The sequence below is a fragment of the Curcuma longa genome, chromosome 19 (genome assembly GCF_044706935.1).
Source record: "Curcuma longa cultivar G26 ecotype Majalengka, Jawa Barat chromosome 19, ITB_CL_G26_1.1, whole genome shotgun sequence".
Taxonomy (NCBI): Eukaryota; Viridiplantae; Streptophyta; class Magnoliopsida; order Zingiberales; family Zingiberaceae; genus Curcuma; species Curcuma longa.
The window spans coordinates 5,234,716-5,306,804 of record NC_133879.1 but is presented as its reverse complement, the minus strand read 5'-3'; the positions used below and the strand labels follow the sequence as shown (position 1 = coordinate 5,306,804).

The following is a 72,089-nucleotide window of genomic DNA, read 5'->3' as shown; positions in this document are numbered from 1 at the left end:
CTTTCTAGGACGCCCCCACACTTCCTAGAAGGAGGTAAATCACGGGAGAATTCGTTCAACAATAGTAGTGTTTGCAAGGGATAAAACAACCAATGGAGCATTCCACAACTATTGAGAATTGACCCCAAACCTATTAGTAGTAACACTCTTATAAGAACCATTTGCGCTAACATATGGGAGGCGGTTGACGATTGAATATTGAATCATATATGCGCTTCATCATTTAAACAACATTGCACTTTCTTATCAGAGACAGGATGAAACTGAGTTAGCGCGCCACATTTACTCAGACTTATGCCCTACCCTGCAGACATTTGAGGCTGTTTTGAACATGACATATCTCTTTTTATAATATCTTTTATAAGATTTTGAGAATCAATAGTTTAACGTTGGGCATGGTATGGTCTAAAATAATCTTCTATGAGTTTGCTATCGTTATCACCATGTTAACACCTTGCGAAAACTGTCATGTTCAGAGCTTGAATTCTTTTTCTGATTTAATTTTATAAAGCGGTTCCCGTTGAGTTAGTTTTCAGATTTTATATACAAGACAAGTATGAAAACGTGATCTGAAAAATCCAAAATGCAGCATTTCAGATCTCAAAAATCCAACTCAGAATCCAAAATTTCAACTATATATATCGATCTTCCCCCACCAATAACTCGCATAGGTGGAGATTGCACGTGAAGTCGTCATGAAGACGGTGGGTCTGGAGAAGGAAGATAGCTTTACGTGGGGAAGGAATTGGATGGATCAGATGCAGTGGGTCCAAGCAAGCATGGCTCGAATTATTGTTTAAATGACGGGGAGATCTATATTTACATACAGAATCGTGCGTGGCCTACTCTCCTTGTCCTTTCCAACTCCTCCAAGCTCGATGATTTACTCTCCCAATCTCAGATATAGAACGACCAGCGTGTCTACAATATGATAGTTATCAGCGTGGACGGGTACTCACTTAGAGAGTAATATGAAATTCACAGCTCTTTCTCAATCCACCAAAGGACTAATTGAAGTTCAATCGATTTGACTGAAATAAGATCCTACGTTACTGCATTTGATATGCAAGTAGTTTGGCGAGCTCACTTATAACTGACTTCGTCTAGTTTATTCTTGACTTGGTCACCTCCACTAACGCAACCAAGTTACTCAATACAGGTCTAAGCTAGATCTAAGAACTTGCAATATTCAATTCACTCGACAACACTGAGGGAGGTGATGCATCGCTGGTTTGGGTAGTGCTGCATAGAGAATATATATAGATCAAGTGATTCACTGAACTTTAAAACTTATTTTGTTTGCAGTAAGGTAGCCTAGAGGGCAATTAATGGTTTTATCAAGGTGGTTATGCATGTGAATGAATGGCTCGAATCTGACTATCTTGATGACGCCTTATAAGTTATTTTGAGGTCATCTAAATTCTCATACCCTTTTATATGAAAATCTTTTAAAGGATTGTGTTTAAATGTTGAGGGGGCAAGTGGATATGTTACTGTCACAGCTGTAAATCAGATTAGATCGCCATGATTCAGCATGACTATTAAATTTGGGTTAAACCAAACACAACTCGCGAAGGATTGAGTCGTGTCGTCAAGCGAGACCTGGTCTGCATGTTGGGATGGACAAGACAACATGAGCTGGGCCAAAAATATATGGTCTGCGTGTGGAGCTTAATTAAAAATTTTAATTTTTAAAAAATCATAAAATTTTTATTTTTAATTTATTTTTTATATATTTCTTTAATTCTTTTCAATTCCCATTTTTATATATATTTTTTTAAAAAAAATTATTTCACACATTTTGACTAGCCTTAGCATGAGTTAATTGTAGTCATGAATGATGAGTCATGTTTGTGTTCAACTGTATAGCGTCTGACATGATAAATCCTTTTTAGCACCACTAACTAACCATCGTACACAAGGTGATATAAACTAATGTACTATTTGTGAAATCGCATAGGATTAGACAACTTAAAAAATTTCATCTCGATGAAAAATGAATTCAAAAAACATATACATATGTTCAGAGGGTCACTAAAAAAATTATGACGTAACTATCAAATTAATAAAAAATTATAATTTTATCGTTAAATAACCCTCAAATAAAATTATTGATCATAAATTAATGATCGATTAAGATATCAATCGCTAATATAATGATCAAAAATAATTTCATTGTTAATTTATAACCAAAATTATAATCAATTGTAAATTAACGATGAAATTTATTTCAATGGTTAATTAGTTTAAAATAGTCGTAAATTAGCAATTGAAAATTATAATCAATCCTTAATTTAATGACAGAATTATTTTTGATAGTTAATTAATGATTGAATTAAATTTGAATCGCTAATTATGTTGCTAATTAACAATCAAAATTTAATGCCATCATTAATTAAAGATTAAAATAATTATGTTATTAAATTTAATTAGCGACTCTGTTCCCCATCTCTCTTCTAATAACTATCGTTTATTAACAATCGAATAATTTTTCGATAGTTAATTAGAGACTGACTTCAATTCAGTAGCTGCTACCTTTCAATCGTTAATCAGTTGGTCATTAAATTAGCAATCAAAAAGTATAGTTGATAGTTAATTTAATGACAAAATTATTTCCGATTGCTAATTAATAATTGATTTAAATTTAGATTGTTAATTAACGATCGATTTTAAAGCTAAGTTGATCGTTAATTAGCGATTGAAATTTAACTAGGTTGCTAATTAACGATCGAAAATAATTCCATCATTAAATTTAATTAATAATCATTATTTAAAGTTGATCATTAATTAACAATCAAAATTTAATTTGATCATTAATTAAAGATTAAAAATAATTCCATCATTAAATTTAATTAGCAATCCTACTCCCCATCTCTCTTTTAACAACCAAATCGATCATTAATTATCAACTAAATAATTTTTCAATACGACCGATTTCAAATTCAGTCACTGCAACCTTTCCCAAATTCCTTCTATCTTTCCTGTTGCCAACCTTTTTCTCTCCCTCAATCTTCTCTCTTTGATAGAGATTCTCCTCCAATCTCTCCTCTCTTCGGTGTTCTCGAACACCCTGTAGTTAATTCTTTCTCATCCTCTTTCTCTTCTCTTTAGTTGAAAAGAGGCCCAATCTCGGCGCGAGGCCCCAACCTCGACGCGAGGCGTTGGCAAGGCGCTTCAATAATGTCTTTAATTATTTTTATTTTCCATTTTCCAAATTAAACAATTTAAGTATTTCTTATTTTTTTGGTTCTAATTTTTTGAACTGCCGTCGTATTAATTTTTTATTGGAATTCTTAACTTGTTTAAAGGATATGTAAATGTAGAACCAAATATGGAACATAGAAATGAAGTTACACATATAGTATTTTGCTTGGAATTCTTAACTTGTTCAAAGGATATTTGAACGTAGAACAGAACATCGAATTTAGAACTTAAGTTCTAAACATAGAAATTGGCTTGGAATTTTGATCTTGGTCAGGGGTTAAGGATCTCATTGGTTTATGTGAAAATTACAATATTCATGACTTAAATGTCTCGTTAAGTGTATTTTTGGGATTAATTGAGTTTATATGTATAGTCTTTTCACTATCTATATCATTAATTAGGTTTTAATGATTTAATTAAGATTAAGTTTTAACAATAGACATGATTATCATTACACTTTTAATAATGTTGCAATTTTATTCCTCTTTAGGTTACAATGAATATGAATAAAACTTATATATACAATAGATTAGTAAATAAATTTATATCTGATGAATATTTTGATGAAGTTGAAAAGTTTGTGAACTTCATTAAGCGTCATCTAAATTACATGAATGGTGACAAATTACGTAGTCTGTGTTCTCGTCACAAATGTATAAATATAATTTTTCATGACGAGCTCAAACATGGATGAAATACCAACACTTGTTGTCCACAAACTAAGATCAAAAGACCCGATGAGTTGGGAAGTAGTATTATGTACATGGTGTGTTGTTAATTATAGAAGGAATCTGTGTCCTAAATATAGGTTGATGATGTCCCCTTGAGGAGCTCAAAAGAATTATCATGTAAACCCTACAGGTGGACTTTGTCCGCATGATAATAAGGTTGAGTGGTACTACTCTTGGATTAGAAGTTAATTAAATTCGAGTTGTCAGTAACTCATTTAATTGACGGACATACGATATCTTAAACACAGGGAGATTAATGTACTTATAGTAAGAAGGAGCCCATATTATAATATGGGATTGGTGCGGTAGTGCAATAATAACTCTCTAGTGGAATGAGTTATTATTGATGGACTTAAGCTGTGTGTTCAGGAGGAACATGGGAAGCTTAAGCCCATCGGGAGACCAAAACTAATTCCTCCTCTAGGTCCCTACTGTAGCCTTTGGAAATCCTCGAATCCACCTCAGGAAGAATTCATGGAGACCTTCGGAAGAATTCTTGAAGACCTCTTGGAGACCTTCGGAAGAATTCTTGAAGACCTCAGAAGACCTTGGAAGACCTCCGAAAGAATTCTGAAAGAATTCTGTGAGAAATTTCGGATAGGAAATTCTATTTATAAAAGAAAATTTCTGAAATTTTATTTAGAATTTTTCCGGGAAAAATTCGGATAAGAAAGAAATTTTTTATAAGAATTTCCGCTAAGAAATTTCGTCTCTTCTCGTACAAAATTTTATAAAAATTTTGTTAAGAAATTTTATCAGAAAATAAAGTTTCTTAATTAAGAAATTTTGTTAAGAAATTAATGAAATTTTATTAAGAGATTTTATTAAGAGAAAGATAAAATTTAAACAAGAAAATTTATTAAGAAACTAACAAAATCTTATTAAGAGATTTATTTCTAAATAAATCTAGATAAGATAAGTTTATTAGATTTTTTCTAATAAAATCTTATCAAGAGATTTATTTCTAAATAAATCTAGATAAGATAAGGTTGTTAGATTCTTTCTAATAAAATCTTATTAAGAGATTTATTTCTAAATAAATCTAGATAAGATAAGTTTATTAGATTGTTTCTAATAAATTCTTCTTAAAGATTTTATTAGATTTTTTCTAACTAAATCTGGATAAGAAAATTTATTAGAATCTTTCTTAAATTTCCATGATGGCTTAGCTATATAAAGGAGGGCTTGCAAGAGGGAATTACAATTTAATTCTAAATTCCTTTCCCCTTGCTCTAAGAGGCCGGCGCCCTTCACCTTTCCCCCTTCCCTTTAGCTAGGGTCGGCGCCCCCTTGAGAAAACTTCTCTCCCTTGTTCGCCTACCCCTTCCTAACCTTGCTAAGGTCGGCACAAAGGTGGCATCATCCTTCTAGGGCCGGCGGCAAAATAAAAGAAGGAAGAAGAAGAAGAACAAGAGAAGGAGAGGAAGGTTCTCTAGTTTTCTTGCCATCGGAAGAGAAGAGTTTTGGTGGAGAAATCTCGAAGGATCGTTGTCCACACAACGTTCGAGAAGAGGAGAGGATATACAGCAGAAGATCGAGAGGTCATCCATCTCCTTCTAGACATCCCGCAAAGAAGAGGTACAATTTATGTTTCCGCTTTAATAAATTGTTCTTCTTCTCCATGGATCCTGTAAACCAAACACAAGAGCCCAATGATCTAAATGCGTCGATCAAACTTTGTTTGATCGACTATGAGGGCAACTTAAATCCGTTTCTGGAAAAAATTTTGTTCTGCAAGAATTCACCGGAACGGATTTTCTAGTGTTTCCCATCACCAGACATCCTAACTCGGATATATGCAATCAATCCCTAGGTGGACTGGAAACATCCGGTCACCATCCTGAGCTACTAAATGTAAGCAGAACTCTGCTAGTCGAGAGAACTCCGCGTTATAATTTATAACAAAACAATCACCCTGCTTAAGACTCAGAAACTCCTAGCGTCGTGTCAAACAAAATGCCGCTAAGAAATACGGTCTCTCAAAAGCCTCCCGAAACGACAGCCATGAAATATCCCGCTCTCTGAAAATCGTCCTCTGTGTCTTCCACCACGTGACAACCTAATCACAGAGATGGTACACAACTAATTCAACTTTCTCTGCCTCGATATATGCGATATATGCAAAAGTATCCGTCAAATTCTCCAACCAGAAACGTGCAAGTCAGGAGTTAGATCCTCCATAGAATAAGGTAAATCGATCCCTGACGAACTTTGCCAACAACGGTATCCGGCTCTTATCCACAGTCTTGCTAATCATAATCGGTACCGGGTCCATCAAAGGTATCTCATGAGCTCAAGAACCCTATCCCACAACTAGAGAATTACGGGTTTGCTCCCGACTATCCACATCATCCTCGAGAATCCTCGACTCTACTAGCGTAGTAGGTCGTCTCGATGGCCGACCATGTACTCGATTTTGCACAAGGATCATAATATAATCAAATATCACCTGCTAACACAATCACTATAAATTTATAGGAGATAAATAAAATATACAAGATATTCTTACTTACAATTGTTTGGAGATATCATGTCGTTGTATGTCCCATCTCACAATCTAGATCGAGTAAACCAAAATACGACGACAAATTCGAAAGAAACTTAATATGAACCTCGCAACCTAAGACTCAACTTAATCTACTCTAATACCAATAAAATTGTCACATCTCGAGGGACTGCTAATCCGGAAAAATTCGAACAACATATCCTCTATAATAATTCAAAATCTCTGAATATATTTTAACATAAAGACCCACACGACCACTCACTAATCCATACATAAATATAAAAATATCAACCACACAACAACTACCACATATGATAGTCACAAACAACATACCAACAATGTATCAACGAAAAATTTCAAATGCATACTGATATGAATCACAATAAAAACAAGACATCAACTCCACAAGTCCACGATAACAGAAACTACGCAAGCGAAATTATAATAATAAAATCTACATATACGGACACAAATTCAAACCATAGATACGCACAAAACTCCACAACCAGAGTTATAACAAGTTCACCGATACGACCTTAATCCAAAACCACATGAGGTAAATTAAAAGAAGTAACTCCTACTGTTAGATGGAAGCAGTCTGACAAAACTCCAAGTTTCAAAGCAATATATCTATCTGCTACTTGGGAAGGAAGAAAAGAAACCTCAGGGTCTGAGTGGTAAGTATAAAATACTCAGTGGATATAGATAAAAGTGCACAACTAATAAGTAAACAAGGATATCAAAAGAAATACAGTCTCATCAAAATGATATTTAGTAAACAAGGTTAGTAATACTACATAACAAGTAATAGGTATCATGCAAATTCAACCAATGCATATAATGTCACACAATACAACAAACATATATCATACAAGTGCAGTGTACACACGCACAGATGCAGTAAAATAAACTATCAATAAATGCAGTAAATAAACTATCAACAAATGCATGCACATATGCAACATACATCACAAGCAACATGCATGGTCACTGTCTGCACTCGTCATCCCCAGACACTCAACAATGAACTAGGGTGCACAACAGGACAATTGCACGCGCTCCAACAACAAACCACTATTAATCAAGTGAGAAACGGGCAGAATATCTCAAGAGAGCTATCTAGTTAGTCCTGGTTGCACCCAACATAGTGCAACAAATGCTCTCACCTATGTCCCACTATTACACAGTGTCAGGTGAGTGCCAACAACAACAACTGTCAATCACACCTACTACTATCATGTATATGTCATGATGTTCAACTCAACAGTAATGACTATATATACTCAGGCATAATCAACATCAATCAGGACAAGTCGTCAATCAGACATATATAGTAGTAAATTTGTGACTAGATAATACAACAAATAAATGAGACTGTAATGATGACAACCAGATCATATCACAAATTAACAACAAGGTTTCAAGCATCGAATATAATAATAAAAATAAGGTCAAGATATCAACAAATGATTTATAATAAGTCGTATACTACAATTAAGAACTGTACTGATCAAGTACAGGAGTACCCATCTGGTATGACGAACGTCGAAATAAGAACCCCCAATAAAATCTTCGTATGTAACAGGATCCACAAATCAAGGTCCTGCAATTTACAAAATACAACAACCACTAAATACAATAATATATTTAATTTTACAACAACATAAATCTCAATTGAATTGAAAGTTAACCTAACCAAATCCAATTAATACAACTCAACCAAATCCAACACTTACCTAATCAAACCACCAAATCATCAACAAACAACCAGTAAACTAACACGTGTGGTCTGTCTTAGTTTATAGCCCAGCCCATTTTTTATTATTATCTATATAAATTTTATTAAGTATTATTTTTTAACAAAATAAAAGAAATAAATAAACGAACTGAATTATCGAATCGAAGCGAAGGTGTTAAATCAAAATTAAACTAAGGCTGAATAAAATCCATCGAGTTGGTGCGAAGATAAATAGTATGGGGTCCAAATCGAGATTGATTTGGTCATATTATGACTAAATCAAGTTTAATTGGATTAAATTAATTTAATCAATTTAAAATGAGTTAGAAAATTTTTGAGAAAACCTATTATCTCCTCTCTTTTCTTTTTACTCTCTTCTATGTATGCAACCTTGCTCCCACTATTTCACGTGCAAGCCTCCATGCGTTGGTTTCTTGTTCTTATGATCTTCTCCTTCCTTCTCTCTATTTTTTTCCCAACCATAGCTTAATTATTTTTCTCTTCTTCTCCAACAACTCTTTTTCCTTTTTCCTTTTTCCTCTTCTCAAGAATAGCAGTCCTCCTTCTTTCCTTCCTTTTATTGTTTTTTAGCCGACCAATAGTAACCCTAGTCCTTTTCCCCTCCAACAAGAGCAGCTCTTATTTTACCTTTTCTTATAGTTGAAACTAACCGAGATTGTAAAAAAAGAGGGTAAGACTTCCGATCTCTTTTCCTTTCATTCTTAGTTATTTTGTTGTTTATTTTTCTTTTCTTTGGTCAATTCAAACAAACCAACCGTAGTTCCTACTGTTCTGTTTAGTTTATCTTTTAATCTTTTTGGTTTACTTTATTTCCCATCTTTGGTCAAATGTCATAGTAGGAAGAACAAGTCACCATTGTAATCAAGCTTATTTAATAAAGTAACTAAGCTATTACTTATTTATTTGATTGTTATTTTTTACTTGTTTATGGATATAACTTGAATTATTTTAAAATGAAACATCAAACGCCCCAAATTCTAATTCTTAGATTTGATCCCTGAACATCTACATACATATTAATTAAATCTTTTCGACCAAGGATGAATTCAAGAATTAGAATTGGGAGAGGCTTAAACTTAATGTAATAAAATTATATATTATCATAAAAAATATAATAAATTATATAAATATATAACAAAAAAATTATTACATTATATTGTTTAACAAAATTGTGCCCTACGAGATTTTGAAATATAAAATTTATCTATAATAGAATCTATATCTTTAGTTAAATCTCGTTCAATATAGAATATTAAACAATCTTCAAGAAAGTCATTTTCCATTTATTGCGAAGTGTCATATTCACATGTTTCATTGTTAAAAAGGCTCACTCAGTATTGGTGATAGAAACAGATAACGTCAAAACAAGATGAATCAATCTAGTCAACATAACATAAACCTTTGACCACTCACTCTTAGTCAATTGCAAGGGTTTCATTAAATTTTTTCCCTTTTCCTCTTTAGATTGGACATGCATCACATTATCAATATGTTGAAAGGGCCTCATCAAATTTTTAACCCTTCTCTCACACATAGTATGAGGTGAAGAAGCTGCAAAACCAATATGGGCAAGAAATGCACTTATTTTTTCCTTGATTTATTATTTTTCAATTGTCAAATCCTTCATTGACCAATGCCAAGTTATTAGACAAATTAATATCATTTAGAGAAAGGAAATAATAAAAATAATATGCCCTTATTTGTCAAAGGTGAATATTCCAACCAATGAAATTTCTGAAAATATTTTTTCTGAAATCGACGATTCTGACTTTTAAATTTTATAACTAGATACTTCAACATAACTGATTGATAAGATCTCATCTTTAGATATGTACGTTTTATCTCATCTCGTATATTAACATGATATTCACATGTCTATTTTCTTATTCCCTGATCTTGTTCAACGCAAGCGGAGGATGATTGATGATCTTCGTTAGAAAAAGAAATTGAAGGACTTTACATTAGGAATAGGAAGACTTTCACTAGATTGATGTTGCATTATAAGAAATATAGAAATTGAAGTGCTTTCACTAGTTTCGCGATCTCTCTTATGAAAGAAAGAGGATATCAATATCTTTCCAATAGATTGATGTTCTATTTTGAAATAGTTCAAGTTATATCCTTAAATAAATAATCAAATAAAAAATAAGTAATAATCAATTAATAGCTCAAAGTACAATGGATTGTGTATGGGAATAACTTGAGATAAAATGTAAGTTATAATCTTGTTTGAAAATAAAATCCTAAAAGCCAAAGTCAACCGAATTGAAAAAATAACCTAATCTCCAAAGAAAATAGCTTCAAAATAATGATTCATCATAATTCATGTTAGAAAATAGCATAATTCATCACACTTCACAATTTTAAGCCTAAAAAACCAAATGCAACATCAATGCTGTTAGAGAAAAATATAATTCATCATAACTCATGTTACAAAATAGCATAATTAATCACACTTCGCAATTTTAAGTCTAAAAACTAAATGCAACATCAATTCTGTTAGAGAAAAATTAAAGTGAACAACAAGACAGTAATAATAATTTATCTGGCTTTCAAACCAAGTACACTAAAATAATGACAAAATCAAGTCATCGCCCAATAAAATCAAATGATAAACCACACAAAACCAATTAGGCGGTGGTGGAATCGCGATGCTTCGGCAGCGCGGCCGCTGCTGCGGGCGGCGGCCACGGCGACCACGACAGCGACCACGACAGCGGGAAGCGATTGAAGATATCAGGGTTACAACTTACGAGTTACCGGTACTCGTCCTGACCTCGGAGAGATACGCCGCGAGGGTTGGTGCCGTGGAAGTGGGTGTGAGCGGTTGGACGTCGAGCGGTGTCGGTGCGCCTTCGGGGTGTCGTCGGACGGCGCGGGGCGTGCACAGCGTGCTAGAGATCAGGAGCGACGGCAACAATACAGAGGAGAGGAGAGATAGGTTAAAAAAAATCCGATCTTTGTGTTTTTGGGAGAGGAGAGACACAGTAAATAGTAATTTTTTGGGGGCTGGATTATAGAGGAGTTGAGCTACAGCCCAGTACAGCCCTAAAATAGATCCGCCTCTGCTTTCAACATAGGGTTTAGATGGATGGAGTGGTTAGATTTGTGGATCCATCTAAGCCCTAACATTAGGGCTGTACTGGCTATAGCCCAGTACATCCTAATATTTTGTTGTTTATTTTTTTTAATTTTCTGGATCAATTTAAACAAATCAATAATAATTCATGTTGTTTTTGGATCTTTTGATTTATTTTGTTTCTCTTTGGTCAAATGTCAATAGTGAAAAAAATAAATCATCATTGTAATTAAGCTTTTATTTAAAAAATAATTGAGCTATTACTTATTTATTTAATTATTATTTTTTTTACATATTTAGGGATATAGTTAAACTATTTTAAAATGGAACATCAAACCCTCCAAACTTTAATTATTCCTCTATTCATCCCTGAACATTTACATACATATTAATTAAATCTTTTCAACATAGGGTTTAGAGGGATGGAGTTGTTAGATTTATGGTTCACGTACAATTCAGGCAAGACTTGTGTATGGCTTGAGCAAGAGGCAAAAGTGCAAGAGGATAATTTCTTCATTTCAGTCCAAGGGGAGTGCAGTTTTAAGTCAATTATAAAGTTCAATGTGTCCCGGCCAAATACCATCGACGGTCAATCCACCAGTCAAGGGAATATCATCTCAATCATTTGTGAGGCCCCTGGAGGATGGAAACCTGGAAGGATCAACACGAGCGAAGGGGTTAGAGGGTGCCGGGGAGTCCCGACAGGCCACTCCGACGCTCAAGTCAGTTTACGATGGAGATGATGATCAGAAGAAGAATAGTAGTAATAATTGTATTCAAAAGTTCGGTCCCCCAAATCATACCTTTGGATGAGTTGATATACCTGTGAATAGAACATTCCTCTAGCCCACGTGGCAGACTATGGCCGTAGCTAGGGGACAGGATCTGTACTTCGCCGCTGTTTGCGCCAATAGGGGGCGCCTAGAGACCGAGGCAATATACCCCGTAGCCGCCATGCAATCCCATGTTCCTTTTGTTGCTTAACCATGGATGAAAATTGGGCAGCATTATCGAGGTAGATCATGGGGAAGCGCAGTTGTCATCTTGTCCTTGTAGGACAACTCGCATGGTTGGCGGTCTGTGGTTCGCCTATTTGTTGACTGGAAGACTTGAGCTTGAGCCAGAAGGATGCCAGAGTGAGACGAGATTGTCCGAGACAGGTTGTAGCCGGGATGACCCGGGAGAATGGGATGCTGATGAGCGCTGATATAGGAATGAGGCAGAGCACCCGGGACCAGATGTATGTGGATTTACTCGGGTATGTAGAGCTTTAGTACAGGTATGCCGGACACACCGGGCAGTTTGCTGAAAGCTGCATGAACTGAGGAGTTAGCGTATACACAAAAGGTAGAGTACTCGGGATATGCTAGGCAGTGGATTAGCCGAGTAAACGAGATGCATGCAAAGGGTTAAGCCGGGCAGTCCGGGTTGTATTATGATGGGAAACACTAGGAAACCCGTTCCGGTGAATTCTTGCAGAACAAAAATTTTTTCCAGAAACGGATTTAAGTTGCCCTCATAGTTAATCAAACCAAGGTTTGATCAACGCATTTAGATCATTGGGCTCTTGTGTTTGGTTTACAGGATCCAAGATAAAAGGAACAATTTATTTAAAGCGGAAACAATAAACTTTGCACCTTTTCTTCGGGATGTCTAGAAGGAGAAGATGACCCCTTGATCTTCTGCTGTATGTCCTCTCCTCTTCTCGAACGTTGTGTGGACAACGATCCTTCGAGATGATTCCACCAAAACTCTTCTCTTCCGATGGCAAACTAGCAAGCTACCAAGTCTTGTATTCTCTTCTACCTTTTCTCCTTCTCCTTGCTTGTGGCCGCCGGCCCTAAGGGAAGAAAGATTGGGAACTTTCTTCCACACACCAGCAAGAGGAGGCTAAGGGATGCACCGTCCCTAGGAGAGGCAAAGGAAGAGGGCGCCGGCCCTAAGGAGAAAAGAAGAGAAGAAGAGGAAGGGTGGCGGCAAACAAAAGGAAGAGTTCTCTATTGATGCCGCCGGCCTTAAGGGAGGAAAAGAGATTAATTGTTGTAACTTTTGCCTCCCCTAAACCTCCTTTTATATAGCCAAGCCATCATGGAAATTTAAGAAAGATTCTAATAAATTTTCTTATCCAGATTTAGTTAGAAAAGATCTAATAAAATCTTTAAGAAGAATTTATTAGAAACAATCTAATAAACTTATCTTATCTAGATTTATTTTAGAAATAAATCTCTTAATAAGATTTTATTAGAAAGAATCTAACAACCTTATCTTATCTAGATTTATTTAGAAATAAATCTTTTTATAAGATTTTATTAGAACAAATCTAATAAAATCCAATGGATAAGATTTGTTATCTTTTTAATAAATTTCCATTATATTAATTTTGTTCTTATCTTTAACAAAATCTTTTAATTATATCTCGCTAATATTTAACGAGATTCCATAATTAATATTTTGTTAATTTAACAAAATTAATTCATAAAATTTTATAATAAAATTTTGTACGAGAAGAGACGAAATTTCTTAGCGAAAATTCTTATAAAAAATTTCTTTCTTATCCGAATTTTTCTCGAAAAAATTCTAAATAAAATTCCAGAAATTTTCTTTTATAAATAGAATTTCCTATCCGAAATTTCTCACAGAATTCTTTTCAGAATTCTTTCAGAATTCATCCGGAGGTCTTCCAAGGTCTTCTGAGGTCTTCAAGAATTCTTCCGAAGGTCTCCAAGAGGTCTTCAAGAATTCTTCCGAAGGTCTCCATGAATTCTTCCTGAGGTGGATTCGAGGATTTCCAGAGGCTACAGTAGGGACCTCGAGGAGGAATTGGTTTTGGTCTCCCGATGGGCTTAAGCTTCCCATGTTCCTCCTGAACACACAGCTTAAGTCCATCAATAATAACTCATTCCACTAGAGAGTTATTATTGCACTACCGCACCAATCCCATATTATATTATGGGCTCCTTCTTACTATAAGTACATTAATCTCCCTGTGTTTAAGATATCGTATGTCCGTCAATTAAATGAGTTACTGACAACTCGAATTTAATCAACTTCTAATCCAAGAGTAGTACCACTCAACCTTTGTTATCATGCGGAACTAAGTCCACCTGCAGGGTTTACATGATAATCCTTTATGAGCTCCTCAAGGGGACATCATCAGCCTAGATTATAGGACACAGTTTCCTTCTATAATCAACAACACACCATGTACATAATACTACTTCCCAACTCATCGGGCCTTTTGATCTATCGCTCTAAATCTCACCCTTTGATGAATCAAAGAAGTACATACTAAGTACATGTGTTTGTTATTATATTGGGATTAAGAGCATGTACATCGATAGTAACAGAGGTTTAGTTCGATTATATAGTCAGTATAAATCGAACAATCCTCAGGTGGTCCTGCTCAATACACACTAAGTGTACTAGTGTAATTCTATAGTCAAGACAGACTAAGACCAAATTACACTACAACCAGTCCAATGGTTTGTCCAATCCATCTTGGTTGTGAACACTGTTTATAATCTATAAGGAACTGATAACATGGTCTTCTGTGTGTGACTCCGCACACCATGTTTATCTACAATATAGATTAAATGGACACTTGCATAAAACTAAATGCAAACATTGACCAAAAGTAATTCTCATTTCAGAATGTTTTATTTACATTGATAGCTAGGATTCTTGTATACATCCCAACACAATCCCAGCCTTTTTACAAGGGTTGGCCGCCTTTTATCGCCTGAACCTCTTCCAACTCACCCCGAGATCATTTCAACTTGTCTGTGGGACCGTGATAGTCTGTCGTTTGTACAACATTCCTCTGGACGCTTCTCTATTCGGTTCCTTCTTCTCGATCGGGAGTTCTCGGCGTGGTACATTCTATTTCGCCGCCCGACCAGGTTTTGAATTCTTGACAAGTCCATTTGACCCATTGGTGGATTGGGACCATTATTTCTTGTATATTAAACCCCCTTGGGAATATAGCTGGGCATAGAGCTGGGTTCCTGATCTGCCTCCATTAAGTGTTGTCATCCCGGCTTCACTAAGTGTTGCTTTTTCCCGAGTGTTTGTTATCACGTCGGGGGGAAGAGTCACATCCCTCTGTTCTCGACGTCACGGCCAACATTTATTACCCGTCTCTTCGCTTATCACACTTCTATTAAGCGTTGATTTTTTCGAGTGCGGGGTCGCGACTCATCGCCGTGGCGGCGAACGAGTGGCAGTTGATTCACCTGCCCATATTATAAATACGTCTATGGGTACGTCCGCATTCTCCTTACTTCCTTCAGCAGATTTCCCTGTCTTCTTTTTCTTCTTCTTCCTACCAACAGAGGCACCATGCACAGTGCTGCCGTCGAGAGGTACATTCGGCAACTAATAGAGAAAAAGAAAGTCGCGGAAAGGGAGGCCAAGACTTGGGCCCTTGATGCGGCCCGCCATCACGCTCGTACCCTAAGGCTAGAGGCGGAGAGGGACGAGGTCATCGCTCGGATTGCCGCACGGGAGCAGGAGCATGCTGAGGCTATGGCACGAATAGTGGCATTGCAAGAAGATTTGACCACCGCGCTTGACCGTGCCCGAGAGTTTGAGCGAGGCCTAGCTGAGGACGTTTGGCATGCGCGGGAGATGAAGGAGGAATTTACAGAGGGCGTGGCCCGGGTGCAGGCGATGGAACGCAAGCTGGTTGAGCCGGGTTCTGGCTTTGGCCCTACGTCTCAAACGGCGCATCTTCAAGACAAGTCGGGAAGAAAGGACCATACCAGCTAATCATCATCCGGTTCCCTCCCCTTTTTCTTTTTTGTGAAGTCGTCCTGTGTACTGGCCACTTCTCCCCTTACTGTTAAAAGAGCTTTGTGCAAATTATGTATCCGTCTTCTATCATGTTTTTGAGCATGATATAATTTTGTAAGGACGGACAACAAACTTCCCGCGGATAAGTAACGTATCCGAGTAACCTAAATCGGCCTATACCCACGTGTTAAGTCCCTCATCAGATTATGCACCATTATGAGTAGTCTTGTCACGCGACCTTTTGGGCGTGATGAACACGCTCAAGCGTCTGTCGCAGGAAAGGTGATTTAGGAGGCGACAAAGAGTTGCGGCTAACTCTTCATCTTCCGTGCCCACCGGCATTAATGGCTCGGATCTCGGTGTAATTGGATGTGGCGAGGACGATCATTGGACGACGATGATCTCACGTGTGAGGCTATATATTGGACCAGAGGGAACAAGCCTTCCACCTCATCGCCCCACTTCTTCGTTATCTCCTTTACTTCCCACCTATGGATCCCGCTGAAATGGAGGAACAGCTCAAGAGACTGAGGAAGGAAAAGGAGTAGGTCGAGAGAATAATGGAGACCTGGGCCCTAAGTGTTGTTACCTCCCGCGAACAACTTTCAGAGCTTTAACGGAAGTACTTGGCTGTGGCTGACCGGAATGCCCAGTTGGAGGAACGGTTGGCAGCCGCTGAGGCTAAGCTGCGCCTGGCGGAGGCGGAGGCTGCTATGGCTCAGCGGCAGAATCATAGGTTGTTCATGGGCCTCGTCAGGATTTCTCAGGAGTCGCTGTTCCTGAGGGACTCGGTAGAGACCTTGAGGTGGGATGCATTACGGGGAGTCCCCTCCTTCCACCTCGGGGTCTACGGCGGCGGCCACCGGCATTCGCCGTGACCTCTAGTTTTATTACCACCCGGCATGAAGGGCAACAGCTGGAACAACTGTTGTTCCTGAAGCGACGGGTCCACCCTTCCCCCTGCAGCCGAGTGGACGACGGTGACCGTTACCATAGTTCCTGGCTTGTATGGTTTTACATGGAATGGGGTTTATCCCTTCCATTGACCAATGAAAGGGTATTACCGTGAATACACGGTAATATTTTTGGTACTCTATTTCCTATGTTTCGTTTGTGTTTTCCTCATACTGTGTAATAATTGGGTCGTGGAATAAAATGCATTTTATTTTGTCAATCATGTTATGGAACTAAAGAAGAAATCTTGCAAGCAAATAGTTATATGAACTTAGACGTTGCGAGGTATGTAATGACAGTAAATGACAAAGAAGGCTAGAACCTGTAATATGTTAATCCCCTGAGGACGAAACTCTAAAAGAGTCATATAATAAAGTTGCACTCTATGGTGGGGTATATGCAAGGAGGCTCCGAGATCCATATAAGAGCAACAAGCTCGCTCAATGCTTATCAAGAGACTGCTGTTACTCACGACCCATCTAGAGGGGTCTTGAGGGATTGGAGGTTGAAAAAAGTAGGAAGGCTGAGAAGCCGAGGGAGAAAACCATGAAGGCTGAGACGCCGAGAAAATCATGAAGGCTGAGAAGCCGAGAAAACCATGAAGGCTGAGAAGCCGAGAAAACCATGAAGGCTGAGAGGTCGCAGGGTGATCGCTGTGGCCATCAGCGATTGAGTTGAGGGGACCGAGGAGTTCTGAGGACTGAACAGCTAAGAAGCAAACCATGTCTGTCAGTGGGCTGCGGCCATCAGCGATTGAGCTGAGGGGACCGAGAAATTTTGAGGGCTGAACAGCTGGGAAGCAAACCATGCCCGTAAGTGGGTTGCGGCCATTAGCGATTGAGCTGAGGGGACCGAGAAGTTCTGAAGGCTGAACAGCTAAGAAGCAAACCATGCCCGTTAGTGGGCTGCGGTCATCAGCAATTGAGCTAAGGGGACCGAGAAGTTCTGAAGGCTGAACAGTTGAGAAGCAAACCATGCCCGTCAGTGGGTTGCGACCATCAGCGATTGAGCTGAGGGGACCGAGGTGCTCTGAATACTGAGGGGTCGAGAAGCCCCGAACGTAAGGTGATTTGCAGCAGAGTCATTGGTGGTTAGGTGGAGCAAACAAGGTCTGGCAGAGAACGAGGGCGATCGGTGTCCCTGCGTTTTTAACATTTTAACAAGGCAAAAGTATTTACAAGTTAAAGAGCATTAATGCAGAGAAGGATACAGCTCAGGTTGGGCGCTGCTCAGGTGCAATAAGGACGTAGATAGGTGGCATGCCATGGTCGGGGGAGTTCCTTGCCTTGGGAGTCGGTGAGGTAATACGAGCCCCCTTCGAGCCGGTGGATCACCTTGTATGGGCCTTCCCACCGTGGCTCTAGCTTGCCCACTCCTTCCAACGGTCTTCGCTTTTACCAAACGAACTCGCCGACGAAGAAGGATCGGGGGTGTACTCGTCTGTTGTAAGCTTGATCATCCATTGTCGGAAAGCGAATAGGCAGGTGTTGACCTTATCCCGGATTTCTGTTATAAGGTCCAGCTCGGCAGCTCGCTGATGAGCATTGTCCTCCGCATCCTTGTACGCTTCGATCCGTGTAGAGTGGCACCCGATCTCAACGGGGACTACGACTTCGCTCCCATAAACCAAATGAAACGGCGTCAACCCGGTGTTGTCTCGTGGTGTAGTCTGGTATGCCCAAAGAATGTCGTGGAGTTCTTCAACCCACGATCCGCCAATATGATCCAATTTGATCTTTAGGCCACGCACAAGCTCGCGATTCATCACTTCTGTCTGCCCGTTGCCTTGAGGATAGTACATGGAAGTGAACACCTGCTGAATGCCCAGGCCCTTGCACCGCTCTTAGAGTTTCGGCCCTTGGAACTGTCAGCCATTATCAGAAACGAGCCTACGGAGTATGCCGAAGCAGCAGACTATGTTTTGCCATAGGAATTTGAGGACGTTTTTCTCAGTGATGTTGGCTAGGGGCTCCGCCTCTACCCATTTTGAGAAGTAATCTACAGCAACCAGCAAGAACTTCTTTTGTCCGGGACCGACAGGGAAAAGAGACCTACGATATCCATTCCCCATTGATCGAAGGGACAGGAGATGTTGGAAGTCTTTAAGGGTTCGACAGGTTGGTGGGATAAGGCTTGATGCTTCTGACAACTGAGGCAAGAGCGGACTAAGTGAGCCAAATCTTGTTGCATAGTCGGCCAAAAGTACCCGACCAATAGCGTCTTGTGAACCAGCATTCGTCCTCCTGTATGATTGCCGTAGCACCCTTGATGTATTTCCCGCAAGATGTAATCGGCTTCGTCTGGTCCAAGGCATTTTAGCAGTAGCCTGGAGAAAGCTCGCTTGTACAGTGTTTCCCCAATCAGGACGAACTGGGCCGCTCTACGCCTGACTACCTTGGCTTGCTCTGGGTTCTCAGGTAGGACATCTTGCTTTAGAAAGTTGATAAGGGGAGTCCTCCAATCTGTCGGTTTGTCGGCCTGGATTGCCTGGTCGATCTGCAATATGAGCAACTCACGAACTGCCGGTCTTTCACCTTCCCAGGTGGAGAGTGAACTAGCCAACTTGGCTAAGTCGTCTGCACTTTGGTTGTCTACCCGGGGAACCTTTTGCACTATGACTTCCTGGAACTCTGCCTTCAGCTTGCCCACAGTTTCAGCGTAGCGCTTCAAGCTCTCGTTTCGGATCTCGAAAGTACCCTTGATTTGTTGATCCACCAGTTGGGAGTCGGAATGAATGATGACTCGCGTAGCTCCCAAGTGTCGGGCCGCTTGGAGCCCAACTAGGAGAGCTTCGTATTCGGCTTCATTATTGGTGGCTCAAAAATGCAATTTAACGGCGAGCTGCAAGGCATCGTCGAGAGGAGAATTCAGCACACCCCTACTCCGCTGCCCTCTTTGGTAGAAGAGTCATCCACGTAGATTTTCCACATCCCATCTGAGTCTTGGCCCGTCACTTCTGTTAGGAAATCCGCTAGAGCTTGTGCTTTGATGGCTGTCCTGGGGTGATACTGAATGTCGTATTCGCTCAACTCCGTTGTCTATTTGATGAGGCATCCCAAGGAATCCGGATTCAGGAGGACTCGGCTTAGGTTACTGTTGGTAAGCACAATGATGGGATGAGATAGAAAGTACGGTCGAAGCTTGTGGGCCATTAAGGTGAGGGCCGGCGCCAACTTTTCCAGAGAGGAGTAACGAAGTTGAGCATCCTTCAATACATGACTAGCAAAATACACAGGACGCTGTACTTGGTTTTCCTACTTGACCAATACAGTCCCCAAGGCCTCTACGGAGGCAGACAGATATACCCATAGAGGCTCATGTACGTCCGGCTTAGCCAACACAGGTAGGTCAGCCAGATACTATTTCAGCTCCGTGAAGGCTTGTTCGCATTTCTTGTCCCAAGAGAAACGGGTGGCCCGGCGCAGTACCTTGAAGAAGGGCAAGCTTCTTTCTGCTGAGTGTGAGATGAAGCGCGACAGTGACATAATCCTTCCCACCAGCTTCTGTACTTCTTTGACGTTCCGGGAAGAAGCCATGTCTTGGAGTGCTCGGACTTTCGTTGGATTGGTTTCAATCCCTCGTTCGGTGACGATATAGCCCAAGAAGCAGCCACCTTTTACGCCAAACAGGCATTTGTTTGGGTTGAGCTTGAGGACATATTGTCGTAAAGTGCCATAGGTTTCCTCCATGTCTTCCATGAGCTGTCCGGCTTTCTTCGATTTGATCAGTATATCATCCACATAGACTTCAACGTTGCGTCCAAGTTGATGTTGAAAAACTCGGTCCATGAGTCGTTGATAAGTAGCTCCTGCATTTTTCAACCCGAAAGACATAATAGTATAATAGAAGGTACCATCAGAGGTTACGAAACTGACCTTCTCTTGATCCTCTAGGGCCAAAGGGATTTGATGGTAGCCCTGATAGGCATCCATCATGCAGATGAGTTCATATCCGGATGTGGAGTCCACTAGTTGGTCAATCCGGGGGAGAGGGTAGCAGTCCTTTGGACAAGCTTTATTAAGGTCCCAAAAGTCAACGCATACGTGCCACTTGCCTCCGGGCTTGGGTACGAGGACGACGTTGGCTAGCCAAGTAGGGAACTGGACCTCCATAATTTAACCGGCCAAACGCAGTTTGTTGATTTCTTCCCTGATGATCTTGTCTTGTTCAGCGGAGAAGTGACGCCGCTTTTGTCAGACGGGCCGGGCGCCTGGGAGGATGTTAAGCCGGTGCTCCATGACGGTGGGGATGACGCCGGTGATCTCCGAGGCAGTCCAGGCGAAGATGTTCTGATTTTTGGCCAAGCAACTGATTAATTGTTCCCTTAGTTCGGAAGATAGATCTGCTGCTATCTGGGTAACCCGTTCTAGGTGCTCGGGGACAATCTGAACACTAACCTTCTCAGGAAGGGGCTGAGTAGGATCGGCTTCTTGGACGGCGTGCACCTCGGCGGATGGCTTCCTCTTCAGGGCTCGGAGGTCCATTTGGACCATGTCGATGTAGCACCTTCGGCCCACATCTTGAGATCTCCTCTGACCGAGCCGACTTGTTTATGAACAGGAAATTTTATTTTCTGGTGATATGTAGAGACGACCGCCTCAAAAGAACTGAGGGCTGGTCTACCTAGGATGACATTGTAGGCGGAAGGAGCGTCCACGACGGTGAAGAGCGTCATACGGGTTCTCCTCAGGGGCTCCTCTCTAAGAGACAAGGGCAGCTGTACTTGCCCGAGGGGCTGGACCTCATGCCCAGAAAATCCAAAAAGAGAAGTCGCCATGGGTAGTAGCTGTTCCGCATCGATTTCCATGCGGTCAAAGGTGTCCTTGTAGAGGACGTTAATCAAACTTTCGATATCAACAAAAATACGGACTACCTCATAGTTAGCGATGGTGGCCCTGACAACCAACGCATCATCGTGGGGGAGGAATACTCCCTCCAGGTCTGGAGGCCCAAAGGAGATGGACGGGCCTGACGCCGGGGTGGAGCTGAAGCCTATGCCATAAGACTCCAACCGACGTGCGTGAGCCTTACGAGCTCGATTGGAGTCTCCATCGGTGGAGCCTCCAGCGATCATGTTGATGGTGCCTCGGTGAGGTATGTTGGTCGGGGGGTCCCAGGGTTCCTGGCGTTCCTCAAGACGCGGTGCTGGCGGCGGCGTGTGTTCATGTCGTCGGTCGTCCTGGGCTGGGTATCGGTTACCGACAGGGGCTGGCCGCTGTTCTTCTCGGGGCTCCGGCCTGGGGGCTGGACTAGGACGTCTGGGCATGGTCCGGCGGCCCTGATCTCTCCTTCCGCCGTGATTGCCTGCCAAGCGAATTCCTCCTAGGGGAGGGTTCGCTCGGGCGTGCTGTCGGTCTGCGATGACCCGATTGATTTCTTCGGCCAGTTGCCGACATTCCTGCGTGCTGTGGGCGGTGGACTGGTGGAAGGCACAGAAGTGAGTTGGTTGGCCATTCCCAGTAGGATTCCTATATTCGGCTGGGAGAGGAGAAGTATCCACAGCCTGTACGACGCGCTCCTCGCGTCGGGGCGGGGGATGTTGGAGAGGCCTCGGGGGGCGTCCCGGCGAGGAGGTGCTAGAGCGGGTCGCCGATCAGTTGTAGGGGCAGGGTTAGTGTCGCTTCGGCGAGCGAGTTGAGTCTCTTCCAAGTGAATATACTTGGAAGCACGATCGAGAAGCTTGGGATAACTAGGTGGAGGCTTTTTCACCAGGGAACGAAAGAAGTCTCCGTCCTATAGCCCCTGAGTCAGGGCACTAGTCAAAATGTCAGAGGGGGCAGAGGGCCTCCCATACGGCTTCATTGAAGCGAAGTAGGTATTCCCGGAAGGTTTCCTTGGGTTTTTGCCTCATGGAAAAAAGAGTGAGAGGGGTCTTTTGATGTCTTCTGGAGCTAGAGAACTGGTGCAAGAAAATTTCCTTGAACTCCTCAAAGGAGTGGATGGAGGAAGGCGGTAATCTTGAAAACCACCGTTGTGCTGATCCAGCTAAAGTGTTGAGGAAGAGACGGCAGGTTACTCCATCGGCGTACTGGTGGAGCAGCAACGCATTTTCGAAGCGACGGAGGTGATCTTCAAGATCGGTGGACCCATTGTATTCTCCGACCTGGGGCGGGCGAAAGTGGCGAGGCAGTTCTTGCTCCAGGATTTTCTTGGAGAAAGGAGTCTTCTTTTCCTTCGCAAAAATCATAGGAGCCTTGCCTTTACGATCGTCACGCCGCTCCATACCAACATGAGGACCATGTGAATCGGCCTCCGATGGGCCTTCTCCTCTGTTGGTGGATCCCACGGGCAACAAAACTTCGTCCACCGGAGAGGCCCTTTGGGTCCCCAACGGAATGTTGGTTGCTGGCACAGGAGGGGGTTGCATTTGAGCACGTCGATGTACGGAGTCGACCACATCTTGAATCATCCCTCGCAGAGCTTCGCGAGATATGGCTACGAGTCCTTCCGAAGGCTACTCCTCCACGGGCTCACGATTGTTGGTGGAGCACCTGGTGTTGACCATCGTTACGTTCAGCTCAGAGTTCCCACAGACGGCACCAATTTTGTTCCGGCCAAATACCATCGACAGTCAATCCACCAGTCAAGGGTATGCCACCTCAGTCGTTTGTGAAGCCCCCCGAGGATGGAAACCTGGAAGGATCAACACGAGCGAAGGGGTTAGAGGGTGCCGAGGAGTCCCGGTAGGCCACTCCGATGCTCAAGTCAGTTTACGGTGGAGATGATGATCAGAAGAAGAAGAGTAGTAGTAATTGTATTCAAAAGTTCGGTCCCCCGAATCATACCTTTGGAGGAGTTGATATACCTGTGAATAGAACATTCCTCTAGCCCACGTGGCAGACTATGGCCGTAGCTAGGGGACAGGATCTGTACTTCGCCGCTGTCTGCGCCAATAGGGGCGCCTAGAGAACTGAGGCAATATATCCCGTAGCCACCATGCAATCCCATGTTCCTTTTGTCGCTTAACCATGGATGGAAATTGGGCAGCATTATCGAGGTGGATCATGGGGGGAGCGCAGCTGTCATCCTATCCTTGTAGGACGACTCGCATGGTTGGCGGTCTGTGGTTCGCTTGTTTGTTGACTGGAAAACTTGAGCTTGAGCCAAAAGGATGCCGGAGTGAGACGAGATTGTCCGGGACAAGTTATAGCTGAGATGACCTGGGAGAATGGGACGCTGATGAGCGCTGATATAGGAATGAGGCAGAGCACCCAGGACCAGATGTATCTGGGTTTACCCGAGTACGTAGAGCTTTAGTACAGGTATGCCGGACAGACCTGGCAGTTTGCTGAAAGCTGCATGAACTGAGGAGTTAGCGTATACACAAAAGGTAGAGTACTCGGGATATGCTAGGAAGTGGATTAGCCGAGTAAACGGGATGCATGCAAAGGGTTAGTCGGGCAGTCCGGGTTGTATTATGTGAGCCGACCAAGCTGAGGAGTTCGGTGCATATTCGTAAGGTACAGCTCTCAGGAAGAGCTAGGTCGAGGCCTAGCCGATCAGAGGGAATGTTTATGAGACCTTGACCGACTAGTCCGGGTGGTTTGGAAAGGTCGAGCGATTGAACTGAGTCAAATAGGATGGACTATGTTGGTCAGTAAGACTTTGCCTGATTTGGGTAAGCTGGGTCCGACGGACAAGCCCACTGGACCATAAGGAGGATATCTGGGTCTGGCCTTCAAGACAAGATTGATCAAAGACCCCTCAAACCAGCCAAGTTAGACCCCCCATTGACTCCTTCACCACGTCGAATCGGGGTCAGACTTACCATATCACAATGCAATTCTATAGTTCAATGCACTGCTTGATGAATTCAAAACCTTCTTGCATTGCATTGATTGACTGGTAAAATGTCAAAAAAAAAAAAACTTAAAGACTTTTTTATATATTTTGAAGATTATGAAGAAAGATGGATTTTTTAGATCAGGGATTACGACACTCAGCCAACTAGATAGTCAGTACAGTGGAATCAAGGATAGGATAACGAAAAGCTGTGGTATTAGCTCCGTCCAATACAGTAGAGGACAGATATCCAATACAGTGCAACAGATGTTGAAGCAAAGTTATTTGATAAATAATATATCAACCATGTGAATGTCAACGTCGAGACTTAAATTTTTGTGCAAAATGCCAAAGAGCTTAAGTTAATCAGCATGGAATAATGCAAGGCAGTACTCGATCGTCATAAAATTATTTGTGCAGTAATTAGCACGTAGAGACAGATGGACTTGATAGAAAACATACGCCACCTTCCAAACGACACGACCTCTTAGCTTCGTCTACGATAGGAAAAAGCTGTATTCGTCATGATCAGTGCTGGACGTCCGTCCACATGGTTGGTTATACATGATACGACGTCTTTTTCAAACATGACACGTCGTTTAAAAGCTAATCGACAAGTGTAATAATCGAGATCGCATTATCAGGTCGAGCCATTGGATAAGACATCGTAGATATATGTGCGTGACACGTGTAATTGATATGTGAAATATAAAATAATTTATCGAACCGTAAATGTAACCTTCTGTAATACTAAAAAAAAAATCCCCGGGATCATGGTGCCGCAGTAGAACATCCAAGTTGTGACTCAGATATCCACGTACGGTTCGATTCTCAGTTACGGCGTATTTACAGAAATTTTCCTTCAAATGGGGATCGTAATCAAAGGATGCTGGGCGTCTGGGTTGGCCGCTGCGTGCACTTCCCGATTTACCCTGGTGTCCGATGGGAAACTTTCGTGGGACTAGATCGGTCATCTCGCAGGGATTGAGTCCATGAGACTGACTGGGATTATCATTTAAAAAAAAATTTACTAAATTTCATATTTATTAATTAAAACGACTATGTATTTTTTATTGTACCTCTGTTTTTGTACTGCTGCATCATGAATCGAGTAATATAAATTATGGAATATCATGACTATTAAATTTTTTTATATTCCCGTTACGTGATAGCTAATAAATTTGTGATAAAATAATTTTAGTGTCTGTCAATTTAAGAAATTCATAATTTTCTATTTAGACAGTAAAATTCATACAAATAGTTACATATAGAAAGTTACAAATAGTACAATGAAATTATATTTTGATCAAAATTTATTAATAATTTTATAAATGTCAAAATCACTTTAAACCAGAAATATTATATTTCTTGAAGTTTCTTTAATGTAATTATACCCTCAAATATGAATTTATAATTTAATATTTTTTAATCTTGATAATTTAATATAAACTTATTAAAAGACTCAGATTTATCATATTTACTCATCAATACCATAAAAAAGTTCCTTTAACTCCCCTAATTCATACCATATGAAGATTTTAAAATTCTAAACATTATAGGACAATCAGTAAATTCTAATCAAAACTCATTAATAGCCTTAGACATATCAAAAACACTTCAAACAAAGTTCATCGCACTCCTTATATCCTCTTGAGTATAACTATGCCATGAGTCATAGATTTTATAGTCTAGTTAGAGAGTTTTAGATTTCTAAAATTAACATAATCTTGAATTATTTTATCACGATCTCATTGAACTATCACTTAATGGGAGCATAAAAAATTTTACAATCTAAAATAGTCGAATGATGATACAACAACAATCAAAATTGTAATAAAAAGAGATATAATGGAAAATAGATACCTGTTTTAATAAATATGAAATTTGAATACGCATTTTAGTATTATATGTAAAGTTAACTCGTGATTTAGAAAATTACTGATAAAATAATTGTGATCGTACAATTGAAGTACTTAAATCATTTATATTAAAATTAGAGGAGGTTTATACGTTACAAAAGAAATATTTAAACGGCGAGAACACCTCACATATAGCTCAAGTAAATCGAGATGAAAGGCAATAAAAAATTCCTAACATAATCATCAATGGTATCACGAGAAGACAAGATTAATGCTGCAATAAAATTTTCATATCACTGCTATTTAATTTGATGTGTCATTTTCTCCTTTTGAAACGTCATTTTCTTTGTGGGGGACTAGAACACATAAAATTTTCATTGTACACTACTACTGTCTTGGAATATCATTTTTATCATTTGAAGTGGATTCCTAGCTCTTTTACTAATTAAGGATAGATCACGATGAAGGAAAACACCCAAGCGAGAGTCCTACGTGAAGTTAAGTGACATATTTAAAAAGGGGAGTAAAATCCAAGATATTACAAGTGCCCTATATATTTAAAAAATTACTCAAATAATTAAATTGTGATAAATGATCTTACATAAATAAATTAGCTAGATAACGTATGAAAATAATTTTTCAATCATAATAATCTTTATGCCTATTTAATAAAAAATAAATTATAATAATCTTTATGCCTATATATATTCAATTTTAAAATTGTTGCATAACAACTTATTGTGTACACCATTAACATATCATTTTATATCTTAAGTGAACCAATCAATCAAACATCAAAGTTGTTTGGCGTAGAGAAAAAAAACTTAGATTGCTAGCTGATTCCTCCTGTAATATTTAACATATATTTTTCTGATTTGGACAAATGAGATTGCATATGCCTTATAATTTAACATTTTTTTAAAGGAAACTCAAACACTAATAATTTTTTTTTAAAAAAAAACAGTGGGTCAATTGTAGGCACTGTAGCTACGTCACGGATATTACTGGTGACTACGTAAGTGCTAGCCAGCTATACTCAAGGACGGGATGGCGATGAAAAAAAAAAAGATTTAAAATGGAGAAAAAAATTATATCATCGGTGTAGTCCAAGAGTATGAATCAGCTCTGATAAATTATTCGAACTGGGCTCCATCATTAGCTACACTGGAACTTATCGATGATCCCTCCGATCACGGAAGGATCTACTCAACAGACACTGGACAAAGAAGATGAAATTAATATGAAAGGCTTTTTACCGACAATTAGATTTCGATTAAGAGCAACTGCTTACAGATCGAACAATAAATTTTATCGTTATTTTAGTTTTGGTGGAAAGGAGATCACACTACGCAGTTGAGCTGCTTGGAATTTAGAACTTCAAGCAGTAGTACAGTTGGAAGGTAGCAGGACAGGCAGTTTCGTCACAGGAGAAAAGATTTCTTTGATGCTCTGACGGCCCCTGCGACGGTTGAGGAGCCTAACTACCTTTTCCATTACCTTTCCCTTCTTCTTCTTCTTCTTCTTCATATAATCCACGGTCTTCGGAGTCGTATCCGTGAAGCTCGGTTGCCTTCTCTGCGAACTCGACGATCTCAGGCCGCTGATCCTCCCCGTTATGCCGCTCACGTTAAGCGACCTTCTCGGCATCGCTATGGCAAGCTTCATGTTTTGCGACCACCCGCGGATCATGTAATCTTCCTCCACCGGCACCTGCTCACAGTTGCAATCCAAGGCGCTCTTCTTTGGCGTTGTCGTCCCTCTCTTCTGATCCACCGTCACAATCGCCCACCTCTCCTTGAGCTCGTCGTCCGCTTTATATCTCTTCTTCTCCTCCTCCTTCGCCTTCGCTTCGAGCGCCTCCTTCCATGCCAGCGCCGCTGACACCTTCTTCTCCGCGACCTCTTGCGACGCCTTGCCCTGCTTGATCAAGTAGTAGTACTCGAATTTGGATATGGTTATAGTATCGCTCCACAGAGCCGAAATCGCCCTCTCCGTCATGGTGCTTTCTGTGACTGATTGCAACTCCTCCAGCGCCAAGGTTTCTGAAGCCGTCACATGCTTGAGCTCCTCCATTGCCTCACCGAACCTTTCCTCCACTGACGCAGTCCTCGATCTGGTCTTCTCGGTTTGAGCTCTTACTGCTTTTGTCTCTTCTCGCACCAGCTCTGTCTCTCTCTTTGCCGCTTCTATATCGGAGTGCAGCTGGCGGAGTGCGGCCGAAAGGGAGGAGACGATGGCATCGGCTCTCCTCTCGGCCTTCGATGCAGATTCCATCTTGGACATGGCTTTGTGTAGCTTGGTGTTGAGAATCTCTAGTCTTGATTCAGATTCCTTCACTGCCCTGTTGCATTTTTCCTTTTCCTCAGCAATTTGCATCATCTCTTTCCTCGCCGCGTCCATCGCTTCCATGATCCTGAATCCTTCTTCCTTAAGGCCCGAAAGCTCTTCATTTGCTGCCTCCAGTTCGGTTCTCGACGCCTGTAAACAAGACAGATCGGCCACCTCTTGCTGATCATCCTTCACATAACGAGTCTTTTCAGAGCTTTTCTCCATTGATCTAAGGAACTCCATCTCATGCTGCAAGGCATTGACATCTGAAGTGATTATCACTAGCTCTGTCTGCAGCTTCTTTGCCGCACTAATTTCTTTCTGGAGTTGTACAATTCTGGACTTGGTTTTTTCCATTCTTTCACTGAAATTTTCAGCTTCTGTTTCATGGCTAGCTTTGATTTGTTCGATCTCTCTCTCAACCTCACTTCTATCTAAATCAATGAATTCTTTTTCTATGCTCGTTGCTTCTATCTCCCTTCTCAACTCTTCGCTGTAACCTGAATACGATTTGCACTCACTGTCTATAAGTTGAATCTGTATCTGTGCTCTCTCTCTTTGCACTGAAGCTGAAGCCATGTCGAGTTTGATACTGCAGATTTTCTGTTTGACACCATCCACTTCTCTTAGAATTTGTTGGACATCAGCAGTACCTGGAGGAGAAGTCAGCGAAAGCTCTCGTTTGCAAGCCATCGCTCTGGCCTCAGCTTCTTCGATTTGGAAAGCCAACTCTCTTGCTTTATCATTGGCTATGCATAGTTCATGTAGCAATTGAGCCGTCTCTCTTTCAGAAGCTTTCTTCCTGTCGATCAGCTTATTCAAAGTCATCTCAGCAAGCATAAGGTCTACGCATTGCGATGGAAGATCCTAAAAACAAAGAACAATCAGATGGTTACCAATAAAAAAATTTTAAAAAAAATCATATATTTGACTGCATGAAGTAGAAAAAAGTACCATTTGGAACATTGTGAGTTTTTTGGCTCTCCATGAATTTGTCAATGTTTCAAGCAAGGATCAGAATTAGTGAAAAGATGTACTTAGACAGAATACTTTGAAGTCAAGTTTGAAAGAACACGAGCAAGATACCTGATTCTTGAGATCTATGCACCTTCAGTTGCAAAACTAGGCATGAAAGGTGAAGACTTATCTGGATTATATAGGCATTCTAGTGCATTCTTTGATGATTGAAAAATCTTTTGTGAGTTGACACGTGGGAAATTAGAACCACAATCTGGTTCTAGCACGTTTCACAGAAGGGTCCACGATTGCAGACAGCAATGCATTCATTGAAAGGTCTGCCTGAATGGAACCTTCCGAGATTACCATTGCTACATTTTACCAGGTTAAATAGTTTATTCCTTATGCTTATTAATTATTGTGTGATTGGACTCCGCATGATAAATGACAATTTTTAAATTTTTTTGGATTTTATTTCTTTCAATGGATATTTTACATTTTGTTTTTTCCCCCTAAAGAGCATCCTTGAAAATTTTAAATATTTTAATCAACTCAAATTATCATTTGTTCATTTAAAAATTTTATTAGCCATCAAGCCAAATTTAATTCATTCGTCCAAATCTATTAGCTCACCTATTATTTTTTTATTTCTCTCCTAACTTCTTTAATATGCAATTTAATAGTGAAATTAGGTTAATATTATGTTATTTCTTCTTTCATTAAATCCTAGAAGATTTCTAGCATTTGTATGACAAAATAATTCGATAGATTTAAACTTATATAATTTGTAAAATATGCTAGTAGTAATTTTCCTTATAGCCTCCTAACTCTTAGGATGATTTTATTTTTCTATTTGAGTTCTTTTAGGTCTATCTAATAGTTTTTACTAAAACTTCTATGACAATTTATCAAAGAACACATCCAATTTTACAAAATATTCAAAAAAAAAAAAACATTCTACAATGATATTTTTACAAGGGTACATCTAGCTAGTTTCCAAAATGTCTTTGTCCTTTGCACGCCAAACCAAAATGATGAACTAGTGTAGCATGCCTAATTAGAACCAAATCGAGGTAAGAAGTCGAAGTCTTTATTATTTTATCAAGCAATTTTGTCCATAAACATTTGATGGTCCCTAAAGGTCTCTCATTCATGTCAAATTGACAATGGTCCCTTGAGTCCATCCATATCTTTTTTTAAGATTTTAACCAAAAAATGTTTGATCACCCTAAAGAACTTATATTTGTTCTAAATTATATTGGCGACCCTAAACTCATTCATATTTTTTTTTCTAGATTTAGAGCTCTTGAAGACCATCCAACATTGTTGGCAAAAATGTTAAATGCCCCTTGCTAAAAAGTGCTTAGTGACCCTAAAAGTCTCATATTCGTGTCAAATGAATATTGTTAGTCTTGGTTTTCTTCGGAGTTTGTTCATGTTCTTATTTATAGATTTTAAGCCCTTTAGGGCCATCAAATACTTTTGTCTAGTTTTGGCCAAAATTGTTTGATAGTCCTAGAGAGTTAACATTTATTCTAAATTGCATTATCATACTCTTGATAGTCCCAAGTTCATTCATTTTTTTTTTTCAAATTTGAAATACTTTATGATCATCAAGTACTTTTGGCCAAAAGTATTTGTATTTGATGTCCCTTGGCCAAAAATGTTTAGTGACCCTAAAGGCCTCATTTTTTTTGTCAAATAAGCATCATTCAACTTCTAGTGTTTCCTTTAATTTGTTCATGATCTTGTTTTCACATTTTGAGCCTCTTAGGGTAATCAAACACTTTTAGACACTTTTGGGCAAGACTTATTGATTTATTCCAAATTGACACTTATGCACTCTTAATAGTCCCTTAAGTCCATCAATGTTCTATTTTCAAGATTTGGAATCTTTTAGTCCATCAAGAATTTTTAGTAAAAGTGTTTGATGGTCCTCGATTCAAAGTACTTAGTGACCCTAAAGATCTTGGATTTGTTTCAATAAGTATTGTTAAACTCATAGTGTTTTCCTGAGTTTGTTTTTAGATTTTATGCCAGTTAAGGTCATGAGCACTTTTAGCCACTTTTGGGACAAAAGTATTTCATAGCCTTAAAAAGTTTGAATTTATTTCAAACTAGCACCATTACTGTTATAGACCTTAGAGTCATCAAACACATTTGACAAAAGCACTTGATGGCCCTTGGCCAAAAGTGATTAGTGATCTTAAAAATCTTGGATTCATATCAAATGACCCTAGTTACACCCATATTGTTCCCTAAGTCTATTCATGTTCATGTTTCTAGATTCTAAGCCCATTAGTGTCATCAAACACTTTTGGCCAAAAGTATTTAAGGGCCCTAAAGAGCTTGAATTTGTCCCAAATTGGTATTTTATACTCCTAATGGTCCCTTGAATTCATCCATGATCTTTTTTCTTCTTCCAAATTTAGAACCTTTTAGGTCCTCAAACACTTTTGGTAAAAATATTGCTTGGTGGCCCTAAAGATTTTAAATTCATGTAAAATGACCATCATTACACTTCTAGTGTTACTTTGAGTATGTTTAATTCTTATTTTTAAATTTTAATCTCTTTCAGGCCATCCAACACTTTTATCCACTTTTGAGTAAAAGTATTTAATGATCCTAAAGAACTCGAATTTATCCTAAATTGACCGTGTTGACTTCTAGTGTCCCATGAGTCTATCTATGTTTTTTTCTTCTAAATTTGGATTCTTTTAGGGCTATCAAGCACTATTGGCAAATTCTCAATGGCCTTTGACCAAAAGTATTTGGTAGTTTTAAAAGCTTTAATTCATGTTATGGCCACTATTATGTTCTTAGTGTTCTCCTGGTCTGTTCATGTTTGTTTTGGATAAAAGTACTTGAAGGCTCTAAATAGCTTAGATTCGTTCCAAATTATCACTATTGCATTCCTAGTGCTCCTCTAAGTTCATCTATGTTTTTTTTTAACAAAAAAAAGAAGGAATCCTTTAGGGCCATCAAGCACTTTTGACAAAAGTTTTTTTATGGCCTTTGGCCCAAAGTGCTGAATGACCTAAAGATCTTGGATTCACATCAAATGATCCATCATTAAGCTCCTAGAATTTCCCTAAATTTGTTCGAATTCTTATTTTTAGATTTTTAGCCCTTTCGTGCTATAAAGAATTCTTGACCAAAAGTGACCAAATTTTTTTTGATGGTTTAAAAAACTCAAATTTGTTTTAAATTAGTATTGTTGCACTTATGGTGGTCCTCTAAGTTTATCAATCATCTTTTTTTTCCCTTCAATTTTAGAGTCATTTAAAGTCATCAAACACTTTTGACAAAAGTGATTGATGACCTTTGACCAAAAGTACTTAGTGACTCTAAAGATCTCAATTGTGTGCCAAAAGTGCTTAGTGACTCTTAGTATGTTCTTGAGTTTGTTTGTGTGCTTATCTCTAGAATTTAAGTCTTTTAGGGCCATCAATTATTTTTTAACCATAAATCTCAAATATATTCTAAATTGGAATCATTGCAATGGTCGTTGAGTTAATCTATGTTCTTTTTTCAAATTTTAGGCAAGTAATTAAGGACATTAAATACTTTTGTCAAAAATGCTTGATGGCTTTAAAGGGATCTAAATATGAAAAAAAGGACTTACAAACTATTAGAAGTGTAGAAATGCAAAAAGTCATATATAAATAAGATGTTACAACATTTCAGCATGTCTGATTGCAATATTGAACAGACACCTATTGTGGAAGATACTGTTTTGAGCAAGAATATGTGTCCCAAGACTCTTAATGAAATAGCCGAAATGAAGAAAAGATCATATGCCAGTGCTATTGGTAGTTTAATGTATAATATATTATCTACACGTTTTAATATCAGCTATGCTGTTGGCTTAATTAGTCAGTTCTAGTCAAATCCAAGACCGAGACACTAGAAGCCAGTAAAAAGGATTTTTAAATATCTGAAAGCAACGACAGATTATTGTCTATGTTTTTAAAGACCATATATGAGCCTGAAGAGCTATTCAGATGCAAATTGAGCTGAGGACCTGGATGATAAAAAATCCACATCAGGCTATGCGTTCTTGCTGAATGGTGGCGCCATCTTTTGGAACAGCAAGAAATAGACTTGTGTAGCTTTATCAACTATGGAAGCTGAATATGTGGCATGTTCAGCTGCTGTACAAGAAGCAATCTGGTTGAGAAGGTTCCTAAAGCATTTGAAGATTGCTGAAGACAATGGGAGTCTAGTTACTGTCTATTGTGACAGTCAAGCTGCGATAATTTTTTCAAAAGATCCCAAATATCACAGCAAGCGTAAGTATATAACTATCAAATATAATTTTGTAAGGGATATTATCGCTAAAAAGAAGGTGATTCTTGAGTATATCCCTACGAGAGTTATGCTTGCAGATCCTTTTACTAAGCCAACGACTAAAGAGTCATTCAATGAACATGTAATGTCTATGGGACTTTATAGAATGTAACAATATTGACAATCAGATATTGTAATTTGATTACATAAAAAGTCATAATCTATTCAGTGTATGTGAAGAGTTACATTCTTGAGATAAGGTCTCGGTGAGCATGTTGGCAGGTAGTGATTGGTTCTCTCACATGGACAATTATCTCTATTTGTTATGTATGAATAGAGGTAAGATCGGTGCTTATAATTCAGCTTATGCAGCTGTTGGCTTATGTAGCTATAAAATTGTTACATTACTATAAGCTAGGGTCGCCTTAAAAGTGAATCAAGATGAGATCATTTAAAGTTTGATGATCGAAGTAAATGATTCTACTATTTACTAAACCTGTTTGAAGCCAGATATGAATTCATGTGTTGGATTCAGAATTAAACATTGAGAATGTCTTGATCAAAATCTGTATGATGTTGATTTGAGAAAAATATGCATTCTTTTTCATAAAGAAAATAACATCGTAGCGTAGCATGTGATTCATACCACATGTGCTAAGACGATAATAAGGGGAGTAAGAGATTGGATCCCTGCTTCTCTACTATGTGAGCCCTGTGAGATCATATGTTGATCTCAACATTTGTCTTAAGTGACTATTTAGCTGTTTACATAAAATTTTAATCAGGATTTACTACTTTAGCATGTAAACCTATGACTATGGATAATTCGGTCTATGGAACATGACTAGGAAAGCAACTGATTAAAATGAATGAATTCAAGTTAAAAAGAAAGGTTAAATATATTTACATCACTTTGAGAATATTCATTGGTCGATCCATTTCTGTTATGTATCGAAATGATTGTGAATATTGTAGATATGGAACATGCTCTTGACATGATAGTCAAACTGAGGGATTAGAGATGTTCATATTGATGTAAATAAGCATTATTTAATCTGGGTAAATAGCAAGACATAATAAATCCAGGAAAATGGTTAAGTACCACTAGAAGAGTGATTTATGTATCACTGGAAAACGGTTATGTGCCACTTGGATGATGGTTGTGAGCCATCAGACAAATGTCTGTGTGTCATTCAGAAAATGGTTATGTACTATTTGGAGAGCAGTTAAGTTAGGTGTAACAACGTTTCTTAGCATCGATCACTCTATGAGTAGCTATGTAAGGTGTAATAACTTTCTTAGCAATGAATGCTCAATGTATTTACTGTCGCACGAACCATTTTCCTATGTATGAATTGGTTGTTTTTACATTCTATGTGACTGTACATTCTGGTTAAATTTAATCTACGTGACTAGATACCTCTTAATGATCTTTGTGACTATTTACCTTTGTGGCTTCACTTGTGTTAGGATCAGTTGGTTCGCTAGAGGGGGTGAATAGCATTTTTCGAATCTTCTTTGATTATTTCTCTGCAAGAGTGTTAGCGGAAGCAAAATATAATAGAGAAAATAATTGATCAACGCTAACCCATTTTGTTTACTTGGTATCCACCTCCGCAGAGGTGATTAATCCAAGGATCCACACGTACGCACACACCCGCTGCACTATGAATCGTCTCCTTCTCGAAAACCTCGAAGGCGGAGAAACCTTTACAACTTTTTTGATCTCCTCAAGAATGATATGAAATAATGTTTAAGAGGAGAGGAAGAAAACAAAGAATCAGAGAACAACACGTTCTCAAAAGAAGCACAAAGCAATGAAAGAATGACAGAATTCTTGAGTTGATCTCGTGCAGGCTTCTTTTATAATTCTTCAACATCAGTCGACTGCTGGCAGGGCTAGTCGACTGATGCCTTCAATCGACAACAGAATCTCGCATTAAAGAGCATTAAATGCTTGCCAATTTTCTCCAACGTTTAAATATTAGTCGACTGTTCCAAGACCAGTCGACTGACAACAGTCGACTCACCATTACTCCAGTCGACTGCCCAGTCGACTCCTGTCTTCCTCTGGCTCGATTGATTTTTCTGTGTGCATCTGATTTATGAGCAGTCGACTGCTGGCAGGGCCAGTCAACTGGTGAAGCTGAAAAATCCCATTTCAGCTTCTCTTGACCTAGACCTCGGCCTTCAAACACCTCCCATAGCCTCGTGCCTTCCCTGGATGCTCCATCATCCTCGCACTAGCCTGAGATGCTTCCATCAGCTTCGTCATGTCAAGTCTTTGCCAATACTATCCACTTGGACTTTTCCTTGCCAAGACTATCCACTTGGACTTTTTCTTGCCAAGACTACCCACTTGGACTTTTCCTTGCCAAGACTTCCCACTTGGACTTTTCCTTGCCAAGACTTCCCACTTGGACTTTTCCTTGCCAAGACCACGCTTGGACTTTCCTGCAAACTTGCATCACACATGTTAGATCACAAGTATTGCCTAACTTTAAACATGGTTTAGCCAAACATTGAAACTCAATGCACTTGGGGCAAAGATTGCACCAACAATCTCCCCCTTTTTGATGTTTGGCAAAACCTTGTTTAAGTTAGGTCTTTAAACCATATAAAGCATAACATGTGATTAATATTTGATAAATACAGCATGAATCACATGATATCAGAGTATTAAGAGCATCATAAAATATGATAAACATGAATAGCATGATAAAACATGAATAAATATGAATATGCATGAAAATATTTATTTTTCTCTTAAAACTTCATATTTCTCCCTAACTTAAACATTCGTATTTCTCCCCCTTTTTGTCAAAGATCAAAAAATTATTCCATAGGCTAAGTAGGGTTAAAATCTCCTTTAAATTGCTTATCCCCCTGTAGTATTGCTCCAACAATCGTTTCGGAGGGAAAAAGTAAATTAAATTCTCAAGATATGCTGAAAATAGAGATATCAGTCGACTCATAGTGTATCAGTCGACTCATCAGTCGACTGCAATCTGAACCAGTCGATTGATAAACTGGATTTCAGTTTTCAGAGACGAAATTGAAAAAATACATAAGTAATTGTACGAGTTTCAAAAAATCATGAAATTTCACACGTACATTACTTATGACTAACCCTATTTGAGAAAAATATTTTTAAAAAATTTTGGTCTCAAATATGGTAGTTTGATACATATTCCAAAAATTATTAGATAAAGTCAATAAATGTCCAACTTTGTATCACCATTTCTAATGGATTGGAATTTTCTGATTTGGAGACTATATTTAAATTTTTGAGGGATTTCAAAATGTGTTTGATTATGTTGGTTTAGTATTTAATCACAAGGCTCCCTCTAAACATCATGTACTTCTTTCAAACATTTTTTAAATCCAATGCTCCCCCTAAATCATAAATCCATGACTTCTAAAAACAATTAAGCTCCCCCTTAATGTTTTGAAATCACAACTCCTTAGATTTTAATCAGTCAAACTTCCCCTTTAAGTTGTGAAATTTAACTTCTTCTAGATATTTCAAACTTTTGCTCCTCCTTAAGGTTTGAAATATATGACTTTCTTCTAAATATTGAAAATTTAACCTCCCCCTTAAAGTTTTGAAAGTATGCATCATTCATTTATAAGCACATAAAACAATATATATTCAAATTAAATACCAATAAAATCATCAAATGAAAAACAAACATAAAAGTTATTAACCAAGTTATGAAAATAGTAAACATGTCAAAAGTTTCAAACAAAACTGTAGGATCGAAAACACGCTAGAGGGGGGGGGGGGTGAATAGCGTGTTTGCACGCTTTTTGATTTTTCGTAGAAACTCGAGTGCAAAAGCGGAAGCGAATAAAAACACCGAATACAGAAAAGTAATACAGTAAAATAAAGGACACAGTTTGTTTTTACTTGGTTCACAGCGCAACGCTGCTACTCCAAGGCCCACGGTCCTTGACCGTTTACGTTGGACAATCCACTAACCCACTTGCCCCTGTCTGGCAGCAAGTGTATCGAAAATTCTATTACAAAACCGATTACAAAATCAATATAACTTGAAGTACAAATAAAGTGTTTGTTACCAAACTTTCATTCTCCGGAAGTTGAATTTGGCGTCTCGGTGTCAAGAATAGTTGCTTGAGGCAGACACAGCACCGACGTCGAAGTTGGAAGGCTCGGAAGTCGCGGGAACGGAGTTCGGAAGCGTTGGAATTGAATTGCTTCAACTGCTGCTCGCGGAGGGCTTATATAGCCGACCTGGGTCGACTCAGATAGCGATCTGGGTCGACTCCAGCCGACATGGCAGATAAAACTTAATCTCTTTCGTCGCTTATCCCTTCTGAGTCGACTCTGATCCCGTTCTGGGTCGACTCCAGTCCGGTGGCGGCAGCGACGATAAGTTTTTGACTTGAGTCGACTCAAAAGCTCACCTGAGTCGAATCCAGGCTGATCTGGCGGAAAACTCGACGCGCTGACTTCCGGATTCGTGATGATTCGGCTGGAGTCGACTCCAGAGCCCATCTGGGTCAACTCCAGACCCGAAAAAAATAAGTTTTTCGTCCGGAGTTAGCTTTCATTGGGCTTTTCCTTCTTGCACAATAAGTTAGCTCAAATATAACATGTAAAGGAACAAGTCGATTCACCGAACCAACTTCGAGTCTTAATTTCAGATCTCCGGTGAGATCCTGGGTTAGACCGACGCCTACTATTCCTCGTAGGAACACGTCCTCACCCACTCCCCTCGGGAGAATTTACCTGATGCCAACCAAGTCCTCCTGACCCGTTGGACTTTTGCTCGGCTCTGTCGTTGCCCCCAGGACTTGAACGCAACTGATACTCCTGATCAGTCCATTCTTCTACTGCAACTTGGTCCTCCTGACCAAGTCCAGTCCTTCTGCAACTTGGTCCTCCTGACCAAGTCCAGTCTTCTGCCTGGTGCACTTTGACTCTGCCAAGTCTTCATGCCTAGCAGCACTAGGACTTAACCTATTTTCTGCACACTCAATTTAGCCTGGTTCGCCAAACCACATACTTAACTTGATCCTAGTTCCATAATCAAAACTCAGGTTTGATCTGCTAGTGCTTCCTGCACTAACAATCTCCCCCTTTTTGATTATGGCAACTTAAGATTTCAAGTTAAGTTATAAATCACAACTTAAAGCAAGTATAACAATTCTGCATAAATGAACTAAGTATTGAAATTCAATGCATGCATGTGTGTTACTTCCCCTGAATCCTTTACAAAAAGTCATAGGTCATAAAATAGAAAAAAATAATGATATTATCAAAGCTAACCTATCCAAAAGTCATAGGTCGTAAATAAAAATATAAATAAAAGATAAACATGTTATTCACATACCCCTCCAACTTAAATGCAAAAAAGATGAAGTTTAAATTCAAAAAAGTCCTTATATTTTGATTTTTTTAATGAATTTGATGGTTATAATATGCAAACTTATTTAATTTTTTTTATAAACCCTCACAAATAATCAAAAGACAGTATTTGAAAGATATTGATCTAGATTTGAATTGCTTCTAAAATTAATTTTATATAAATGATGTAATTTTAAATTAAATTTAATGCATTTAAATCCATTAATTTTTAAAATTCGCTCAAACTGTTATTAATAACTTTTATCAAAAGTACTAAATATTAAATAACTTTTAGTAAAAGTATTTGATAAAATAATTTATTTTTTTACTTGCTTTGGACCTTTTCCAGTAAAAAGAAATTATTATTTTTAATTTGGAATTGGAATGGGCAAAAGAAAATTTTGATAAAGAAGAACCTCTCTTGATAAAATATAAAGTATTATGTGTGATTTTAATATTTAAGAAAGCTGAGTGGGTGATTTGATAAACCGCCAAAAAAAAAAGGACAACTTAACTTCTTGATCTGATACATTGAGGGGAACTCAACAGAGATTAAACGTTGCTGATTTACAGGACTGCAATTTCACGAGATGCTGCTCAATCCTAACTCTAGTTTGTATAAATTTCCGTGGACTAAAGAAGAAAGAGATGATTAGAGGTGGTGGTTCACTTCAGATTAGGCCAACAGCCAGAAGTTCTTGTGCCACCTTGAGCTGAGCAAGTACCCACCGACTCCCCTGCTCTGCTTCCTCACCGCCAGCGTCAAGCACGCCGCGTTGCTAATGCACTCCTCCACAAATTCCTCGCTGCTGCTGCGGAGCAAGCAACAAAATAGAGAAGGCTTTCCTTGGCTCAGCACCAGAACTGACACCTCAAGCTTCCTCACTTGGCTGAGGACTGCCGCCAGCTTCGGGCCCTTAATGACCAGAGCCTCCACCTCCACCTGCACAGCTCATTAGATTCATCGACACGAAGAGAATACACGCAGGACTAGTTAATTTAATCATGGTGCACCAACCTCTGGCTTGCAGGCTTTGCACAGGGAACCGAGGGTGTTTGCGAGGCTGGGAGCAGCATCTGCTGCCCCTGCGTCTGCTCCGCTGTTCCTAAGCTGGCGGCGAGGGTTAGGAGGGACGACATGGAGGAGGGTAAGGAGGTCTCCCTTGTTGGCCAGATGGGTCAATGCCCACATCATAGCATGCTTGGATCTGCCACTCTGGTCTACCACAACCATCACCCTCTTGTTGGCCACCATCGATGGATTCTCCCCGCACAAGTACCCTATTGCATCCTCCTCTTTCCTTCTGCCCCACCTCTTCGAACCCTTGTCCTCACCACCATTCCCCATTCTCTCCTCTAACTTTAGCTTTGGATTTGGATTTGGATTTGGATTTGGCTTTGCGGAGGAACTTAGAAAGAGAGAGTAGAGCTTTATAGTAGTTCCGAAGGAAAGAAAAATCACGAGAAAGAGAAGCAAGCAGAGTCTGACACTGGTCCCTTGCACCTACGTTAAGTAGGAGGGAGATTCACGGAAGAAAACCAATAATGAATAATGAAGAGGGGGCGACCTTGGTCCTGGATTTGTGGTTGTATACTTTAGCTAATTGATTGTCTGAAATTTAAGCAGTCATGAAAGCCTGTCAACCTCATAATAACTCGTGTACGCAGAGCTTGTCAGAACCCAGCTAGAAAAATGATGGGGTGCTCAATCTTTGGTCCAAACCAATTTGTGAAGGACAATTTCATGACGTTGTAGCATCTAAATCATGTCAGAACAACTGGCCATATTAACACGGCGTTGGGAAATCGGAAAGTAACAAGAAGACAAAACAACGAATCAAACGTCACATCGGCAAGCAGCGGGTTTGCCCTAGGCAATAAAAATAGTCGCGAGGGTAAAAACAAACGCCTATTATTATTATTTTTTTATAAAAAATATTTTTTTAAAAAAAAAACCTCTGTATTCTCGTCATCCAAAAACACTTTTATATAAAAAAAGAGTTCAATCAATTTACTCAAAATTATTTAAATATAAGTAAATTATTTAATAATTATTATGATTATATAATAAGATAATAATTAAATGATAAATCTCAGTTAGTCTCATTGACTATCTCTGAGTATGATCAGTTCGGTCTCATGGAAATTTTCCATCGGTTGTCAGGATCTCGGGAAGTACACGCAGTGGGCAGTCCAGACGCCCAGTATCTTTTGATTGCTCTCCTTATTTGAAATTTTTTTTTCAAATACGTCGTAACTGAGGATCGAATTGTGAATATCTGGATGACAACTTGGATGTCCTACCGTGCACCATATCCCAAGGATAATATAAGATAAAAATTAAAATTACATCGGACGTCACTTTTTTAATTAACATTAATTGAACACTCCATATAAAATAAACTTTTTTAATTAACATCAATTGAACACTCCATATAAATAAACTGTTGGAAACACACCTCTTATTTGTCTGATTTAAGTGAATCGAGTTTACGGCCAGAATCTATTAGTTGTTTCATATTGTAGAGGTTAACAATCAATTATTATAGATTATAATAGCTATTTATTAATTTCTATATAATTGATTATAATTAAATAATATTTATTTGAAATACAATGAATGTCATGGAGTTTTTTAAATTTATTTTATTTCTTAAAATATTTTTTAACTAGGTTATTACTCTCCAAAAATAATGATCCTTTTATAGAAACTAATAACTAGCTGATATATATTATAGTAGTTACCTGCTATCTTCTATACGATCGATCATGATGAATAAAATTCATTTGAAATATATTATATTATGGAGTTTCTTTCATTTATTTTTCTTATTGAAATATTATTGTATCTAAGTAATCACTCTTTAATAAGCAAAATCAACATAAGATAATGATATTATTATAGAATCTAGTAATCAGTTGTTATACGTTATAGTAGCTATCTTTTAGCTTCTACACCATTGATCATAATCAGATAATATTCATTTAAAATGTAGTGGGTGTTATAGAATCCCCTTCGTTTATTTGACTCATTGAAATGTTATTTTAACCAGATTATCACTCTCAAATAAGCAAAAATAATAAAAGATAATGACACTATTATAGAAGCTAGTAACCAGCTGCTATAAATTATAGTAGCTATTAGTGCAATTGATGTCTAGAGTTTTGATGTTTGTTTAAGAATATGTTAAATCAAGTATAGTCAAGGTTGACCAAGTCAAGTGAAAACTCTAGTTAAGTCAAGAATATTAATCAAATGACTAGCAAAGAGAAAGTCTAGTTGAGTTAAGGTTGATCTAATGACTAGCAAAAGGAAAAATTTAGTCGGGTCAAGGTTGATCAAATGAATAGCAACATCAAAGTTGACTAGATGACTAGCAAGGGTAAAATCCAGTCAAGTCAAGATTGACAAGATGACTAACAAAGGAGAAAGTCCAAATCAAGTCAAGCTTGACCGGATATCATATAAAAGGGGAAAGTCCAAGCATGTCAAGGGTGACCAGATGCTTAGTAAGGAAAAAGTTCAAACAAATTAAGGATGTTCAGATGTGTAGCAAGGAAAAAGTCAAGAATGATCAGATGTCTAGCACGGGAAAAGTCCAACTAAATTAAAGGTGATCAAATGCTTAGTAAATGAAAAATTTAAGGAAGTAAATCTTAGGTAGTGAGAAGTTTTAAAGTAGTGAACTTTAAGCAAATATGACAAATAGGTTCAGATAACCAAAATAAGATTTTCAATCGACTGCAAATCCACTGGATTGCATATTTTGATCAACTGAAGTACAATGTTGCGAATACTATTTTGTTAGGATCGGTGCGTTCGCTAGAGGGGGGTGAATAGCATTTTTCGGCTTTCTCTACAAATTTGTTAGCGGAAGCAAAAGGATAAAGATAAATTGCAAATAACCAAACGCTAACCCGGTCGATTTACTTGGTATCCACCTCTACGAGGTGACTAATCCAAGGATCCACACACACAGCCGACGATTTCACTATGAGAAAAACTCTCCTTTTCGAATCACACTTCGAAGGCGGAGAAACCCTCATAATACGGTGTCTTCCTCGTACAAGATCTTGAATGCAGTATGAGAGGAAGAAAAGAGCTTTTACAGATGTCAGAGAGCAATGAAGAAGATGAAAGAATTATTCTTTTTTCTCTACGACGTTGACCGCTCTTTTTATAAATTTCAGTGCACCAGTCGACTGCTCCTAAGCCCAGTCGACTGATGAGCTTCAACGGGAATTAAATATGCATTTAATTCGTCAGTTGTCACCCCAACGACAGTATATCAGTCGACTGCTCCATGGTCAGTCGACTGCTCCAGTCGATTGTCAACTCGACTAATTTTTCTATGCTTGTCTGTGTGTGCTCCGGATCAACCCCAGTCGACTGCTGGCAGGGCCAGTCGACAGCCAGAGCTGAAAACTTTCCTTTTCAGCTTCTCTTCACCCCTTAGCCTTGATGCAAGCTTTCAAATGTCTTCCACAAGCCTCATGCTCTTCGTTGCACTAGCTTGAGACATTTCCATCGACTTCATCGTGCTAAGACATCCTTGCCAAGAGGTCGCGCCTCCGAGACTTCATCCTTGCCAAGAGGTCGCGCCTCCGGGACTTCACCAATTGCCAAGAGGCCGCACCTCCGGGACTTCACCAATTGCCAAGTCTCCACTTCTGGGCTTTCCTGTGGACTCAAACCACACATGATAGATAACAACACATTGCCTAGCTTAAACCCATTTTAGCCAAACATTAAAATCCAATCACTTGGAGCACGATTGCACCAACATATTTTGCATTACTACTAGTATCTATTGTGCTAACTTTATCTTATAGAAAAATAATTAAATGAATGATTTGGTTGATCAAACAGGGAGGTTCGATCGACCAGAATCGATCAACCAATATCATGGATTAGTCAACTGAACCCAAAAGGAAATAGCAAATTTCGTGCAATGTGATCTAACTGAGGAAGGAAAGGATCGGTTGACATATCCTGAGGATCAATCGATCGATAAGGTAGAATTCACAAGGATCTGATCTGATCCGATCATGAACTTGGACACGAACCTAGACAACATTGTAGTTCGGTGGACCGATTGACGCAATCAGTTGATAGAAAAAGGAAAATCAAGCGCTGATTCGACGAGATCAGATTTGGATTAGTCGATTGATATGGTAATCGGTCGACTGATAAAAGTTTATAAATGAGAGTTCAATGACAAAGGCTCAAAAACTCAATTATTCAATTCAATCAATACTACTCTCAGTGCTATTCTTGAAAGGATTGTCACGTCCCGGGAGACGGCTGTTCAAAAAATTTCGATAGCATCTCCCCTCAGAGCATAGTTTTACTGTCCATATGTAGTTTTTCTGGATTTGTCGCTGTATTTATGGATCTATCTGATATCAATTTAGTGGTATAAGAGCAGGTTAGGTTCTTTGGAATTTTTCATTGCATTTGTGGTTTATCTGATACCAATTGAATGGTATCAGAGCATAGTTTTACAATCCATATGTAGTTTTCCGGATTTATCATTGTATTTTTAGATTTATCTGATACCAATTATTTGGTATCAGAGCATATTAGACTAAGCATTAGGTTTTAGGGTTTATGTTTAGTTTCTTTCAAATTTATCATCGTATCGGGTTTATCAAATTTTGGTTTTACTGGATTTAGGTTGTGAGATGGGACAGACAACGACATGAACTCTCCAAGCAAGTTGTAAGTAAGAATTTCTAGTGCATTTATTCTTCTTCTAGAAATTTGTAGTAATAATATATTATCAGGTGATATTATGACCCCGGTAAATCGAAGACGAGGTCGACTATTGAGACGACCCATTGCCCCAGCAGAGCTAGAGGTTTTCGAGGATGGTATGGATAGTCAAGAGATACCCTTTACTGATCCACTACCAGCTACCGCTAGTAAGGCTGTAGATAAGAGCCGGATACCATTACTGGCAAAGTTCGTCAAGGACCGATTGACTTTATTTCATGGGAGATCTGACCCATGGCTCGCTCGTTCATGGTTGGAGAACTTGACTGATACATTTTCATATATTACTTGTACTGAGGTAGAGAAAGTAGAGTTAGCTGTATACCACCTTCGTGATCAGGCTATCACGTGGTGGAAGACTTACAGGTCTGTATTCAGAGAGCAGGAATTATCATGGTTATCTTTCCAAGAGGCTTTCAAGAGGCAGTATTTTTTAGCGGCATTCTGTCTAGCACGACATCAAAGTTTCTGAGCCTTAAGTAAGGCAATGGCTTAGTTACAGACTATAACATGGAGTTTTCTTGACTGGCTGAGTTCTGTCCATATTTGGTAGCCCAAGACGGTGATCGGATGTTCCAGTTCACTCAGGAGTTGGATGCATACATTCGACTGAGGATGTCTAGTTTTTCAATTAGTACGTACAGAGAGGCATTGGATCGGACGTTGTTTATTGAGATGACTCAGCAGCAAGTGACTTGTGAGAAAGATGCAAAAAATTTGAAGAACTCGAGTTTACAAATTTTTGGTCAGAAGAGGCCAGCTCAGGGATCCGGGACACGGAATTCTTCCAGACGATAGAAGGACAAACGACCCGTTGGATCTTCGAGTGGGTTTCAATGGAAGGAGATTATGGAGAAGAAGTGTTATCATTGTGGATCTGGTAGTCACCAAGTTACAGATTGTCCATCCGATCTGGATGTTTGCTATTATTGTAAACAACTTGGTCATATGTGTTGATATCGGTCCGATGCGTTGCGCGTGTTTATTTATTTCAAAAACCTACACAGCGGAAGATAAACAAATAATAATCTAAATTATTACAACACTCAAAACCACGCATGCAAGATACAATAGAGTGAAAAATAAAATTTTTAAAATAACAAATTATTCTAGGTATACCTGATGAATGACGCTCAACGGAAATGACATGAATTGTGCAGCTTCCTCGAAGTCTACCTCTATCGGTGATCCACGCCAAGTTTAGTCTGGACAGCTTCTCAAGCACGAGTCAAGTTGCTGGTCGTGATACTAGCCGTGAATCAGCAACGATTGATACAGAAGAATACCCTAATATCAAAAACGTGCAACAACACACGTTGCTTTCGTTTCTGGGGTATTATAATGGTCGCCGGTAATCTAATTTTCGATGATCTTCAAAGGAAACAAAGCGCAAGCTTCCGGTAATAAGCTATGGCAAAGGTTGGCAGTAGCAAGCTCCAGCAAATAGCCGTCTGTAGCAAGCTCAAGAAGATGGGGCCGCCGGCAGCAAGCTCAGCAAAAGGGCCGGCAGCAAGCTCAGCAAAATGAGCCGGCAGCAGGCTCAGCAAAGGGGTCGGCAGCAACAAGCTCTAGCCAAACACCACCCAAGACTCCAACAGCAAGGAGGTTCCTGGTGATCGAAAGCAAGAAGAAAGACCAGAACAGGGTCTTCTTCTTCCTCAAAATCAAGCACCAACAAGGGCAGGGAGGTGACGGCAAGGGAAGGGGCGTGATCGGACAAAGCAGCAGCCGAATTAGAGGAGGAGGAAGAAAGGTAGAAAGCTAGGGTTTTCTTGCTTACCACAACCGTCGGCATCCTCACCTTTTAAAGGAGATGAAGCCGAAACCTAGCCTCTAATCTTGCCTTCTTTACCACCTGATCAGTTAAAAAAGAAGATCCCATCTCCTTCCATGCCAATCCTTCCTTTTTTGCCATGCCGATCCTTCCTTCTTTGCCATGCCGACCCTTCCTTGTTTGTATGCCAGCTTGGGGTGAGAAACACGTGATCACGTGAGGGAGAAGAGAAGAAGATGTGCGGCTTCTTTGAACCGGCCTCAACCAGTTTAGGGTTTTCCCTAAATCGGGTTCAGGCCTGGTCTTACTTGAACCGGGTTCAGGCCTGGTCTTGCTTGAACCGGGTTCAGGCCTGGTCTTGCTTGGTTTCAAGTCTGGTTCATAACCAAAACTCTAATTCTATGATCAAATGAACTCTTATTTGATTGAAACAAGTTTTGTTTGTTTCATCTTTTCAAGACGAAGCCCGTCATGCCTTCCATTTTGCCAAACCGCTTTCCAACACGAACCAAACCAAGTTGGTTCAATCTTTGGTTCAAAATTGATTTGCCTGGTTCAACAAGAAGATCATTTTTTATTTTGTTTAATTCGTCTTCATAAGATGAAATCTATCATTTGCCTTTGTCCGATCTAATCGGATTTCTTTTGTTCTGAGAATGTAATTCTCAAACTTGTTTTAAGTCCTTCCAAAACTTGTAATGCGTGTGATCTAATAGGTTTTCGATTATTTTGGTCGTCTGTAATTAACCCTTAATTTCGGATCGATCATGAGTGGCACCTAGTAGTACATCATGATCCCCAATTGACCGAAAAATCAACAACTAATTTCAGAACAAATTCTAAATCCTTCAGCAGCTTTAATGAAACGTGTCTCATTCCTTTCACTGTCTTATACCTGCTTGGTTCAGGACATGGTCTGTGTGTGTCAGTCCCCACTAGGCTGACTACGTCACACCTAGCCCAAGCTTGCTTCCTTGTTCTGCGGATTCGAGTTACTCGTACACGTGTTCAAGAATACGTGTTGCTTTGGCCAAAGACTTTCAGTAACAATCCAAACAAGCGGCCGTAGGGTATACGTCTCTTTTACAAAGAGCGGTGAATCCTCTGTGGGCTATTCAAACATCTTCGGGCACTTCAACTTATACCCAATCATCTCGGGTCCACACCTCCTTGGAGATGCTTGCTTAAGATGTTAAAGTATAAGCTTCCGCAACCAAGGTGACTTGAATACCGCAAGTCTAAGGAAACTCGCACTTAAGCTGCACTGAGAACTTCATTGACATACAGAAAGAACCACATGAAGTCTCACGGCAGGTCACTCCAATGAACTAGCTACCTTTAACTAGCATCCACGTTTAACTCTCAACATCCAATGTCTCCAGCTAGTGAGAGCTACTGCTTGGTAAACCAAGGAGTATAAACGTGCTAGTCTCAACAGAATCGATGACGTCCGTGTTCATCAATTCATCGACTAGGGATAGTTTCAATACTTTCATAATTACACATGTAGAGAAACTCACAGTTTGTGATCGAATCACAAATTCTCTCATGCTATGAAATGTATTGTGGACATTCAGTGAACAAGTTTAAGATCCAATCAAACATATAAAATATGCACTTAAACAGTGAATTTATTCAATAAAAAGTACAATCATAAGGCGATTGCCTTAGGACACCTCCCAAATATAACATACTCCCACTTGGCCTAAAGTCAATCGCCATGATATCCAATACCAAACGCCTCTATATGTTCCTCAAACTTACTTTGAGGTATAGGCTTCGTCAAAGGATCCGCAAGGTTCCTTTCTGTGGGAATTTTCTCGATTTGTATTTCCTTTCTACTGATGATCTCTCTGATCAGATGATATCGCCGAAGTACGTGTTTGGATCGATGATGAGACCTTGGTTCCTTTGCCTGTGCAATCGCTCCATTGTTGTCACAGTAGACTGGTAATGCTTCAACAATGGTTGGAACCACTTCAAGTTCAGTGATGAACTTCCTGATCCAAACCGCTTCCTTTGCTGCTTCACAAGCTGCAATATATTCTGCCTCCGTGGTAGAATCGGCAACCGTGTCTTGTTTGGAACTCTTCCAACTTATTGCGCCACCATTCAAAGTGAATATGTATCCAGACTGTGACCTGGAATCATCCTTGTCTGTTTGGAAGCTGGCATCAGTATACCCGCGTGTTACCATATCACCGTTTCCATATACCAAGAACACATCCTTAGTCCTTCGTAAGTACTTAAGGATTGTCTTGACAGCCACCCAATGATCCATCCCTGGATCTGACTGATATCTGCTCGTGACACTCAGAGCATATGATACATCGGGCCTTGTACATATCATAGAGTACATGATAGATCCTATTGCCGAAGCATAAGGAATCTCACTCATGCGATTCCTTTCGTCTTCTGTCCGTGGACACATAGACTTCGAGAGGTGAACCCCATGCCTGATGGGTATGTAACCTCTCTTGGATTCAAGCATGCCAAACCGTTTTAGCACCTTGTCTATATATGTAGACTGTGAAAGACCGAGCAACCTTTTCGATCTATCTCTATAGATCCTAATCCCAAGGATATAGGTTGCTTCTCCCATATCTACATCTAGACACTAGCTTTGCTTGAGGACAAGCAAAGGTTTAAGTCTGGGGGTGTCTAAAACACACGGCCGTGTCCAGCAAATGAAGAGAAGACAGGCTTAGGCCGTGCCTCACAGGAACGGTCGTGCCTTCAAACAGAAGGAAGACAAGTCTGGACCGTGTCCCAGAGGCACGGTCGTGCCCCAGAACAGAGGCTTCACTGCTTCAGGCCGTGCCTCCTCCTGTGCCCGACGCCCACACGGGACCGTGCCTCCCAGGCACGGCAGTGTGCACGGGGGCGTGCTGCTTACGTGACCTGCACTATAAATTGGTCCTTATGGAGACCTAGGAAAGGGGGGAGACCTTGGAGAGCCACCGGAGCTGTTCTAGAGCCACCGATACCTGTTTCGGAGCGAGATTCGACGATCCATCCACCGATCCGACTGCTCCAGACCATCCTCATTCCATCTACGCCGAGTTTGCAGTCTGGATTTGTGCTTGTGCTTGATGATAAATTATGTTTGTGTGAATCCATGAGGGTAGGGATTTACTATGAATTGGGGAATCATTAGGCCGTACACCGGGGCGCTCTGTAACAGGGGCAGACCTTGAACCGGGCGAGTTCCGAGGGGTTTCCTAATGCGTAGTTGAATTTCTATGAGGGATAGTTAGCGGTCATTCGTTATTGGGGAGAGATCCGTAAAAAGATATCCTGTGACAGGGGATAGGGTTCTTTTAGTACTCCGGGGCGCCTGAGTGACACGGGCAGACCTTGAACCGGGCTTCTAGAACCATTTCAAACCAATAACGAGTGACGTAAGAACACCAATGCATTATTTCGAGGATACCTGACGAGGTTGAATTGGATAAATTGGTTAACATCCCTACAATTGAACATTTATTGAGGAAAGGTAGAGGATCCAAGTCAATCAATCCATTCTCTGAGGAGTCCGAAATCCTAGGATCGTTTCACCACATAGTGTCACAGTCGATCCCTTTCTCTGAATTCTAGGATAAAGTACTTTAGAACACTCCCATCTCCCCCACACAACTCATGCTCAATATTCTCTCCACCTTTTTGTGCTAGATATAGTAAGTAATTCCACGGTCCCTGTGGATTCGATCTTTTATTACTTGACGACATTCCGTATACTTGCGGAACGCTATCACCATCTAGCACAGTGGCACAAAGGGGAGAGCCCCTTGTGGTCAGTGACGGCGGCAAGGAGGAGGAGAAGGAGAAAAGGAAAAACCTAACCCTTAGGTTTTCCAATTCGTTAATTCTCTTTTCCATAGAGATCTATTAATAGATCTCTAATGGGTTTGATTCGTAAATCTGAAACTCATATGCATTAGCCCAGAACCCAAATCAATAGTCTTAGGTTTGGTTCAAGATCAAACTATATTGGTTCAAAATCAAATCACCTTTTAATTAAAACTAAACCAATTTGGTTTATAATTAAACCAAAAGGGTTCACTTCGTCTTCAAAAGATATGGTCCATCAGCGCTTCCGTTTTGATAAAATATCTTTCATATTTACCCTTCTTTTATTCCAATCAAATATAATTTCTCTTGATCTGAGAATTTAATTTTTAAATTCATTTTATGTCTTTTGGATAATCTCATAGTACGTGTGATCTTATAGGTTCCCGATTTATTTTGGCTATTTATAATTAACCATTAATTATAAATCGATCATGAGTAACACCTAGTAGTACATCATGATCCCCAATTAATCAGAAAATCATAATTGATTCCAGAATCACTTCTGAACCCTTTAGCAGCTATAATTGTTTGTGTGTCTATTCCTTTCGCTCATTTTATACCTACTTAGTTCAGGATATGGCATATATGTCAGTCTCCACCAGGTTGACTATGCCACATCTAGCCCAAATAGTAATTCCTTATCCTACGGATTCAAATTACTCAAACATCTGTCGAAGATGATCATCCTCTTAACGTGTTTCTACTTTGGACAAAGACTTACGAGTTTACGAATAACAATCCTAACAAGTGGTCATAGGGTATACGTCTCTTAATAAAAGGAGTGATAAATCGTTTGTGGGATATTTAATCACCTTCAGACACTTCTGACTTATACTCAATCATTCAAGGGTCACACCTCCAAGAAGACATTTGCTTAAGATGTCAAAATAAGTCTCCATGACCAAGATGACTTGAATACCTCAAGTCGAAGTATGTATAGAATCATATGAAGTCTCATGGCAGATCACATCCAATGAACTAGTTACCCTTAATCATCATCTATATGTTAACTCTCAATATCTTAATGTTTCTAGTCAATTATGATCGACTACTTGGTTAAAACCAAGGAGTGTAACATATGTTATTATCACATAATTAATAATGTTCACTCTCATCAATTCATCGACTAGGAAATATTTCAATACTTACATAATTACACATAAAGAGATACTCATTAATTGTGATCCAATCTCAATTTCTCTCATGCTATGTAATGTATTATAGACCTCATTAATTGAATTTAAGATCTAATCAGATACATAAAGAATATATACTCAAATAGTGATTTTATTTATCTAATAAATAGTATATTATCTAAGATGATTGTCTTAGGATTTAGGAAATCCTATGCGATAAACGATAAATCGCAGTGGAAAAAGGATCCCTTGAGCGATTTATGCGAAAGAAAACTCATACAAGTTTAGATTTACAAAATCCTATCTAATAGAGTATACCTTTGTTATGTGCCCTTCGCTTATCCCGCTCGTCCAAAGTTTGTCAGATCTCTTGCACGTTCAAGTGTCCGTGCCTCTATGTATATACACACGAATACTCACTTTTTGAAGAAAATTTTAGTTGTGCTAGCAACCGCTTTGTTGAGTCTCGGCCAAGAAGAAGAGAAGGCAAGAAAATGAACAAAACTAATAAATTTTTGTAAGAAAAATTCTTTTATACTCATTCAATGAATACCAAAGATATTTAGGCTTTTAGTATTCTTTCATTAATACATGATTAATCCTTATTAATCATGCATAGATGAATTTAACTTCATCTTCTTCAATGCATGATTAATCCACATTAATCATGTATGATGAATCAAATTCATCAACTTGATTTAATTTGAGTCTAACTCAAATTCAACCAACTTGAGTCTAACTCAAGTCTTGACGATCCAATGAGCTTAATTGTTCCTTTAGTCAAACTAAAATGAACTCATCTTCAAAATAGAATGTTATTTGTGTGTGACCTAATAGGTTCTCCTAACGTTGACAATGTCTTTAAAATCCATTTTAGAAACATAAGCAATAAGTGACATCTAGCAATGCATCATTACTACCTAAGTGACAAGAATGTCGAGATCCGGCATAACCTTCGTGGCTATGATAATATATGACCATGTCCTTCTATCCTTGATATCTAGATTGATCAATGAGGCATAGATTGTATCATCCTTTTATTAATCTTTATGTTTTTTGATCCCCAAGTAGACTCACTCAAGCAAATGAGTTCAATATCTTATATTGACTCATTTGAACATGATCATGCATTTCGTGGTCCTACTCTATCAAGAGACCGCAAGATATCACTCCCGTTATATAAGATGAATAGATCTCATCTACATCACTCACATCCCTCCGCATAATTTGTTACATACCCAATGATCGTCTTTATACTCTACCCTGTTACGGGTGACGTTTGACGGCACTAAAGTACATAACTCTTTATGTAGAGACCCGTAGTGACTTCAGGTTTAAAAACTATTCATACTAATAGTCACATGAGAAAATTTATGACACTCATATAACGAAGCATAAAACTTTCTCATGGCGGATCAATTCACTATACATTCTCTAATATATACCGATATGTCAACTCGATATCTCATATCTATGACTTGTGAGATCAAGTCATCCAGTTGACTTACATGCTAGTCTCAATGCATTAATATCATCCTTGAATATTAATACTTGACTAGGAATGATTAAGAGTAGTGTTCTCTACATCAATCTCACTATCGACTTAAATAATCGATATGATGTAGATTAGAATTAACTACCCAAGGATATTATTATAATTAGTTATTTGACACAAACATAAAATAAATATAATAACCAAAAACCTTGTATTTATTAATAATAAAATATGATACAAAAGTCTTTAATCAATCATCACATAATTGATTCTAGATTACTACTAACAAGAACACCTCTCAAATATAATACAATCACCCTCGTACAACATGCTTGAGAAATTTTCTTTTTCTTTTCTTTCTTTTCCTTTGAGTATATAGAGAAATTGTTTTCCAATAAGCATTCTTTTCACACATATTTGTCCCCCCCCCCCCCACCACCACTTAAAACTTATCCATCTCGGATAATGTAATCATCATAAAATAACCTAATGCTCTCATCACATGATATGAAAAGGAAAATCAATAAAGATCAATGACAATATAATGACAATGAGAAGATATGATAAGGAAAGTACAATGAACTATGAAAGCATCGAGTAGAATGTACACGGGTAACAATGGCCAGGGAAGAAATCAAAAGATAGACAAGAAAAATTAACTTCATCACATTCATTCAAGGTTATGAAACTTAACTTGAATCTTAAGTTGCCATAATCAAAAAGGGGGAGATTGTTAGTGCAGGAAGCACTAGCAGGTCAAACCTGTGTTTTGATTATGGAACTAGGATCAAGTTAAGTATGTGGTTTGGCTAACTGCGTTGAAGTAAGATTGCAGAGAAACAGGTCAAAGTCCTAGTAAGTCTAGGCAGGAAGACTTGGCAAAGTCAACGTGCACCAGGCAAGATCCGGACTTGGGTAGTTGCGGATGAAATGGACTTGGGTCAGGAGGACCAAGTTGCAGAGAAGAATGGACTGATCAGGAGGGTCAGTTGCGTTCAAAGTCCTGGGGGGCAACGACAGAGCCGAGCAAAAGTCCAACAGGTCAGGAGGACTGAGTTGGCATCAGGTAAATTCTCCCGAGGGGAGTGGGTGAGAACGCGTTCCTACGAGGGACAGTAGGCGCCGGTCTAACCCAGGATCTCACCGGAGATCCGAAGTTAAGACTCGAAATCGGTTCGGTAAGCTGACCGGTTTGTTAAATTACTATGTATTTCGAGCTAACTTAATTTGCAGGAAAGAAGAGCTTGAAAAAGTGAAACTCCGGCCGAAAATTCAAGTTTTCGGGTCTGGAGTCGACTCAGATGAGTTCTGGAGTCGACTCCAGCCCAATCAGCACAGAACCGGAAGTCAGCGAGTCAAAAGTCGCCGCCAGCAAAGCTGGAGTCGACTCAGACGGCGATCTGAGTCGACTCAGGTCAAGATTTTATCGTCTCCGCCGCCACCGCGACTGGAGTCGACTCAGAACCAGACTGGAGTCGACTCAGGAGGGATAAGCAGCGAAGGCGATAGACTTCTATCCGCCACGTCGGCTGGAGTCGACCCAGATGCCTATCTGAGTCGACTCAGGGTGCCTATATAAGGCAGACGCGAGCAGCTCTCGAATCATCAATTGCTTTCACGCTCAAACGCTTTCCTCGTGTCCATTTAGCATCCGATCTTCGACGCTGGTGCCGAGACTACATCAAGCTACTTCGACGAGCACCGAGACGCCGAAATCATCTTCCGGGAAGCGCGAAAAGTGGTAAACAAAGACTGTACTATCATTCTAATCTTTTAACTGTAATCGAGCTTTCTGTAATCGTATTTCGACATACTTGCTACCGCCAGGAGCAAGTATTCTAGTGGATTGCCCAAAGTAAACGGTCAAAGACCGTGGGCCTTGGAGTAGCAGCGTATCGCTGTGAACCAAGTAAAAAACAACCGAGTCTTTTATTTTCTGCACAATCTCTTTATACTTGCAAATCGAATTTTCGCTTACGCTTCCGCACGCAGAATTTTATCGAACTTCGAAAAGCGCTAAAATACGCTATTCACCCCCCCCCCCTCTAGCGTATTTCCGGTCCTACATTGTGAACTCAATTCACACACGTTAGATCACCAACATTGCCTAACTTAAATTGATTCAGCCAAACATCAAAATCCAAATCACTTGGGGCAACTTGCTCCAACAAAAAGGACTAGAGATTATATGCTGGTTTACTAAGCAAATGAATTACTTCTTATGGGTTACACAGATTCTGATTTTCAATCAGATAGGGATAACAGTAAATCTACCTCGAGGTATGTATTTACTTTGGGAGGTGGAATATGGAGGAGTGTTAAGCAGAAATGCATTTCAGACTCCACCATGGAAGCTGAGTATGTGGCAGCCTCTGAGGCAGCTAAAGAAACTGTATGGCTTTCTTGATGGACTTAGAAGTGATTCCTGGTTTGCCCAAAACTATCACAATTTATTGTGATAACAGTGGTGCAGTAGCAAACTCGAAGGAACCATGAGCCCATAAGGCAAGTAAACACATTGAGCGCAAGTACCACCTGATACGAGACATCGTAAAATGAGGAGAAGTTGTTGTCGCCAAGATTACATCAGCTGATAACCTGGCAGATCCTTTCACTAAGGCCCTTCTGGCAAAAGTTTTTGATAGGCATGTTGAGGGGATGAGAATCAGATGTATGACAGCATTTATGGCAGCATAATCTTTTAGTATAAGTGAGAGATTGTTGGGATGTATATTATAAGCCTAATTTTTTGTATAAACATCTATTTTGAAATAATTTGAAATGAGAATCACTTTGGTCAAATATTTATATTTTATATTCTTATGTATGTTAATGTAGTTGTCCACTTAATTTATATTGTAGATAACATGATGTGTGGTGTCACACAGAAGATCATGTTATCAGTTCCTTATAAATTATAAACAGTAGCTCACAATCAAGATGGATAGAGACAAACCATTGGAGTGGTTGTAGTGTAATTGGTATTAGTTTATCTTAACTATAAAATTACACTAGTACACTTTGTGTGTATTGAGCAGGACCGTTTGAGGTCATTCGATTTATACTGATTATATAATCGAACTAGATCTCAGTTATTATAGATGTGCATTCTCTTAATCCCTATATAATAACAAGCACATATACTTAGTATTTATTTTTTTAATTTATCAAAGGGTGAGATTTATTCGTTAAATCAAAAGGCCCGATGAGTTGGGAGATAGTGCTATTTATATGGTGTGTTATTGATTATAGAAGGAATTTGTGTCATAATTGTTGGGTTGCAAGGGTGCAAACATAGTCTCACATCTAAAGCACATGGAAAAGATCATAAGTTTAAAAGGATGGAAGATATCTCCATTGGTATGAGGCCTTTTGGGGAGAGCCCAAGAACAAAGTCATGAGGGCTTAAGCCCAAAGTGGACAATATCATACCATTGTGGAGATATTTTGATTCCATCGGTTTTAACAAGTGGTATCAGAGCGAGACCGCTCTTCACCGGACTAACCGTCGAATGAGCCATGATCCATATCTAACCATGTGGTTTGAACCTTAAAACAAAAAGAAGTGGGTGCTCCCGTGTCTGAATCAAGAGAACCAGACACCATGTGAGAAGTCCTAGTAGGTCGGATGGACCGAGGGGCAAAAAGTCCTAGTTGCAACTAGCTAGGAAGTCCTAGTAGGTCGGGTGGACCGAGGGATAAAAAAATCCTAGTTGCGACTAGGTGAGAAGTCCTAATAGGTAGGGTGGACCGAGGGCAAAAAGTCATGGTGGGTCGAGGATTCAGACATCAAAAACGACGTTGGAGGGGCCTGTGGTCCTTTGTTTGAGGGGGGGATTGTTGGGTTGCAAGAGTGCAAACATAGTCCCACATCTAAAGCACATGGAAAAGATCATGGGTTTAAAAGGATGAAAGATATCTTCATTGGTATGAGGCCTTTTGGGGAGAGCCCAAGAACAAAGCCATGAGGGCTTAGGCCCAAAGTGAACAATATCATACCATTGTGTAAATATTTTGATTCCATCGGTACTAACACTGATTATTTAGGCTAATGATATCCCCTTGAGGAGCTCATAAGGATTATCATGTAAACCCTGCAGGTGGACTTAGTCCGTATGATAATAAAGTTGAGTGGTACTACTCTCGGAATTAGAATTTAATTAATTGAGTTATCAGAAATTTAATTAATTGACAGACATACGATATCTTAAACACAAGGAGATTAATGCACTCATAATAAGAAGGAGCCCATATTGTAATATGGGATTGGTGCGGTAGTTCAATAATAACCCTTTAGTGGTATGGGTTATTATTGATGGACTTGAGTTGGGTGTTCAAGAAGAACACGGGAAGCCCAAGCCCATCAGGAGGCCTAAATCAATTCCTCCTCTAGGTCCCTGTTGTAGCCTCTAGAAAAGCCTCGTATCCACCTAATAAGATTCTGTTAGAATTTTGTTAAGAATTCTGTTAAGAATTTGGTTAGAATTCTGTTAATAGAATTTGATTAATCCTAAACAGAATTATGTTAATTTTATTATCCAACAAAATTATGTTAATTTTGTTATTTAATAAAATTCTATTAATTTTGTTATCTAACAAATTTATGTTAATTTTGTTAGCCATCAAAATTTTATTAATTCTATTATTTTTTTTCTAAACTTCCTAGGATGGCAAGCCTATAAAAGGAGAGGAGAGGGGGCGACTCAAAGATATCTTTGCTCTTGGTTCTCTATTAGGGCCGACTACAAGAGTTCTCCTCTCCTCCTTTCTAGGGTCGGCGCCCCTAGTACATTTCTCCTCCTTTCCTTGTGCTAGGGTCGGCGCCCAAGCAATAAACCTCTTCTCCTCTTTGCTAGGGTCGGCGGCCAAGAGAAGAGGAAGAAGAAGAGGTTTCTTCTTCTTGGTGGCCGGCGGTTTAGAAGAAATGAAGAGAAGAGAAGAGCTCCTAGCTTTGGTTCTCCTTTGTGATAGGCGGTTTGGAAGAGAGGAAAAGAAGATTGGGTGGTTCATCTTGGTAGATCGTCACCCACACGACGTCCAAGAAGAGGAGAGGAATACAACAGAAGATCAAGAAGTCCTCGGGTAACGAACCATCTTCTATATAATATACAAAGAAAAGGTACAACTTATTTATTCCACTGCGTAAGTTTTGTTTTTCTTTGTATGGATCCTGAATACCAACACAAGAGTTCCAACGTTCTTATGCTTCGATCAAGATGTGCTTCGATTGGTCAAGAACTTGTTTGATCAATCAAGTACATGTCTAATCGAAGATGTGGGTTGCTTGGAAAGGTTTTATCCTTGAAAAATTTTTCTCTGGCAGAAATTGAACGGGACAGAATTTCAGACACCTTCACTCTTGTGTTTATACTTTTGTAGGACAGAAATGGGGTGAAAGAAGGCGAAACGAAGAATTAACAGAAGACAATGCAAGACAGGGTCGTGCCTCCAAGGCACGGTCGTGTCTCAAACTCCAAGTGGTCGTGCCCACCAGGGCATGGCCGTGCCTCACCACCAGAGGAGCACCTGCCCCTGGCCGTGCTCATCAGGCATGGCCGTGCCTCATCACCAGAGAGCCAGCTGCCCACGGCCGTATCTCTAATTCAGCCTTAAGCCAAGGCCTGGCCGTGCCCACCAGGCATGGTCGTGCCTTCACTCAGAGGAGAAAGAGTTGCTGGTCGTGCCCCACAGGCACGGCCGTGCCAGAATTCCAGAAGCTCAACAGGCTCTGGCCGTGCCTACCAGGCACGGCCGTGCCTTGATTCTAGAGGCCCAACAGCACACGACCGTGCCTTGATTCCAGAGGCCCAACAGCATACGGTCGTGCCTACCAGGCACGACCGTGCCTTATTTCCAGGGGAACAACAACACATGATCGTGCGTACCAGGCACGACCATGTGACGGAGGCGTGCCAGCCGTGTGCCCTAGGCCGTGTGACGAGGGTTTGATAGTGGGGGCATATAAATATCCTCCTCATTTGCCTTAAAAAAGGGGAGGAGACCTTGGGAGTGATAGTGAACCACCGTAGACGCCATCCGGAGTAAAAATCGATGATCTGTCCATCCTTTTAGGGCTACTCCGTCGCATCCATCCACCGTCGACGAGGAGATTGCAAGACAAAGAAGAAGACATCCATTGATAAGTTTTATTTTCTTTTTCTAGGATCTAAAATGTATTTCTTTATATCTTCTTTGCATTGTATATCCCCTCCGTCATGGAGTAAAACCTTTGATTCTAGGATGTAGGAGGAATCGAGGTGTATTATGGATGATTGTAACTATGGATTTGTGTTTACCATGTTCTATGATATATTTGTGCATTTGCTTTATGGATATTGTGTCTTATGCTTATTTGATGATATGAATTTGAATGGTATGAATCTATAAGGATGAGGATGTGTTGTGGTTTAAGGAAATCTTAGGATCATATGACCGGGGTGCCTTGTGACAGAAGATGAACCTTTAACCGGACTTTTTGAGGAAATTCTTAGGTTGCAATGAATCTTTGTGAGAGATAGCTAATGGTTATTGATTGTTAGGGAGAGGTCCTTAATTGGATACCCGGTGACAGGGGTAGGACACTAGTAGTATGCTGGAGTGCTCGATGACAGCGAGAGAGCTATAACCAGGCTATCTAGGATCATCTCGAACTAACAATCGTAACGTTAGGGGATTATTGATTTTATTTCGAGAAAACCTGACGAAGTCTAATTGGATATTTTGTTAGAATCTCTGCAAATGTGTAAACATTGAGGAATGGTAAGGAGTCCATAGTCAATCAAACATAATCTCGAGGAATCCGAAGTCCTAGGATCATTTTCACAATCCTGTCACTAGTTGATTTTACTTCGATTGATGTTTAGGGGCTCGACTACACTCTCACTTTTCCCATCTCAATCCAAATTTACGTGATCTCTCCACTCTTCTTGTGATTGTTTAGTGATTGATTCCTCGGTCCCTGTGATTTCGATATCTTTTATTACTCGACGACATTTCGTATACTTGCAGAAGCCCATCAGTTTTCTCAATTCATTTTCTTTCTTTCTCGACTCTCATAATTTTTAATTATCTAGATAGTCTGCTAAAATCCCCTAGAAGCCTCATGATTAAGGAATGAGGTGTTTCCCAGTGATAGAGAACCTTAGAAGATTCATTCCAAGGAGTCGTCAATATTTTCGTCCACCCTGATTCTTCCAAAGACTCTGACAACAACACAACTAAGCTTCCTCTTCTCTTTTCTCTTTGATTCTATGATATCTTCTTCTTTATCTTTCAATTGTAACTCCATCTCCATGAAGTAGTACTCTAAATTCTAGGATGAAAAAGTAATCTAATGAATTATTGGCATTCATTTTATATTTATTTATCTTTCTTTGTCATATGATGTGTTTATCCATGATCCAACTTTATTATGCATACATGATTTTGACACTAATTGTGTATCTTCATATCCCATAGGACGCGGTGAAGGATCAAAAGGTGAACCCAAATCTCCAACTCATAAAAATTGAGCTGTGAAGTGTTGGTCATGAAAGTAGTCCAAAACCTCACAAGGGCACCATTGGCTATCACAAACCCTAATGGATCGATTCTTATTCAATGTCACAAAGTAGAGGATAACACCTAGAGGACTGTGGTGCATTGTGATGGGAACCTCCCAGAGAAAGTGATTGATCTAGTAAGGCTGCTTTGAAAGTAGACGTCGCATTTGGGTAGGCACGTCGGTATAATTCTAAAAGTCTATACCAGTATCTCGGGATAGACTACTTACATGCATATAAACATTGAGGTAAGAAAGTGAATAGTATTCAGGGTATTAATTGTCATCATGGCGAAATTGAAATTCTGGAGTCGTTCTCAAAAATCGACTTTCTTGTATGAGTCCTCGTATTTTCTTGATTTGTTTCTTTTCTTTCTTGACTCTTGTGATTTTTGATTATCTAGATAGTCTACTATGTGATCCTAATTGGTACTCAATTTTATATCCTTATGTGATCGATATATTTTATTACTTGGATAGTCGTGCACTTATGGGTTTGGCCCATTAGGTGTGGAACCTTGGTTCTAAGCACCTTGCATCAAGTTATGGGTTTGTACCAATTAACATGCATGAAATGGTGGTGTTGGTTTGCAAGATCAGAACCAATATTTCCATAAATAAGAAAACAATGATATTGATTTCAAACAATAACTGTGGGCATGTTTGGACTCTGGGACACTAAAAAAATATACAGGAGTTGGAATAGGTCCAATCAGAGCTTGTTAAGTCTATCAATAAGTTTTAACTGAAATCCATTGATAGATCTAGGAGATTTAGATTTTTAAAAAATTACCATGGAATTGAAGAGTTGAGTATGGAGAAGATAGATAAGATGTGCAAGACTAGTTTTGAGCTGCCTACATGAAGTTATAGGTCTGTGTCAATTGACACAAATGATGATATTTTTAAATAGTAGTGTTGGTTTTACAAGATCAGAATCAATGTTTCCAAAACCAATAAACAATGGTGTTGATTTCCAAGGATCGATGTAAAGATCAACACTAATGTTGAAAGTCTGTGGTGCTGGTTTGACAATATAAGAAACAACATGATGTTGGATTATATCAAAGATGATACTGAATTTATAAATTCAACACCAAGGAATAAATTATTGTGGTGGTATAATAGTTAGTATCAATATGGTGTTAAATTTAAATTATCAACACTACTATGGTACTAGAGGTTGAAAAATAGCAATGTTGTGTTAAATTTATATTCCAACACCATAATAGACAGTTCAGTACATAGTGGTATTGGAATTTATATTCCAGCACCATAATAAAAAGTTCAACACCACAATAGTATTGGAATATAATGTTCAACACCACAATAGTACTGGAATATAATATTCAATATCACTGTGTTATGGGTTGGAACTACTATATATTTTCTAAGTTTTCAACACCAACTAGTAAGTGTTGAAATTTTAAAACAAAACTCACTATGTTGAAGAAACATCTAAATATATATTTTTTTCTGTTTGCCCACCACATAATATCTCATATCAGAAAATTAATCATTTACATTCAGATAATTGTATTTACATCGTCAATTGATCTTTCCAAAAATCAGAAATACATAATAAAAGACTACAAAAATTCCTAAAATAATATTTTCTAAATAAATATATATTATATTCGATATAAACCATTCATCTTTACATATTATAGATTGATTTTACAAAGAAACAAAAATAGTATCTCATATAATACATGTATGTGAAAATCTTAAATAGAATCAACGAGAAAATCTTGGAGAAAATTAATAAAAAAATATCGAGCTACTATGCTAAAATCTTGATCAGTCTTCTTTGGAAAACAATAAGTCATCAATGTTTTTTTTTAACATTTTGCTTTGTTGAAATCTCGACGAAATGTGTGATTTCTGCGGGAGCAATCGCTTGTTAAATATGAATAAGTAAAATAAGCACGAAGTTTAATGTGACTTTTGAGTTACTTGGATATTACGTGACTTGAATGCTTCAAAAAAAATTGAAAGGGAAGGGTATAATTAAAATTAAGTGCACCTTTAAAAAATATATATAAGTTAAATACATCCTTTGAGAATTATATAATTTTTAATACATGGTTAGGACAATTGTCGATTTTTTAAATATATTAAATATATATTTTATATCATATATTTTTTAAAAATAGTAGAATTTATATTATTTTACGGTGTATTAATCTTTAAAATTGTATTTTTAATTTATAATTCATGTAAAAACTATTAAATAATATATTTTTTAATAGACATGTGAGATGATGCATTCTTTTATTAATAAATAGATAATTTAATTTCTTTATAATATCATTACAAAAAAAAACACTCTTTTAATTTTTTTTAAAGCAGAGAGGACATAGAGCAGAATATGCCGGTCTGATAAGAAATCAATGAGAACGATGGATATGGTCGCCTCGACCGGGTTGGCTGCGCGTTGAATTAGATTGGAGATTGATGGTATATTACTCACCTTGTCTTTTGCTAATTAACAAATTGGTCCCCCATGGACCAGAAAAAACAAACGTATTGTCTCATGGTGACCGACTAGTGGATAAGGTGGCCTTTCGGACGCCCAAGAGCCAAATTTTTTTCATTCAGCCAGGTTTCTTCAATTAATATATACGATGACGGACTAGTACATGCTAGTTGTCTCAAGGATAGCCAGCCACAGATATATATGATTGGATGAAAATCATGACAAGTGCACTCGGAATGCCTTTCTTTTCTAATTCATTTGCAAAATTCAACCAAAGAATGCGATTTAAATAAATGAAAAAACTTAAAAGAAAATCTTTCCTTGCATCACGGATTTGCAGAGAAAATAATTAAATGGTTTGCGTGGGAAGTGAGAATTCTTTAATGCAAACCTGTGAACTCAACGAGGGCAACCAGCCCTTTTCATCGTCCAAATAGCTATCAGTGGCATTTAATCTTATTCTTAATCCTCATCTTTAAATCTACTGCTCTGCCGGGCCAATTGTTGAAGCCTTGAGCAGAGAGCTGCCTGGACAGAAACGCCGATGGAAGAGTACTTGAGTGCTTTCCCTGAGAAAGAAGCAGCTGCTCAAATGGAGTTTGAAGGGGATGACGAAGGTGGGCATGATACCGAAATTAACTATCTGGGGAATCCCCTGCTCAAGAGAACCCCGACGCTCACCTCCAGCCAATATGCGGTGGTCGGAGCTAAGGTGTCGCACATTGAGAGCTTGGACTACGAGTAATCAATCCTATTGGCCGACTCAATTTTGAGTTAGCTCGTTTGATTCCTGTTTTCCTTCGACTGCGCGGCTCGATTTGATCTGGGATGTATTTGAGAAATGCAGGATCAATGAGAACGATCTGTTCAAGCATGACTGGAGGAGCAGATCCAGCGGCGAGGTGTTGCAGTACATCTTCTTAAAGTGGACGTTCGCCTTCCTCGTCGGCCTCCTCACGGGAGTCATTGCCTCTCTCATCAACCTCGCCATCGAGAACATAGCAGGCATCAAGGTTCTCTACTTGGCTCGGTTTGTGAAGGACAAAAGTTGAGTGTCATCGACGTTTCCGTTTCCGTTTCCGTTTCCGTTTCATCATGTAGTAGCTCGAGGAGGAGAAATGTTTTTACGGTTACGAGATTGAGATTGAGATTGAGATTGAGAGGATTGTCTTGTGCAGGTACGTGGCTGGGTTCGTCTACTTGACAGGGGTAAATCTTGCTCTGACGATGGTCGCTGCATCTCTGTGCGTGGTGTTTGCTCCCACTGCAGCAGGTCCAGGAATACCGGAGATCAAAGCTTATCTCAACGGAGTCGATACTCCCAATATGTTTGGGGCGTCCACGCTATTTGTCAAGGTGCGTTAGAGAGCAAAAAGTTTGTTAATTATTGCGGTTTAAAGAGCCAAGCAGAGATTTCAATTGTACAGATCATCGGCAGCATTGGATCAGTGTCTGCGGGGCTGGATCTAGGGAAAGAAGGGCCTCTGGTGCACATAGGAAGCTGCATTGCCTCCCTGCTCAGCCAAGGCGGATCCGAGTCCGACAACTATCGACTCAAATGCAAGTGGCTCCGTTTCTTCAAAAACGACCGGGACCGCCGGGATCTGATCACCTGCGGGGCTTCCTCCGGCGTCTGCGCCGCCTTCCGATCACCGGTGGGGGGCGTCCTCTTCTCCCTAGAGGAGGTGGCCACGTGGTGGAGGAGCGCCCTGCTGTGGCGGACCTTCTTCAGCACGGCTGTGGTGGTGGTGGTTCTCCGGGGGTTCATAGAGTACTGCAACTCTGGTCGGTGCGGGCTGTTCGGCCGCGGTGGCCTCATCCTCTTCGATGTTAGCGACGTCAAGGTGTCGTACCATGTCAACGACCTGCTTCTGGTGGCGCTTGTGGGTGTCTTGGGGGGGTTGCTGGGCAGTGCCTACAATTTTGTTCTCCACAAAGTTCTGATTCTTTACGGCCGGATCAACGAGTGAGTTTAATGATCTTAAACTTGACGAGATAAGATTCATCAATTTGTTTTGGATTTGAGATCAAAATTTCCTTCCCCTGCTAAAAGATCATTGTTGAATTCCGTTGTGACGCAATTAATAGTGGGGAAATAACAGGAGAGGGAGAATGGCGAAGCTGGTGCTGAGTCTCAGCGTCTCGCTCTTCACCTCCATCTGCCTCTACGGCCTGCCGTTCTTGGCTCCGTGCACGCCCTGCAACGGCTCGGCGGAGGCAGTGTGCCCGACGCCGGAGGGCAGTGGCAACTTCAAGCAATTCAACTGCCCCAGCGGGCACTACAACGACCTGGCCAGCCTCCTCTACGCCACCAACGACGACGCCGTCCGCAACATCTTCTCCTCCTCCACTCCCTCCGAGTTCCGCTTCCTCTCTCTCCTCATCTTCTTCGCGCTCTACTGCGTCCTCGGCCTCGTCACCTTCGGCATCGCCGTCCCCTCCGGCCTCTTCCTTCCCATCATCCTCATGGGCTCTGCCTACGGCCGCCTGCTAGCCCTCGCCTTCCAAAGCTACACCCACATCGACCACGGCCTCTACGCCGTGCTCGGCGCCGCCGCCCTCATGTCCGGCTCTATGCGGATGACCGTCTCCCTCTGCGTCATCTTCCTCGAGCTCACCAACAACCTCCTCCTCCTCCCCATCACCATGTTCGTGCTCCTCATCGCCAAGACCGTGGGCGACTCCATCAACCCGAGCATATACGAGATCATCCTCCACCTCAAAGGGCTGCCGTTCCTGGACGCGTTCCAGGAACCGTGGATGAGGAATTTGACCGTGGCCGAGCTTGCGGCGGCCAAGCCCGCAGTCGTTAGCCTCGAAAGTGTCGAGAAGGTTTCCCGGATCGTCGAGGTGTTAAAGCACACCGGCCACAATGGCTTCCCCGTGGTGAACCGGCCCGAGGGTTCCGCCTCGGCCTCGGCCTCGGCCTCAGCTTCGGCGGAGCTCCACGGGCTGGTGCTGAGGTCCCACCTGGTGGCGGTGCTAAGGAAGAAATGGTTCCTGAAGGAGAGGAGGCGGAGCGCGGAGTGGGAGGTGAGGGAGAGGTTTACGTCCGTAGATCTGGCGAGGAAGGGGGCGACGTTGGAGCAGGTGGCCATCAGCGAGGAGGAGATGGAAATGTACGTGGACCTCCATCCTTTCACCAACACCACGCCCTACACAGTGGTGGAGAGCATGTCCGTGGCCAAGGCGCTCGTGCTCTTCCGCCAGGTTGGCTTGCGCCATTTGCTGATAATTCCCAAGTACCAGGGAGCTGGGGTGAGTTCTTCTTCTTCTTCTTCCTTGCACTTCCTCCTAGTCCTCCATCATTCTTCTTCTTCTTCTCTGATGTTGCAATACGTGCAGATTTCTCCGATCGTAGGAATCCTGACAAGGCAGGATCTCAGAGCCCACAACATTCTGGCCGCTTTCCCGCATTTAGCAAACAAAAAACACAAATGAAGAAGAATGTTCACATTTCGTCGAGCAATATCACACCTCAAAAATTTTCTCTGCGGTTATGGAAGAATGATACAGAAACGGCAGTATTTTGATTTCTTTTTCGAGTTTCTGATTGTTTCATGAATTATATCCCCACTTTCTTTATGAATAAAACTAATGTCTTTGTGCACTACACTTTCTCATTTTGAATTTTGATTGTATTTCTCTGTCTTAAAAGAACTAAATCATTTTAGATCCCTATTTAATCTAACACTTGTTTTTGTCTCAGTGAGTTATTTCTGAAACTAATTACTGTTGTCATTTCTCGACGGTTAGTTCGGTGAAGAGCGGCCTCGTTCTGATACCACTTGTTAGTACCGATGGAATCAAAATATCTCTACAATGGCATGATATTGTCCACTTTAGGCCTAAGCCCTCATGATTTTGTTCTTAGGCTCAATCCAAAAGGCCTCATACCAATGGAGATATCTTGGCCATCCTTTTAAACACATGATCTTTTCCATGTATTTTAGATTTAGGACTATGTTTGCACCCTTGCAACCTAATAAATACTTGATGTTTTGATCCTTTCGTTGTGTAACTATTAAGTATTAACACATTTTATGAGTAGAAATTTATTTTGGACTAAATTGATTATTCCTATAGATTTTTGGGCTGAATCTAACATTCTTAATGTGTCTTTGTAGGATACCTAAAGGGCCATAAAATTGGGCCAAGTTCAAGAGGGCCATGTGGGCATCTTGGGCTAAGTTGGGGAGAATAGAGCCTGACAACATTGCTTGGATGATTCATTCTTCCCTTTTGGATATGACCTAGGGTGGCCGCCACCCTCCCTCACCGCCACCATCATCTCCATTCTTCGCCACCATTGGAAGGAAGTCAAGTGGATTACCTTTTTCAATCTGGCCATCTTCCATCCACCGAGGAATTAAGGGGACTTCCTTCATCAATCTGACTATCTTCTGTCCCACCGAGGAGTCAAGTGGATTCCCTTCTCCACCACATCATCTCACCCACCGCATCGTTACAGAGATTCCATAGAAAATGAGGATTCCTTCCTTCGCCGCATCTTCCGTTGCGCTTCGCATCCACCTCGGTCAACGACATAGGGAGATTCACTATTCATTCTATTTACCATTTCTCAGCTTAGATTAGATTTTGCATGTTAAATATTTATTTAATTTCCTCTTACAGTTTTGGATGTTGATTGTCACTAGCTTTCTCTTATTTGCTTGTTGATGCACTTCTTTACTTTGTTGATGCAATTTATTCTTAGTACTTTTGTATTAATAATTTTTTTTACAATGCTTAGTGTTCTTTTCATTAGTTAGATTTAGAACTTAATACAACCCCCCGTCCAATCCAAAAAGAAAATCTAAATCCCGAATTGTCTAATAACCACTAAGATTACCATACACCCACTACAATTATTGGGAGACGACTCGAGTTGCCCTATAGTACTTTAGTTAGGGGATTTGATATTAATTAAGTTGATGTGCTCATTTTATATGACAAATCTGAGCCAACACTTTAATGATACTAGAGCTTTATTCAAAACATAATCTTTTACTTTGAGTTTACTAGAGTGGAGGTTAATGACAATAGAATTTTGTTGGCCACTAATGAGATAAGTGTAAGTTTAATTCAGGGAGACATGGGAATGCAAGTATGTTGTTCATATTTAAGCCTAAAGTCCTTAGAAGGAACCTTAAGTTCATTAGAAGAAGACTAGGAGGAACTAACCTCAATGATACTTCATTTTTGTCTAACAAAATAAATATTTTTAATATTAATCTTTCAAAAATAAAAACTTTGAAAAGATTAACTTTAGATTTATTACTTAGGTATAATGTCATGAAACGTGACTTTTACTTCAAAACACTGATCGAAACTGAACTCAAAGATGATCAAAAATCATGTTTTAAAGGAAATTTGAGAGTTTTAGGTTGGATTTTGATGGTTGGGGTCGCAATCACCTATATAAAGGTCCTCCGGGTGATAAGCAAAAGTGCGATCGACCAGGAAGGTCTTATCCGAGGTGCCTGATCAGAGGTCATGCGGGTGACTGAGAGTCATCCGGTCGCCCAAGTGCCTAATTTTTACCCCCATAATAAATACCATTTATTTTGGATGGTGTAGATCTAGGCGACTGGGTTACTTCTAGCGATCGAAACTGACTTTTCAACTACCTTGGTCAGATTCATTTGACCATTGTGTCCAACGCCTGTATTAGATCCAGGTGACCGAGAGATCAATATGTTGATTTTTAATAAAAAAATTACCTAAGTTTTTCAAACTTATTTCATAATAATAAAGTAAGCATGCAAACATACATTTTTAATCAGAGTAATGTTTTAGAAAATCTTTCTAATATGCCCAACTTTGTCTCGAACTATCTATTAACAAGACTAGAGAAGCTCTTAACTTGTTGGTTAAGTCATGTAAAAGTTTTCAGCTTTATAATTATGAAATATTTATTGTTAACATGAGGATTACTTAACTTAATCAATATTTAAGTTTTTAGCCTCGATTCATGTTGATGCACTGACATAAGCATCTGGAATCTAGACTCTAACCATATGCATCTCATACCTTTTTATATTTTTCAATACACAAACAAGTTATGTTTAAGGTGTTTTGTGAAATGTTGGCTACCTAGATCTATAGGTGCATACATTCTAAAGTTGATAACTAGATTTAAGTATACAATAAATATTTTTCAAATATATTAAAAGTTATGAAATCATTCCTAGTCGAATAATTAAAAAATTAGCTCCCTTACTTTAGAGGTCTAACACACTTTAGTTTACTATTTGAGTTAAAGTTGCAAACATTAGTATTAATTATGTGAATATGTTGTTTAGGTGCCCAAAAACTTTGATTTTCTACTTGGTTGACTAGGTATGACTTTGGAATCCAAGGCATCTTACTTTTAACATTTTTGTTAACTAAGGATAAATAAGAGACATGATTTTGATTTAAGTTACATCCAAGTCCAATCTTATTGTAACTAGCTCGTTTGATTCCAAGCATCATATTCAAATATTTGGATTCATATGTGAACTTTCTTAGTGCTAACTGAAGCTCACTAACTTGGTTGTGCAAGTTAGAATTCTCTTCCTCAAGTTTTAAGACTTGAGTTGAAGTTCAATTTAGATAACTTGACTAGCTTCAGTTGATGAGTCAGAAACAGTCTTTTTTTTAAGGCTTTGACTTTCTTAAGTAAGATTTGACTTGTGACTTGCACTTAGCTAAAGTTCTATTCAAATATGATACAGTGAAGTAAAGTTTTTCAGTAATTGAGTTTGTTTCTTCACTGGTCAACTCATCTGAGTTACTACTTTGACTAGACTCAAAGGCAGATTCAAGGTCAGAGTCAGATTCAGATTTGTATATCTCTTGAGTGGCTACTAAGGCTAGTAGGTTAATTTGATCTGAGTCTAACTCAGATTCTGAAGAGGACTCATCCCAAGTTCCCTTGAGTGTCTTTTTCTTTTTTTATCTTTGTTGTTGTCCTTCTCATTATCATTTAAAAGTGGACAATCTATTTTAAATGTCCCCTTCTTGTTGCATTTAAAATATTGAACATTGGCTATAGATCCTTTCCTGAGATTTTCTTTCTCACAAACTTCTTGGAAAATCTCTTTCATCGGATCATCCGTTTGACTAGATTTGTGACTTCTGAAGGTAGGTCATCTTCATTAGTTCATGATCTGGACTCCAGATTCATATTTAGATTCAATTTCTTCTTTAGGTTTGGATTTTAACTTAAGCTTTGATTTCATTAGCAATTAAGATATTCTCTTTTCCCTTTTGGTCTAGATTGGTCTATTCATGTAGTTCAAAATCGTAAAAAAAATTCATCTAATTTGATTGTGGACAAGTCTTTGGATACTTTGTATAGGCATCCACCATTGAGCCCATAGGGTTGTTCTTGGGAAGGCATTTAGGGCATATCTAATCAAGTCATGGTTATTGACTTATTCACCTAGTGCATGAATACCATTTAAGATTTTCTTGAATCAGCTATGCAGTTGACTAACGAACTTGTTATCCTTCATTTGGGCATTTTGAAGTTGACTTAGTAATAAGTCCTTTTTGGTGGTTCGTGAGTCGGCTGAGCCTTTATGGAGCTGAATGAGCTTCTCCCACAACTCTTTAGCACTATTAAAGGGTCCAACTTTACTCAGTTGTTCCTGAGTTAAACCACATTGGAGTGTAGTAGTAGCTCGAGCATTTGCTTGAGCTTTCTTTTCGTGTCATTGGTCCAGAGAGTTTCTGGCTCACCATTAGTTTCAAGGTAGTCACTACCTTGATAATCATCCAATTTTCTATTTCATTCATGAGATAGTATTCCATCCTTCCTTTCCAATAGGCAAAGTTATTGTATTGAATAGTGGAGGATGGGATGTGCTATAACCTTCTTATAAGGTCATTTAGCTTAGGGTTGTAAATAAAGGTTGTTAGAGTTAGGTCTTTAGGTTGAGTTGGTTCTGATCCAAAATACAAAATTCATCCTAAGTTAGATTCAGACTTTGCTTTGGGCTAGTTAAATAAAAAATTTCTAACTTAGCTTCTAGGCGATGGCGAGGCTTAGAGGTCTTCTTAGATATTAGAGCAACGATCACTTTCTAAGACAAAGCTAAAGTAAGAATTTTGAATTTGACTAGCTTTAGTACAATCCCTTGGTCTAACTAATTTAAAATGAGGTGAGTTAGCTTCAGTAGTTCCACTTGACTAAATGCACTAGGTAGGGTACTCCTTACCCTTCCTTGACATCCACCCAACCGTGCTTTCCTAGCGTACTATCAACTCAACCCACTCTGATACCAATTTATAGGATCGAACTTGACACTAGAGGGGGGTGAATAACATTATGAATTTTATGAGCTTTAAAGGATGAAAAATAACTCTAAGAATATAGATAGAGTAATGCAGTGAAATAAGATAAATAATTAAATCAAGTATTCTAAGAGCAATAATAT

At 39.5% G+C, this 72,089-nt stretch overlaps 4 protein-coding genes across 4 annotated transcripts; 1 reads left to right on the top strand and 3 right to left on the bottom strand.

The window, feature by feature from the left end:
* Nucleotides 1-18,384: 18,384 nt before the first annotated feature.
* Nucleotides 18,385-18,825, bottom strand: LOC141812457 (uncharacterized). The gene has a single exon (XM_074700448.1). It carries the CDS (start codon nucleotides 18,823-18,825, stop codon nucleotides 18,385-18,387), a length of 441 nt encoding a protein of 146 aa, XP_074556549.1.
* A 9,137-nt stretch (nucleotides 18,826-27,962) lies between these two features.
* Nucleotides 27,963-30,034, bottom strand: LOC141812666 (protein PLASTID MOVEMENT IMPAIRED 2-like). The gene is made up of 2 exons (XM_074700682.1): nucleotides 29,948-30,034; nucleotides 27,963-29,860 (listed from the first exon to the last, which is right to left on the bottom strand). Exons 1-2 carry the CDS (start codon nucleotides 29,957-29,959, stop codon nucleotides 28,043-28,045), a joined length of 1,830 nt encoding a protein of 609 aa, XP_074556783.1. The 5' UTR covers nucleotides 29,960-30,034; the 3' UTR covers nucleotides 27,963-28,042.
* A 10,106-nt stretch (nucleotides 30,035-40,140) lies between these two features.
* On the bottom strand, nucleotides 40,141-40,988 carry LOC141812712 (uncharacterized). Its single transcript, XM_074700721.1, has 2 exons — nucleotides 40,630-40,988; nucleotides 40,141-40,554 (listed from the first exon to the last, which is right to left on the bottom strand). Exons 1-2 carry the CDS (start codon nucleotides 40,957-40,959, stop codon nucleotides 40,288-40,290), a joined length of 597 nt encoding a protein of 198 aa, XP_074556822.1. The 5' UTR covers nucleotides 40,960-40,988; the 3' UTR covers nucleotides 40,141-40,287.
* A 23,123-nt stretch (nucleotides 40,989-64,111) lies between these two features.
* Nucleotides 64,112-67,276, top strand: LOC141812606 (chloride channel protein CLC-b-like). Its single transcript, XM_074700620.1, has 6 exons — nucleotides 64,112-64,404; nucleotides 64,511-64,711; nucleotides 64,842-65,019; nucleotides 65,091-65,629; nucleotides 65,766-66,921; nucleotides 67,009-67,276. Exons 1-6 carry the CDS (start codon nucleotides 64,208-64,210, stop codon nucleotides 67,102-67,104), a joined length of 2,367 nt encoding a protein of 788 aa, XP_074556721.1. The 5' UTR covers nucleotides 64,112-64,207; the 3' UTR covers nucleotides 67,105-67,276.
* The last annotated feature ends 4,813 nt before the right edge of the window (nucleotides 67,277-72,089 follow it).

What these genes read in the sequence shown, in the direction of transcription:
- LOC141812606 (XM_074700620.1), top strand. Translation starts at nt 64,208, where the DNA reads ATGGAAGAGTACTTGAGTGCTTTCCCTGAGAAAGAAGCAGCTGCTCAA. An exon ending in ATTGAGAGCTTGGACTACGA is followed by an intron (nt 64,405 to 64,510) that starts GTAATCAATCCT and finishes TGAGAAATGCAG; the next exon opens with GATCAATGAGAACGATCTGT. An exon ending in CTTTACGGCCGGATCAACGA is followed by an intron (nt 65,630 to 65,765) that starts GTGAGTTTAATG and finishes GGGAAATAACAG; the next exon opens with GAGAGGGAGAATGGCGAAGC.
- LOC141812712 (XM_074700721.1), bottom strand. Translation starts at nt 40,959, where the DNA reads ATGGGGAATGGTGGTGAGGACAAGGGTTCGAAGAGGTGGGGCAGAAGG. An exon ending in GCAAAGCCTGCAAGCCAGAG is followed by an intron (nt 40,555 to 40,629) that starts GTTGGTGCACCA and finishes TGAGCTGTGCAG; the next exon opens with GTGGAGGTGGAGGCTCTGGT.
- LOC141812457 (XM_074700448.1), bottom strand. Translation starts at nt 18,825, where the DNA reads ATGTACTATCCTCAAGGCAACGGGCAGACAGAAGTGATGAATCGCGAG.